Source organism: Myodes glareolus, chromosome 19, assembly GCF_982192425.1.
Source record: "Myodes glareolus chromosome 19, mMyoGla1.1, whole genome shotgun sequence".
Lineage (NCBI taxonomy): Eukaryota > Metazoa > Chordata > Mammalia > Rodentia > Cricetidae > Myodes > Myodes glareolus.
The window spans coordinates 42428111-42497301 of NC_142044.1; the positions used below are offsets into that span (position 1 = coordinate 42428111).

The following is a 69191-nucleotide window of genomic DNA, read 5'->3' on the forward strand; positions in this document are numbered from 1 at the left end:
CCCTGAGTCTCCACTGCTGGTCTCAGGGTGAAGGGTGCAGGACATTGGGGCCCGAGGGCAGTGTGGCGTCAGGAGCTGCAGGGGTGTGTAGAGAAACTCCTCCTACAGGGGTGGGAGGTTGGGTCTGACAGGAACAGATGATGTAAGCCTTTGATGTTCTGGGTCAGATTCTATCTCTACTCAGAATTTTATTTATTCTGACTCCCCGCCCCCCACCGTTACTTCTGGTGGTTAATGGTATGGTATGGACATTATTTATCACTGTCTGAGTTCTTAGCTTCCCCTGGGGTCACTCACACCCCACCCCCACACACCATAGAGGGCAGCTGGAAAGGCTGGTATCTCATGGAGTGCTGGGATGGTTCTCCAGGAACTTCATTGGCTCACCCATCTCCCTTCCCTTCTCCCTCCCTCCCTCTCTCTTTTCTCCTCCCTCCCTGCATCATCTTCCCTCCTCCCTCTATTGTCCTCCCTTCTCCCACCCACCTTCCTTTATTCCCCCATCTTCTCTCATTCCCCCCCTCTCATCTCTGGTCACCCCCCCCATTGTTCCCTCTCTGCCCGTCTGAACCACGTCTGTGGTTCTAGGCTTGTCCTCTGTGGTCAGCTGCTCCTTACTTCACCTGTGAGGACAAGCACAAGTCACCTGTGCAGCGCTCCTGTTCTCCCGGGCACAACTGACGACCATCTGCTCTCCCTTCCCCCCTCTCTAGCCCTCACACATGCCTATGGCCAGCGATTCTCTCTGTTACCAGAGGACAAAGCTTTGTGTTCAGGTTCTCCAGGTGGGGAGTGACACCGAGGTCACGCGGGAGACCAGGGGTGCAGTGAGGTCCACCCCACCCTGGGAGCAGACAGTCCTCAGGTTAGTCCACCACCACGTGGGTCAGTAGTATAGGACAGCAGCGACAGTTCCCTGGGGAGAACCTGGGAAGGGGCTGCGGGCTGGAGGGGGTCTGAGGGCCTCCATGGGAGGGGGGAGAGTGGGTGGGACAACCTGTACAAACCATGTGGTGGAGCTGTGACCTCCGTGTACACCTGCGTGTAGGTCAATGTGTGCCTGTGACTAGGGGAGAGGGAGGAATGAGTCTCAAAAGGAAGTGGGCTGAGAGGCCAGGCACTAGGACCCACCTGCACCTCTTGTTTCCCCTGCCAGCAAAGAAGGACCTGCTTTGTCAAGAAATCTCTCTTAGGCTGGCTCCTTAGAGCCCTTCCCTTTGAGATCCTGCAGGTACCCCATCCCACCTGTGAGTGGGGTTGAGCCTGAAAGAGGTTCTATGATTCTCCCTGAATCACACAGCCAGGGAGTGAGGGGGGCACCCTGATTTGTGTGGCCAAGGCCTTGATAGTCACAATGCTGTGTCCTGGATCCCTTGCAGCTATGGCTCTCGGTAGGGTGTGCAGTATACGGGAGAGGGTGCTCTGGCTGCTCTTGGGGGCAGCTGCTAGCCAAGGGGTCTGTGAGTGTGGCAAAGAGGTGACAGTAGGTGGCAGCACTGGGCACCAGGTCATGTGCTTTCTAAGGGATGAGCGGCAGAAACAGTGGTGGTGGCAGTGTTCAGCCTCTGGGTGACAGCGGTAGCGGTGACTTGACCGTGGTTTCTTCCTTTCTTGATTATGTCTTGGCAATAGTTCCCTTGGTCAATCCTATAGTTTTCTAGAATCTTCCCTGGAGGCCTGCCCCAGAGTGCACTCCCCTAAGCATAGTGTGTGTGCGTGTGTGTTTCTGTGTATGTACAGATGCATCACAATGCACATACAGAAGTCAAGGATCAAACAACTTTTGGAAGTCAGTTTTCTTCTTCTACCACGTGCTTCCCAGAGACTGAACTCAGGTTATCAGGTTTGGTGGCAGTCACCTAACCCACTAAGTCATCTCAACAGTCCTGGATTGTCTTGGGCATCTCTGTGGCTTTTGTTCTGTGATTTTCCCTTGGGTCTTCACATGCTTACAACTCGGTCTCTCTTCTTCTCCACCCCTCCCTCCAGAGATAAGTCCATATACCTAGACTGCCCTGCCTATGTATCTAAGGCTGGTCTTGGACTCTGGATCCTCTTCCTCTGTCTCCTGAGTGCTGGGATGACAGGCATGCGCCACCATAGCCAAACTTCACAGACATTTCTCTCTGTGCTTGTCTATGTTCCTGTCTCCTTTTGTAAGGCACTGGTCAAGTTGGGTCAAGGCCTCAGCCCTGCCACCACTTACAGTCACTGGTCTGGGAAGCTGTGCGGGTCACTGGCAGTGGGAAGGGACCTGGAGACGAGGCCTGGGCTGCTTCTTTGTAAGATGCGTGAGGTGTGTTGGAAGTGAGGTTCTTCCGATGGTCATGTTAGGGACCTTAAGAGGTTGGGACCACCTGGGAGCTCTGCAGATCTTTGTCTCTGTGGTCAGGAAAGAAATGGAAGAAGGCACAGCAAGGAGAGAGCTAGCCCGTGGTCACTGCTGAGTCCACGACTCCGTTCTCCTGCTGGGCACGTGGCTCAGTCTCTGGAGTGATTCTCCAGATATGCACAAGGACCTAGGGCCCATCCCTAGCTCCCGTAAACCGGTCACAGTGGTGTGCATCACAATCCCAGCACTTGGGAGGTGGAGGCAGAAGGTCAGAAGGTCAAGGTCATTGACTACATAGGGAGTTTGAGGTCAGTCTAGGCTATGAGAGACCCTGTCTCAAAATCGATCAATCAAACAAAGATGCCTCCACTAACCAAAGTAACCTAAAGATTCTGGTAGTGAACCTGTCAAAATTAATGTGTTATCTTTCACAAGGATGAAAATTACTAATATATGTATGGAATCATGAAACAGCCTGAAGAGTGGACTAGCTAAGTCTTTCTCTCACACACAATAGAGTTCCACTCCCACTATGTAGTACAGAAAGGCAGGCCCTCCTACATGTGATCCTCCTGCCTCAGCCTCTCAAGCGCTGCACCTCATGCCCAGCAGAAGCAATCCCGAACATCGAGAATTGGAGATATCACAACAACTGATTTCAAAACACACTACAAAGCTGTTGTGGTCAAAACTGCATGGTGCTGGCTTAAAAGCAGACATACAGACCAACAGGGCACAGAAGTAAGCCCAGAAATAAGCGTACACACATCTATAGCCAACTGGCTTTCAGGAGCACGTGAGGAGGCAGGGACAGTCTCTTGACTAGATGACACTGGGAGTGCTGGATGTTCACATGCACAGAGTAGGGGCTGAAGAGGTGGTTCAGCAGGTAAGAGCACTGGCTGCTCTTCCAAAGGACCCAGGTTCAATCCCCAGCACCCAGATCATGGCTCACAACTGTCTGCAATTTAATTCCAGTCCCAGGGGATGTGACATCCTCATAAGACACAGATATAGGCAAACCACCAATGCACATAAAATAACAATAAAGAGGGGCTGGAGAGATGGCTCAGCGGTTAAGAGCATTGCCTGCTCTTCCAAAGGTCCTGAGTTCAATTCCCAGCAACCACATGGTGGCTCACAACCATCCGTAATGAGGTCTGGTGCCCTCTTCTGGCCTGCAGGCACACACGCAGATAGAATACTGTATACATAGTGTATAAATAAATATTTTAAAAAATAATAACAATAAAGAGTAGAATTTCACACAGCCGGTTAAGAGCTATGAATGTGGGACTGTAGATGTGTTAGGAGAAAAGGGGAGAGAGTTCCCTGGCATCGTCTTGGGCATTGATGGTTTTAAACTGTGGTCCTGAAAAGACATAGAATAACGGCAAGGAAGATATAAGGATGCATCGAATCAGAAGGTGACAGAGCCAGCCATCAACGGAATGGAGAGAATGCACGCAGCTGGATAGATTCATAAGGCACACATCTGTCAGATGGCCGCTATCCAGGAACTATAAAGAGCAAACCCAACTCAAGAGCAGGAGGACAATCTGATCTTAAAACTGGCAAAGGCCCGAGCAAACGCGTCTCAGAACAAGGCAAGAATGGGCTCAGACACTTGAACACAAAGCTCATCTTCGTAATTCACCGGGGAAATCCAAATGAAAGCCGCTGGGAGACGCCGCTTCTCTCTCAGAGGGCGGCCATCAGACTGGGAAGGCAGCCCACGGTGGAGGATGAGAGGAAGGTTGCCCTGAAATGCTGGTGAGAATGCAAATGAGCAGCCATCGTGGAAAACAGCCCAGGGCTTCCTCCAAACTTAAAAATGGAACTCTCTGATCCAGCAACATTCACTTCCTCATATGCTCGCTAAGGACGCAAAGACAGCTGGTCACAGATCCGCAGTCAGGAACCATCCCCTACAGCCAAGACAGAGCCGAGAGCTGGGAACAGATGCTCGGGGTGAGCAGAGTGAGGCCTGCGAAGAGGAAGAGGGTGCTCTACAGCCTGCATTGTGTATTTGAACCGTGCCAAGAGCTGGTGTTCTCACCTCCTGCAAACAAAGGAAAACAAAACACCATGTGGGCGATTGTTAGTTTGATTTCATCATGCCACAGTGCGTACATAGACCCCAACAGGCTGGGCAAGTGGAGCCCATTCTTATTTGTTGATCGTCCCTCACTGTAACTGTGTGTTAAAGTAAACCCCGAGTACTATACCAGTATGCTGTACTATACGGTATCAATCAATCAATCACCAATCAACCATCAATCAACAGCCTGTCAGCTCAAGCGCCAGTCGGTCCTCACTTCATCTTGTTCGGTCACAGTGACAAAGAGCTGCAGACTGAATGGCTTATAAACTCAGCGTGTGTTTCTGGAGGCTGGAAGTCTGGGCTCTGCCAGGTCAGCAGCTGGGGAAGGCTGCTTCCTGGCTCATGATGACTACCCTTCTGCCACGTCCCCATGTGGTGGTGGTGGTGGTGGGGACTGTACCATAAAGATTTACTGACACCATGCCAGCACCTGCCACATTGCTAAGGACGATGAGCCTGACATTAAAAAAAATTATATCACACTCTGCATTTTATTTATTGTGTTTGTGTGTGAGTGCACGTGTGTCAGCTCCTGCCTTCCACTGTGTGGGTCCTGGACATGGAACTTGGGTAATCAAGCTTGTCGGTAAGCGCCTGTACCCAGCCAGAGCCTGGAATTTTGGACACTAGAGATTCTACCACTATCAAGTCTCACAGACTCTATACAACATATTTTCAGTCTGTCCACACCACCCACCCTCCCTCCACATCTCTTCGTTGGTGGCAGTTCAACCCTATCCATCTTGTAGTAGTCCCGGCCTGTTTCTTGATTTCTGCCCCAACCCACGCAAACCTACTCCTCATATGACCACCAGAGGGCGCCAGTGGAATTCACATCCTGTGGTTTTTCACTTTGCTCCAGAAAAAAAAAATACAAAGAAGCATCTAGAGTGTGCCTATGGGACCTGGTACTGTGTACCCTGTGCGAGCCGTTCCAGCCGCACCGCATCCTTGGTCAACCTGCAGACACCCGAGACCTCCAGCCGAATCCCCCTTTCGTTAGCCAGTTCCCCCATCTCCCTTTCCCAGTAAGGTTCCTTAGATTAACCTATTGTAATGTCTGTCTGTCTCTCAGGGAGCTCCCTGGGGCAGAGATGTCGCATTGTTCAAATGGACCCTGCACGAGCCTGTTTAAATATGTTGCAGGAGACACACAGTATGTTAGCTACGTAGTGCACGAGGGATGTGCTGACAGGAGACCAATCCAAGCTCTCCCTTCAGGCCCCTTCCCTTTTGGCCTTCCGAGGTTCCCCCTCCCCGCAGGGAGGGACACAGTGGGGCACCGGAGAGTATCCGAAACCTCCTGCTGTCGCAGGGAAGGAAAGGGTGCAGGCACCGGGCCCCCACACTGCACACAGGCAAATCCAGACGGTTCCTGGGCACGATGCGCTCCTGCGGCTCCTGTGGGGCTGCTGCTACCGGGCCACCTTCTTCTGTGAGAGGTGAGCAAGGGTGTTAGAAAACTCTCTTGGAGAAGTAAGCAGGAAGTCGGCACACGGCTGCTGGAGAAAGGCCGGCCATTGGGTTAGGGCCTGTCCCACGGTCTGGCTAGAGGCCAGAGGAGGGAAGCCCGCCGCAGACTTGATGGGGTCAGAATCCGGCACCCTCGATCTTGACGGCAGCCTTCACAGGGAGGCTCACCGCCCAGGAAACTCCAAATTCACCCTCCCCAGCACCAAGCCCTCTCCACATTCCTCACAGAAAAGCTTCATTCCCAATTAAAGGTGTTTTGCTTATTGTTTTAAAATAGTGTGCCCGTGCGCCCGTGTGCCCATGTGTTGTGCGTGCCCGTGTGCATGTGCGTGCATGGATGAAGGCACCTGTGGCGGTCAGAAGAGGGTACTGAATCCCCCAGAGAGAGAGAGTGAGTTAAGATGGTTGTAAGTCACCTGATGTGGATCCCAGCTGAGGTCCTCTGCAGGAGGAGTGTTTGCTTTTATCTGATGACGTTTTGAGGGGCACAGCCAAAGGAGAGATTTTCTAAATATATTTATATCCACGTGTGGTGGCGCACATCTGTAACCCCAACACTTGGAATACGGAGCAGGAGAATCATGAGTTTGAAGCCTGGGCTTCATGAGGACACCTTGTTCCCCACCCCTATTCCAGGCCCCCCTAAACAAGAAATGAAATATTTAAGAGGAGACGCTTTAAGGACCCTGAGAGTCCTGGGTGCTGGGACTCAGGTGAGTAGTGTGAAGAAAGATAGCCCAGGCCAGCCTGACTTTAAACGTGGTTTAGTAGAAGGCAGGAAGCGTGTCACTGTGGAGACATACATCACCAGGCTGAACGGCTGGCTAATGGGTGGCCATCTGGAAAAATAGGAAGTAGGACGCGCTCCACATGGATGGATGATATGAGCTGTCCCAGGCAAGCGAGTGTGAAATGTTAAAATCAGGAACCTGGGAGAAGCAGTCACAGAAGGATGCTTCTAAAACACGGCCCAGAATGCAGAAGCCTTTCGGGGAAGCTCCCGCCCGAAACCATTAAGGAAGAGATAGGTAACTAGCCCACACTCCATAAAGCCAGAACCGTGCCTGTCACTCCCCAGAGAAGGAGCGAATTTCCCTGGTAAGAAAATCAGTGGGAAGAACCAACTTAAAGGGTATAAAGGGCAAAGCAGAAGAGAACACTGCGGTGGGGGAGGACAGAAACTGGGTGAGCTCCAAGCCGGCTGGAAAGATGCTAGCTGAGAGGAAGCCGAATGCAAATCACAATCAACCCACTCGTATTTTCTTTCTTTTTTGCCTGCCCGACTGTCAAAAACAGTCGTGCCTGGACCTCTGAGTTGGTGAGAGGGAAAAACAGGTGCTGGCTAAGGCATTGCCTGCGGGGGACCTGAAAGAGTCCTGCAGGGCGGTCAAGAACAAGGGTCTAGACACACACACCCCCATCCAATGACCCAGAAAGTGGAGGGAAAGCAGTCTCCAGAAGCCACGCCTGCCATAATGCGCACGCGCAGAGCTATAGTCCTGCAGCTGAGAGAGGCGGGAATCCACCTCCTCACCCAGCAGGAACTCCTCAGCCATTCCCACGCCGGTACTTGGGGCTGGGAAGAGAGGAAGCTATTCACAAATAGGGAACGAAGTTCAGGATGAATAATTAATAGAAACCAAGGAGGAGCCGAGGACAGAGGACAATAGGAGAGGAAGTAAAGAATGCGTTATTTTCCTGGATTAGTCTAGACGGGACTGGAGGAATCAGCAGTGAAGGTCACCTGATGATGGGACCCAGGTAACAGGGACAGTAACTGGAGGCATTCTTTTGAGAAGATTTTATTATTTTTAAATTATGTATATGTGGGACAGAGTAAGCATACATGAATGCTCTTCTGGCCTCTGGAGGCCAGAAGAGGGAGAGACCCCCTGAAGCTGGAGTTATAGGTGGTTGGAAGTCACTGAAAACTGAGCTCGGTCCTCTTCAGTCTTCCGGTCTTCCCTCTTAGCCCCGGAACCTTCTCTCCAGCTCCAGGAAGGCATTCCTAACACAAGCCCTTTAAGTACTTTTGAGTTTGGACTGTGCAAAGATAATTCCCACTCAAAAATAATAGGGAAATATCTGAATGGTGGCTAACGCTTTAAAAGCTTTAATGTTGCTTGGGGTGGTTAGGGTACTGGAATGACTGTATTCTTAATGGGATGGATGAGCTAAAGACTAGTATGAAGGGCCAATGGGGTGCCTAACGTTGATTGAGGAGAGGTCTCAGAGCCCCACGCTGAACCAGTCTCCGAGAGTGAGAAAAACTGGAAACCTCTAGAGCAGCAGATGCAGCCAATAGGGAGGGGAGCTTCCCTCACCCATCTGTCCACCTCCATCCATCCATCCATCCATCCATCCATCCATCCATCCATGTACCCATCCATATCTCTGTGTATCTACCCGTCCATCCATTCACCCATGCAGTCATCTATCCATTCATCCATTTCTGTCCATCCATCCATCCATGAATGACTCCATATGACTCCATCCATCCATTCATTCATGCATATAAACATGTATGTGTATCCATTCATCTGTGCATCATCCCTCTCATACATCATGCATGTATGCATACATATATACATACATACATACACACCATAATGCAACCCATCCAAATGTACACCCATCTATTCCTCCATCCACATATGGTGTAGGAGGTCCTTCTGTTTATGTGTTGCTTTCATTGGTTAATCAATAAAGAAACTGTTTGGCCTGATAGGGCAGAACTTAGGAAGGTGGACAAGACAGAACTGAATGCTGGAAAGAAGGGCAGGGTGAGAGACGCCATGGATCTCCTGCCTGAGATGGACGTTGGTTAGAATCTTGCCCGTAAGCCACAGTTATGTGGCAATACACAGATTAATAGAAATGGGTTCAATTAAGATGTAAGAATTAGTCAATAAGAAGTTAGAGCTAATGAGCCAGGCAGTGTTTAAATGAATACAGTTTCTGTGTGATTATTTCAGGTATAAGCTAGCCAGGTGGCCGGGACGGAACAAAGGGACCTCCCCTGCATGCAACACACATATCTATCTATCTACTTACTTATTTATCATCTATTTACCTACCTATTTATCTTTTATCTATTTAACTATCTATCCATCCATCCATCTATCCATCCATCCATCTAATCTATCAATCTATCTATCTATCTATCTATCCATTCATCCATCTATCTATCTATCTATATCTGTCTGTCTATCATTTATCTATCTGTGTATCCATCAGTCCATTCATGTTCATCCACCTGAGGTGGCTAGGGGAGCTAACTGCTGAGAGGGCCCTGAGACCAGGACATCTGGCTATTCTGCATGTCTAGGTTTCTGGTTAGGAAAATCACTGCATTCTTCCAGGGGAGGGGAAATCTCCCAGGAGAAAGGCCCTTCACTGAGCCCTGGTTGTAACCAAGTGGAGTCTCCTGAGTGGGTCTCTTGCTCAGCTGTGGAGGGAAACACTGTCTGGAATGTCCCAGTGGCTGAGAGAGGCCCGTGGGGCTGTAGGGGGCAAGGAGGAACAGCTGGCACTCTGGGGGAGAGCCTGCCAGACTGGTGTCTGCCCAGAGCTGCCCCACCCCTTCTCAATCCTGTGAATTGATCATTCAATGCAGAGAGGATCCTAGTCCATATACTGCCCAGCCCTAACTCTGTCACACACCCATCAGGGTTAGGGGAGATTAGGTAGGTAGATAAGCTTTCCTTTTCTTTTTTAAGTTTATTTATTTATTTATTGGTGTTACAAGACAGGGTTTCTATATGTAGCCTTGACTGTCCTGGAACTAGCTTTGTCAACCAGGCTGTCCTTGAACTCACAGATCCTCCTGCCTCTGCCTTCCAAGTGCTGGGATTAAAGGCATGCACCACCACTGCTTGGGATTTTTTTTAATTATTACATTTAAAATGATTTATTTGAATTATTTATTTGTGAGTCTGGAGAGATAGCTCAATGGTTAAAAACGCTGGCTTCTCTTCTAGAGGACCTGGGTTCAATTCCCAGCACCCACATGGCAGCTCACAATGGTCCAGTTCCAGGGGATCTGACACTCTCACACAGACATACATGTAGGCAAAAATACCAATGTACATAAAAACAGAAAAATTAAAATTATTTATTCATTATATATGTACCTGTGAATATCATGTGCAAGTTTGGAGGTCAGAAGGCAACTTTTGGGAGTCACTTTTTTTTCTTCCACTGTGTGTGGGTTCTGGGGATTGAACTCAGATCATCAGGCTTGGCAGCAATCACCTTCACCCACAGAACCGTCTTGCCAGCTCTATCTATTATCTTTAATCTGTGTGTGTGTATACTGTGTGTGTTATTGAGGCACACATGTGGCATGGTGTCCATGTAGAGGTCAGAAGGCAATCTCAGGAGCCAGTCCTCCTCTCCCCTTTGCTTTGAGGCAGAGTCTCTTGTCTACTGCTCCTGTGCTAGGCTAGCAAGCAGCGAGCTTCAGGGTCTTCCTGCTTCCACCTCCAATCTCACAGTAGGAACTTCTGTGTTGTGAGATCGCCCTAATCCACCTGGCTTTTATATGGGTTCTGAAGATTTAAGTCCAGGTTCTCCTCCTGTGTGGCAAGGATTCTTCCCGCCGAGCCATCTCCTCTGCCCCAAATGATGTTTTTAAACCTCTTATTTCCACATTTGAACATCAGGTCTGGCCAGATGTGGGATAAAGACTGGCTGTTTAAGGTGAACATTTTTAGGGAGGTGCCACAGTTCTAAGGTTGTGTGTGCCTGATAATATAGCCTCTGGGTTTAGAAAGCAAAGACTGAATGGGAGCTCAGGCGGGGCTGCTGTCATAGTGGGGATTTCACACCTGGCCTTGGTATCTAGGTCTAGCCAGACAGTTATCTTTGTGCCATTACAGAAGACAGACAGACTCGGCTAGCATCTCTGATGGTGGATGGTGTGACGTCATCTCACGTCTTGTTTATTTATTAAAAACCCCACAAGTCAGCACTGAAGCCTGCACCCCAACAGGAGTCAGCAGGATGTGGCACACGGTCTTCTGTAAGTAAAGTATCGCAGAGAGGCAGCAGTCTCTCCTGGACTTGTGCACATGAATGACACACTTTCAAACGGCACATTATGAAAAAGAAAGTCACAAGTTTATAAAGATATCAAAATCGGTAAATTATGTGTGTGCACATGCGTATATCTGTATGTGCACATGCACATGTGTGTACATGTGTGTAAAAGTGTGTATGCTTACATGTGTGAGTGTGAGTGCGTGTATATGTGTGTGCATGTGAGTGTGCACATCCGTGTATATGTGTGTGCACACATGTGAGTATGTACACATGCGTGTGCATGCAGATGTGAGTGTGTGTAAATGGAGGTGGAGCTTTTCTTTTGTCCTAATTGCCTGGTCCTGAATAATCACACAGAAGCTTAATATTAATTGCAAAATGTTTGGCCTATAGCTCAGGCTTATTACTAACTAGCTCTTACAACTTAAATTAACCCATTTCTATTAATCTACATTTTGCCACATGACACATGGCTTTACCTGTCCTCTAACATCTTGCTTCCCCTGAAGCTGGCTCATCTCTCTCTGACCCTGTCCTTCTTTCTCTCTATATTTTCAGTTTGGCTTTCCTGCCTAGCCTTATTCTACCTTGTTATGGACCAAATCAGCTTTATTATCTATCAATGAGAGTAATACATATTCACAGTGTACAGAAGGATTATCCCACAGCATTTCTGCCTTTCTGTCTCACCCAAAAGGAAGGTTTTAACTTTAACATAGTAAAATTACATACAACAAAACAGTTACAAGTAAGAATTACATTTAATATTAAGCTTTTGTGTGTTTATTTGGAACTGAGTGGTCGGAGAAAAGAAAAGCTCCACTTCCATTTACAAGTGTGTACACGTGTGTATATTTGTGTGCACACAGGTGTGTACATGTTCCCCCCCGTGAGCACATGTGGAAGCACAGCAAGAGTGTCTCATGGATTGGAGAATGGCTGTGAACAGTCTGACAGACTGTCAGGACTGACTAACCAGTGTGACAGGGTTCAGAAAAGACATCATTGTCACCTATAACATCTCTGTTCATCTGGAAAAGTGTTCAGTAAGATTAAACAGAACAAAGCCCAAAGCCGCTGTTTTGGAGAAGAGCTGTGAGCATCTTTAATGGGCAACAGGCCTTCTATGTTTCATGTTAAGAAGTCAGAAGAATCTTTTCAAGCCGGGACTGAGGCTCCATGTTTGGCACCACAGGCTCACATGGGCTTTCTATGAAGATCCCAGTCAAGCCAAGGAATGAATATTATAAAAGCAGGAGAAGAATCAATACTGCCATTCTTTTACTAGCGACAAACTGCAAATCACTGCCAGGCTTATTAGCAAATCTCAGATTGAGCTGTGACAAAGGCTGGCAAGAGGGTTCAGAGAGTAAAGGGGCTTTCTGCCAAGCCTGAGGACCCAAGTTTGATCCCTGTAATCCCACACATTGTCCTCTGGCCTCCACAGATGCAGCCTGGCAGGTTGCTTGCATGGGCACACACACAAATAATTGTTTTTTTTTTTAATTTAAAAAGCTGCCATGAGACTTCACCCAGGTTTCCACATGCATAAATCCAGTATGCAAAAGCTGACATTTCCCCTATATACAGGGAGCAGATAGGAAATTCAATTTGAAAATTATTAGCTACAATAGTGCTGAGAGTAATAAGGTATCGAGAAATAAATCTTTTGAAAAATGTGCATGACCTTTCTTGGAGGAAATGGCAAAATTTTATTGAAAGATATAAAGGAGAAAGAGGGGATTCTAATAGGCAGGCAGATGGAATGCTGCAAAGATGTCAGGGCCCACTCGCCCCTGCAGGTGTAATACAGAGCTCCTGAAGCTTGGACTTCCCCTCTGTGATGGATTCTAACCTCCACCATGAACCAGAATAAACCCTCTCCCCTGTAAGTGGCTTTGGTCAAAGTATTTCCTCAAAGAAATAGAAAGAGAAACTTAGAAAGCACTAGTGAGATCAAATCAACATCCCACAAAAACTAAAAGCCGTCCTCGTACCATTTAAAATCCACTCCCATGTGTAAAGGTCACCATGTGTGACAGACACCTTACACACTTAATAGAATAGCTTTTTTTTTCTTTTCTTTTCTTTTCTTTTTTTTTTTTTTTGGTTTTTCGAGACAGGGTTTCCTGTGTAACAGTCCCAACTGTCCTGGAACTAGCTCTTGTAGACCAGGCTGACCTCGAACTCACAGAATAGGAATGCTTAAGAAAAACTCAAAGAGTATAAGTCATTAGGGAAGACAATGTAGAGTCGACCACACATAAATAAACATTTATAAATATGATAGCTTATACAAAACAGTCCCAAGACTGAAAACAAGCAGGGCAATATTTATAGCGATCTACACAAGAAAGTCAAAGGCCGAACTTCTCCAAAGGGAGGGGGACAAAGTAGCTCAGCAGAGAAACAGACAAGGACATAAATAAGCAACTTATGCAGCAGGAAGCTCAGAAGTCCAATATACAGTTACAAACGCAAATGCCCAGCAAAACACCTGCAAACACGAACAATCAACAACACACCTGCAAACACGAATGATCAACAGAACACCCACAAACATGAATGTTAAACACGTGGCAAGTGTCTCAGTATTCTTCGCAATCAGCTGATATAATTAAAATGGCGAGAAGCCCACATCAGTTCATTGGTAGGGTTTTTGGTTCGGGGCAGTTTTCCAGCTAGGATCTTGCTATATAGCTCTGGCTGGCTTGGAATTCACTCTGTATCCCAGACTCAAGTCCCCATCAATCCTGCTGTCTCAGCTTCTTTGAGTTGCAGGTGTGAGCCACCATGCTGTGACAAATGGCTTGCCAAGTTTCTGTGAGCTTGTCTACTGCATTTGATGCCCCTTCGTCCTCTGCCTCCCCCTCCTCCCTGTCTTTCTTCCTCCTCTTCCTTTTCCTCCCGTCTGTCTCCTGCCTTTGCCTTTTATTTTCATACTGGCCCCTGCTTGGACAGCCTGCCCCACAGCATCCTCTGCTGGGCGTCACATTTTGCAGCCACCAGCTCTCCCTGCTGGTGACTCTGAGGCCACCCTGTAGCTCTCCCATGGCTCATGTCTACTGCCTTGCTCGCGCACCTGTGATGCAGCTAGCCTCTCTAGAGGCTAGGAACTCCAGGACAGCCCTGTTTCCTGCATTTTAGAGGCACCAACTCCCAACACAATGCCTGACACATAGTAGGCACTCGTTAAGTGCTTACACTTAGGATCTAGGCCAGCTGACTTTTGGGAGGACAGAGATTCTTAGAGATCAACTCTGGGGCTACCTTAGATCAGGAAGTGAATCTCCAAGCCCAGAGGGTGTCCAGGTTCTTGTTGAAGCCTGGGTCAGGTGCCCATGGGTGGCCAGGGCACAACCTAGCACCTGAGGGGCCCCAGGTCCTCTTCCAGACCACATGCTCCACCCCTTCAAGGCTGTGGGGCAGCAGCTTGGGTAAGTTCCTCTTCCGTTTCCTCCTGCCTCCTGAGCTGGGGTGTCGCTCCTCAGTGCAGTGCGGGGCACCTCCCAGCCACTCCATACCGCTGGTGTCCACAGCAACGCTCCTGGTCCCCAAGTGTCATCACTGGCTGCTGGGTCTCGGGTGCAATGCAGGCCATCAAGTGTGTGGTGGTGGGTGATGGGTAAGTGCCTGACTGCGTTGTCTCCTGCCCCCTATCAGGATGTCCCCGAGACCCTTCCTGATATACTCACAGGTTCAGGTCTCCCAGGAGGTCCTGGGGACAGTCACTTCATCTCCTAGGGCCTACTAGAAGCATTTGGGGTGGACCTGGACTGCTCTTTTGTTCTCAGTCCACTCCCTCCCCGGAAGCCACCTGGGTGGAGGGCCTGGGACTGGGGGTGGGGTGCTGTTCCTTGCCTGTACCCTGAGAGCTGGGGCAGGACTCCCAGGAGGACCAGGAATCAGGTTCCCATTCAGGGTGCAGGTGTGAGATAGGGGAAAAAAAATCAGAGACTTGACCTTTGAACCTTTTTTCTCCTGGTTGACCTGGGCTCAACCGGACTTGTCTGACTTGCTGCCGCTGGGGCTGGGGAACTCCTGAGACTTTCCACTCTTTCTGACGCTTACCCAGCCCTCTGGGCCAAGGCCTCTGCCCCAGGGGAGGGTTGGGGTGGCTTGAGACAGGTTCCTTGCTGTCCTGCTTGTTGTGTGTGACTCTCCTCCATGTGGTGGGGAGGAGGTGGGGAGCAAGGGGAAGCTAAGGTCAGTGTAAGGGAAGGAGGAAGGGGATGGTGGGGACTTCCAGGGGGCAGGCGGGCTGCACCCCAGCTCAGGGTTTATGCCCATTGTCAGGCCTTGTGACCACAGGCTATCACGGCCCAAGGACTCAGTCTCCTCATGTGCAGTGAGCGGGTCAGTTTCTCGGGTATTCCAGCACTTTAGGGTGCAGCCCTCAGGTACATCTTGGGGTCTCGCTAGATCAACCCTGGTATGTTCTAGATGCACAGCTTCAGTTCAAAAGAGGGAGTGGCCGAAGCCTTGGAACCTTTCCTGGTTTGGCTCTCAGGGCCACACTCGGGTTCTGCTGGTATCTGGGGGCAGAGGCTATCTACCCCTCAGATGACTTTATCACGGTCACTGCTCCAGGGGTGTCAGCAGTCAGCCAGCCGTTATCTGCCGCAGCTGCCTTGCTCACTTCTGCTTTGGGTCTGCTCTGGGGGAGTGAGACAGAGAGGGGGTTGGCCGGAAGCCAATGGTTCTACTCATTCAGAGTTACCTTGGTGGCAGCCTGGGGCTTGAGGGCAGACATGTAGGGGGGAGGGAAGGTAGGCCAGGCTTCTCAAGTGGGAAGTGCCTTAACAGAATAGAGCTGGGGAAGGCCCAGAGCTGTCCCTCTGGCCTCTCTGCTTCCTGCTGAATGACCTGGGTAGCCTCCCAGATTGAAAGGGAGACAGCCTAAATGGTGGTCATCTCTATTTGTGCCATTTCTCTGTTGCTCACTGTGTGTGGTCACTGGGCCATGGCCCTCTGTCTAACTTGGTTTCCCACCAGCCCTGCCTACCGTCACAGGACTCATTTTATTGGTGGGAAGACTGAAGCTCAGAGAAATTAAGTAACCTGCCTTAGAGTGCAGAGGATTTGGACCCAGGCCCCTCTGGCTAAAAAGCTTCATATACTCTAAGGCTATGGGCATTCCCTAACAGGCCTTGGCTGTTGTGGGACCCATGAAACTGGGCTCAGGGTCTTCGGAGTATCACTTAATTCACTGGGAAGACGGACTTGTCCTTGTTGTCTAGATGGGGAAACTGAGGCATAAGGAGCTTAGGTGACTTACCAAAGTTGTGTAGATAGTAGATGGTGGAGCAGGGATCTGAGCTCAGGGGTGTGACTGCCTTGTCCAGGTCTCCAGGGTCCTCTCCTCTGCCCATGACTGTCTGTGTCTATCACCTGCACCCGACACACAGAGGACACATACAGTTCCCCAGCTCTACCCGGATGTAGGGCCCAGACCTGTTGCCAGGATTGAAGTCTGGGTGTTTATGGATACTGCAGGGGCTTAAGGACACGGCCATGGGGTGTCTGGGATTGGGAGACCGAGGCCCAGAAATGGGAGCCTGGTAAGGGCTCAGATGTCCCCTTGTCTCAGGCATAACCCGTGACCTTGGTCTCTTCTGCTTCATGTCTCTTGTCTTTCAGAGCCGTGGGCAAGACGTGCCTTCTTATCAGCTACACCACCAATGCCTTCCCCGGAGAATACATCCCCACTGTGTGAGTTCCACCTGCTCCAGGAACTTCTTCGGGCTGTCCCCTTTGGACACCTGAGGTCAGGCAGGCTAGTCAAGTTAGAGAGACTCCATCTTGGGGAAGCTGGCCTGGGGTCCAGCTGGCAATGCAGCGACAGGTGATAGGGAGGTGGAGGCTCCAGAAGGAGGAGGGACTGTGGGATGGGAAGATGTCCTTCGCTGACCAGGAGGAGAAAGTGGTGCGGGGATGGAGTGTGGAGGTGAGGGAGGGAGAGAACTCCAGACACTTGGATAGCGCAGAGTCGGGGGACCAAATGACTGGGGCGGGGCAGTGCCAGCTGCAGTCTGTGGGAGGCCTGCTTCCTGGTGCAGGATGTTGCCACCAGCTGGTATCACATGATACCAAGGGGGAGTCCACAGGTGTCAGAAGGGACTCAGGGCAGCCCACCACTCACAGGGACGCTCCCTAGCACCTTGCACAGGCTCTTCCGGGTCTCCTTCATTTGTCCTCCTAGAGATGTTACCCACTGTTTTGCTTTTTAGACCAACACTCCTTAGGCAAGTCTGTGGCAGGGCCTTTGCACCAGCTTTCCCCGTGTCTGTGGTAATTTCCTGTCTCAACCTCATGTCTATACCCTCCAGGCCCATCTTTGGTGCCCTCCTGGGAAGCCTTTGATCCAGCCTAAAGGTCTGTCATTCCCCAGAGGAGTTTGCCAAACCTCTCCCAAGATCGTAAGCCTGTGGAGGGCAGGGAGCCATGTATTTTTCTTGGGTTCTCCCCCACCTTCTCTACATGGTGGTTGACACACAGTGTACTATACACAAGGTCTCATATGCGATGTATGTGCTTTGAGGCGGCAGGCCCAGGAGAACCACCACACCAACTAGCTAGAACCGCAGCATCTACTTAGAAGGCCTTCGGTCGGTGGCCTGGTACAGGATGTCAAACCCATGATTGCATTGGGTCCTTGAGGGAAGAGGGTGTTACAATATCCTGATAGCTCCCAGCAGCTAAGGGGCTTGTTGTCTAGGGACACTCAGCCTGTCGGGCTTCAGAGCCTCACTGGGACACTTATTTTTCTTTTCTGGGGGAGGGTTGTCTGTAGCATAAAGGGTATATAGAGGGGTCTAAAGTCACCCCCAACCCCCACACCATCAGAGGAGCCAGCAACCCCACTAATGCCAAACCAAGACAAACCACTCCATGTCCTCCATGTGCTTGTATGGAGCTCACTTTCGGAAACAGGGGTTCATCTGTCTCTGTCACCTGCTGGGGAGGACCCAGAAAAGGGCAACCAGAAGGGCTGGGTAGGCAGCTGGGTGCTGCTTTCTGACCAGTTGTATCCTAATAGGAGCGAAGACTGGCAGTTGTCCCGCTGTGTAAAGTGGAATGGCTCTTGCCACCAGGCTTCTAAGGCTCCTGGAAGTCAGAAAGGGCTGGGGTTAGACCTGAGCAAGAACAGGAGCAAAGGGGATTCTGACTGAAGGCCGCTGTCACCAGGGTATGTCGGCACTGCCCTTGTCCCTGAGTCAAGACCCTATTTTGTCTTTACTTGCCCTGGCTATGGTGGAGTACCCACCTGCTCAAGGATTTCAAAGTGATCACTTTTTCTCTGAGCCCACGAGCCTCAATTTCCCTTTCTACAAGAGACAGGCCCTGGACCGGGAGATCTGAGCCTTGTGCAGCACCTTCCCTGCAAGGAGGTGGGAGATGGAGGTCAGAGGCTTTCGATGTCCTGAGGGCTTCACTGCCGGTCAGCCAGATGGGGGCGGAGGGTTTGCAGGTCTGTCCCCAATCAATCCCCCAGTGCTGCTGTGTAGGTGGCGGCTGGTGCCAACTGCTTCTTGGATTTCCTTCTCTGAGATGAACCCGTGGCCAACAAGGTTGGCACACATATTCTCAGATGGTGACACCTGCCGGAGGATGGTTCTGTGCCGAGTGCTATAGGCACAGAGACATGACAGCTGCCCTGTGCCATCAGGCACAGAGACAAGGGCTCCAATCCTGGCTGCCTCCTGATGGTCCAACAAAAGCCTGCACAAGCTTTGATTTTGTTTTTTCAGTTTTGTGGAAGGGTATTTTTTTTCATTTTTGTGGAAGGGTATATACTAAACCCTGACTGACCTAGAATTCACTATGTAGCTCAGGCTGGCCTCTAGCTTATAGCTTTCTTCTTGTCTCTGTCTCCCCAAGAGCCAGGTTCCAGTTAAATTTTGTGGGGTTCTTTTTGTTTGTTTTATAGTCTAGGCTGGCTAGTCTAAATTCATTAAAGAGATGAAGATGACCTTGAATTTCTGATCCTCCTGCCTTCACCTCTGGAATGCTGGGATTACAGGTGTGCACCAACACATCTGGTTTTATGTGGTGCTTACCAGTCCCTAGGCAAATCTTTCTATTAAAAAAAAAATCCATAGCTAAGCTTTTTTTTTTTTTTTTTTTTTTTTTTGAGACAGGGTTTCTCTGTGTAACAGTTCTGACTGTCCTGGAACTCACTTTGTAGACCAGACCGGCCTCGAACTCACAGAGATCTGCCTGCCTCTGCCTCCCAAGTGCAGGGATTAAAGGAATGTGCCACCACTGCACATCTTAAAAGTAATTTTTTTTTCGAGTAGGTAAGTTTTTAAAAGCATAATTTAGGCATAGCCACAACCTGGCCTAAGTACCTCAGGTGGATCTTAGTTATGGTTAAAACTCAGTAGAAGGGAGTATCTAAACTTCCCAAGTTCCACCTCACCTGTCCCATCTCCTCCAGTTCAGCCCATGATCCCTGGGCTCTCTTGACTCCTTGCTCTCCCTCAGGGAGACCCCAAGGGTGCCTCCCTTCCTGACAGTGTTCCTGGCCTGCAGCAGCCCGTTTCCTCCTTCTCTTCCTCCCACTTTCTGTCCTGCCCATTGAGAATTCTTCAGGGCAGGGGCAGAGCTGTGTGAGGCCAGGGCCCTGGTGTAGCTAGCCCAGTCCTGACTCTAGAACAGAGTACCAGTTTCTAGAACATCTCATTGCCGCTGCTGGCAGTGGGCAGAGCATCCTGGTTGGTGGGTGGAGTCTGGTCTGCCCTGCTGTGGGTTGGTAGTGCAGGTTCAGCTCCAGAGGGAAAAGATCACCTTGAGATAAGGTTATATGGGACTTAGTCTGTGCTTTCCTTGATGACCCTGGCTCTGGTGACTCAGTAGGACCAATCTGGCCTTCCCTTGACCACCATGAGACCAGGCCTCCAAGACCAAAACCATTCCTGAGTCCTCACCCTGATTACCTGGTCAGTCCTCTCATGGCCCCAAGACACCAGCCATGGATTCATGGACTCTTGGTTCCTTGAATGTGTCATCAATCCTCCTTGGGCATCAGCCAGGTGACCTAGGTGTGCAGCTCCTTGCACCTCCTACTCCGTGTTCGGGGTGGGGCTGGCCTATAGCGAGAGGCCAGGCCACAGAGCACCAGGTTAGGTGAAAATTGTACCACCCATCCTCACTGTCTCATAACATCCCCAGCAGCTACGCTCACCACAGTGGCTTTTCCGAACTGGGTAACAAGTCCCGATAGCCTTGCCGCCTATCAGCCTGGAAATCCTGGGTAAATCCACTCCTTCCCATGAACCTACTTCTATCTAGGAAAAGGGGTCACAGCGGCCACAGTGATGTATATGAAAGGCGTCTGAGGAAGGGAAAGTGTGATATAGTCCAAGTATGTGTCATGTCTCTGGCTGTTTCTCGAATTCAGCAGCTAGTCCTCTAGGGCGAGGCTGGGTGGGGAGAAACTAGAAACACTGATAGTAAGCCCAGACACTCTCAGTGGGATGATGTGAATGCTTCCCATCTCACCGAAGCCCAATAATGACCCCAGCAATGGGGAAGGGAGTGAGGCTCAGAAAAGCTAGTTGGCTGTCGCTGAGCCATACAGCCATGTCAGGGCGAACCCTGCCCTTCTCAAAGCTCAGGCAGCTGCCCTGGATGGAATCAGCCCTCATGCTGTTCATTTTCTTGCCCCCAAACAGATGTCATAGGAAGAGCAAAAGCCCTTAGAACCCGGAGGACCCAGAAAGACAGATGCCTTTTCTGCAAGGCATCTTGGGAAGACAGAAGGTCCTGATCTCTCCATCTTACCAGGGCCCCAAATAGCCCAGGCACCTGCCTTCCTACCTTGGCCAGCCTTGCCTCCCAAAAGGTTCTTCCGAGATTCACAGGAATGGTTTCCAGAATAGGCACAGAGTAGACCTACTATGTGCCAATTGTCTATTCTGGACTGATCTCAGGGCAGAAAGGAACAAGTTGGATCCCCCCCCCTCAAGGGGTGTTGTTAGTGGGGCTGACCTGGCTGGGACAGAAAAGTCTCCCTGAGGGGGTTCCTGGGAGTGACACGGAGTCCTGGGGAAGATGGAAGGCAATTAAGGATAGGTGGGCCTACTCGGATAGGATGAAGCAGTGAGCATAGGCCAGCTCAGCAGGCAGGCAGTGTAAGCCCGCCATGTGAGGGAGGAGCAGATGGAGAAGGTAGGAGCTCGAGGTCTCAGTGGACCAGGTCTTGACTGGGTGCGTGTTTGAACTTACGAGGTCAGAGGATGCCTAGCTCGCATAGACAGGCAATGAAGGTGTCCCTAGAGGCACAACTGCGACAAAACACAGCAAGCCTGCTGGATATGGACACAGCTTGTCCCCTCGGTTGGTCACTCACTGGCTGTGTGGCCTCGCATGGGGTCTTGACACCCTTCTGATCCTGGCCCCATGCCCCAACCAACAAGCCTATTTCTTTCCCCTAAGGGTATGAATAGTGGGGGGTTACTCCCTAAAGTCCCCTCCACTCAGCGTGGAGCGCTGGGCTGGGCCCTCCCAGGGCTTCCAAGTGGTCCCTGTCTCAACACTTGCTCAATGGGCTCCTGGTCCAGTGTCTGGCCTACACCAGTGCAAGGCCCAGGCAGACATTTCCACAGCCTCACAACTGATATCTGTCTGTCCGTCCTCTAGAAGGGGGGCTAGTGCAGCTACTCATCACAGAAGTGAGACAGTGGATCCTCTGCAGCTCCTGCCCTTCCAGGAGGCTCAGGACATGGTCCCTTCCTTTCCCAGACGGCTCTGGCAGGGTCTCAGCTCGCTAACATCTGCATTGGCTGTCACCTTCTGTCTCCTTCCTGTTTCCCTCTGACGGCTTCCTAGAGTTACCTCCCGAGTGCACCCCTCTCTGCCTATTTCACTCAGGGAGTGCTTCAGGGGGACCCAGCTCAAATGAGGGACCAACGGTCTGTCATTCAGCAGACACTGTGATGATCTAGATGCGCAGCAAAAGAGGAAGGTGAACGTCCGTTCTCGTCAACCTTTCGGTGCATGGCGCACAACCCAGCAGTCACCTTTCCTGAGGACGAGTGGAGGCAGGAAAATGACCAAGACGCCTTTTCCTCTTTGTTTAAGTGTCTTTACCGTGTTTTGAATGGTGCCCCTTAGTTGTGAAAACAGTCAGCGGCACAGTGCTGTGTGACTTTGGGCTAGTCCTATCGCTCTGAGGAGAACAGCCTTGGCCTGTGCTGGAAGTCCTGGCGGGGCTCTGGGTTTCAGGCTGACCTGGTCCTTCCTGCTTCCCACAGGTTTGACAACTATTCGGCCAATGTGATGGTTGACAGTAAGCCTGTGAACCTGGGGCTGTGGGATACCGCAGGCCAGGAGGACTACGACCGCCTCCGGCCGCTCTCCTACCCACAGACGGTGCGCATCTCTTTGCCTCTTTGTGGTCCGGGTCTCGATCCTGTTCCATCTGTTGCCCATGACCTTCCTGCCAGCTGTGCCTGCTCAGCCCCGAGTCTCCCTCTGAGGCCTGTAGGGCAGAGCTGAGCTACGATGCTCCCCAAACTGTGCTCCCTCAGCCCTGCTGCCCCCAGTATCCGTGCCCTGAGATGCCAGCCTTTCTCAGTGTGTAACAGGCAGATACTACCAGGGTTTGTGTGAGCAACCAGGCCAATGTGCCTGGTCTGAGGTGGGCAGGGGACCTGTTGCCGGTAATTCTGTGTCTTCTGGGTTCCTGGATCTGGGCTCTCTACCCACCATGGCAAAGGGAGGGTCGGACTGCCAGGTAGAGGGTTACACAGCAGGGGTAGGAGCTGGGGCATATGGGGGGAGGGCTGAGGGGGTGGGCACACAGGACTCTCTGGCCTCCCTCTTGAGGTCCCTGTCCTGCTCTGTCTCCAGGATGTGTTCCTCATCTGCTTCTCGCTCGTCAGCCCGGCCTCCTATGAGAACGTCCGAGCCAAGGTGAGTCTCAAGTGGGCGGGGGGACATATAGGTTGTACTGAGGGAAGGAGGGGTGAGCTGTCGAGGTCCACCCTGGATTAGGAGAATCCAGAGCAGAGGGTCACTAGTGCCACACAGGGCCAATGAGGAGAGAGTCTCCCTGGGCTGGGACAGGAAGCGTTCCCCCTGCTTCTGTTCCCTGTTTCTCTCCCTGCCCAGTCTCGTGCCCCCTCTTATCAATACACAACCACCTCTCTTGACTCTTATCTCCAAAAAAAAAAAAATCTTGCCTTTTTTTTTTTCATGCCTGTTCAGCTCCTGCTGCACCCTGTGACCCTGCTCTGGGGCCTCTTTCTCCCTTTGCTTGGTACCCCAGGCATTTGTGTCCCACATCCCTCTGCTCTCTCTCACCCCCCCCCCACCAGTGGTTCCCTGAGGTGCGACACCACTGCCCCAGCACCCCCATCATCCTGGTGGGTACCAAGTTGGACCTGCGAGATGACAAGGACACCATTGAGAAGCTGAAGGAGAAGAAGCTGGCTCCCATCACCTACCCACAAGGCCTGGCACTGGCCAAAGATATTGGTATGAGGCTCAAGCTCAGAGAAGGGGAGGCTGAGGGCTGGGAGTGGTGCCTGAACACCCTTGTCCTAGGGTTATGCTGTGTGTCAAACTCTGGCTGTGCTTCAAATCATCGTACCAGTTGTGTGACCTTGGACTGGTCACTTGACCTCTCTGTGCTTGTGTTCTCTGACAGGAAGGTGTGGCAGTAGTGATGGCTTCTTCAATGCTGGGTGTCTAGGCTCACAGGTCCCAAGAGCAGCACTGCACAGGGGGACTCTGTGTTAGCTGGTCACGGCGTCAGCCAAGTTTAGACCCTGAAGCGAGGGACTGATGGGAGTAGATTGAAGCAGAGGTGGGAGGCACAGCCTATGGCTGCCTGGAGCACAGGCAGCCAAGTCAGGTTGGGTTGTTTCTGGGAGGCTTCCAGCAGAAGGTGTCCTTGCTGGGGACTTGAAGGGTGACTCCTTCCTTTGTGCCTGGCCCTCGCCTCCCTTCCTCCACTCCTCCTGACTCTCCACCAGTCACTGTGTGCCTCCCAGAACCGGCAGAGGAGGCTTGACCCTTCAAGGTCATTCAGCTGGGGAGGTGGTGGCCGCAATTGAAAGCATGGAAGAGGGTTGCTGGCTGGGTGAGTGGGGACACCTGGACCTGGCTAAGCTCTCCATTCCCAGGAAACCTAACTCTGGGTTGGGGTGGTGTCCTCTTGAGGCAGAACTGCCAGCTAGGTCTGGCCTCCACCCAACCCTGTACCTCTTCCTCTGCAGGAAACAGGGGGAGGGGCTCCTCACAGGAAGAGTAACCGCAGCCTTCCTGTGACTAGCTGGTTGTCATGGCTGTCTCCCCAGGGGCCTCTCTGCTGCTTCACCCTGGGCCCTTCGCTCTAGCCTCGTAAATGTCAGGGACATATTCCAGCTTTGTCTTCTTAACTAGCTTATTTCCCAACTGGTCTGCATAGATTTGGGGGGTGCATTAGAATTGCCCCCCCACACCTCTCAAGGGACAGTCCATGGTGTGGGAATGACATGGTTGCTGGAACCTGAGGCAACTGGTCACAGCCACAGCAAGGGAGCTGAGAGTGAGAACACTGGTGCCCAGCTCACTTTCCCTTCTATATGTCTTTTAAAAGTGGGATATTTTTATTTATTCTTAGACAATTTCATAATAGTAAACAATATGTCTCAATCATATCCACCCTGTCATTCTACCCAGACACCTGACACATGTCCATCTTCCCTTCACGCCCTGTGTATGTGTGTGTGTATGAATGCGTGTGTGTACATGTGTGTGAGTATGCATGCATGTGTGTGTGAGTATGTGTGAGCATGCATGCATGTGTGTGTGCATGTGTGTGTGAGTATGTGTAGCTCCCCAAGTCCACTTCGGGCTGCCTTCTGGAATGTTGGCTGATCTTGGCTTTAACCTTGCACAGGTCTCTCGCTGGTAACCATAGCTGCTGTCAGATCACAGGTGCAATGGCCATGTCATATCCAGAAGACAGTATTTCACAGCACCCGACACCACCCTGACTCTGCCCCATCTTGCTCAATGTTCCCTAAGCCTCAGGGTTAGGTATGGGTTGGTACAGGTGCCCCATTTAGTCCTGAGCATTCAGAAGTCACTACTCTCTGCACATTGACCAACGCTTCTCTGCAGTGATTACTGCCCACTACAGGGAGAAGCTTCTCGGGCCAAGGTTATCTATTTCTCCATCTCCTCTCCTCTCCTCTCCTCTCCTCTCCTCTCCTCTCCTCTCCTCTCCTCTCCTCTCCTCTCCTCTCCTCTCCTCTCCTCTCCTCTCCTCTCCTCTCCTCTCCTCTCCCCTTCCTCCCCTCCCCTCCCCTCCCCTCCCCTCCTCTCCCGTCCCCTTCCTCCCCTCCTCTCCCTCCCCTCCCCTCCTCTGCCTCCCCTCCTCTCCCTCCCCTCCCCTCACCTCCTCTCCCTCCCCTCCCCTCCCCTCCTCTCCCTCCCCTCCCCTCCTCTCCCTCCCCTCCCCTCCTCTCCCTCCCCTCCCCTCCCCTCCTCTCCCTCCCCTCCCCTCCCCTTCCTCCCCTACCCTCCTCTCCCTCCCCTCTCCTCCTCTCCTCCCCTCCCTCCCCTCCCCTCCTCTCCCCTCCCCTGCCCTCCCCTTCCCATCTCCCAATTCCTTGCTCATCTCACTGTGTAGTCTAGACTAGCCTCCAATTTGTGCGAACCACCTGTCAGCCTTCCCGGTGCTTGGCTTTCAGGCCTGGTCAGTCATTCCTGACCACACTTCTTCCCCTTAAAGCGTGTGCTCTACATGACCGGGCTCTGTAGATGGGATCTGTTCCTGGCTGTGTCACTGATTGACTGTGAGGTCTTGGATTTCCGACTCTTGCTCTCTGGGCCTTAGTCTCCTACTGTGTGTGTGCATGTGCATGTGTGTATATGTGCATGTACATACACATATGTGTGTACATGTGTCCATGTGTGTCCGTGTGTGCATGTGTGTGTCCTTCTGCCTGTGGTTCTTCTCCCCAAGGCTGTTCCTCCTCTGTAAAAGACTGAGAGCCCCTCCCTTCCAGCTACCGTTGAGAATGAGCAGGTGATCATCCCAGTCCAAACCCCAGGAGCCGGGGTTCAGAGTGCCTCACTATTGGTCACAGAGATGGGGAGCCCCAAGGAACAGAAGCCAGGAGCCCTCTCCCAGAGTCATCTCTGGAATAAATAGTCAAAGGCCAGGCCAGGACCCTGGCTTCATCTTCTTGGTGATAAAAGTGCCCTGGGAATGTTCCAGGGACAGGAAACACGCAGGTGTGACTGACCAGTGTCCGGCTTCCTGAAGCTCCATTTCCTCCTTGCTGCCTTTGGTCTCCCAAGCCCTGGCTTTGGTGACTTTCCCTCCAGTGGGGACCCCTTGTTCCTGTTCTGTTCTGGGTCTTTTAGGTCACTGGGATAGGGATGGCCACTGTTTCCTCACAGCTGTCAGAAGTTCCTGCCCCAGAGAAAAGAGCAGAGGGCACCAGTAAGGGCACCTGGCTCCTCTTCCTTCCCTTTTCCTCCCTCAGTACTCTGAAATCTCCTGACCTTCTGTGTCAGGGCTCTGTGTTCAGGTTGCAGGGGACAGGAAGTCATGCAGACTCCTCCCAGGGGTCAGTCCTCTGAGGGCTCAGATGGGTCCTCTATTTTGTTCCTCTCACTGAGCTGCCCAGGGGCAGGCAGGTCTCATTGCCTCTGTTCGCCTTGATTTCCTCATAGGTTGGGTTTGACTAAGTGACAGATATATTGGGGTGTCATCAGACCTGACCAGACTAAATAACAGATATATTGGGGTGTCCTCAGACCTGCCTAGACTAAATGATAGATATATTGGGGTGTCCTCAGACCTGCCCAGAGGTGTCAGCTTCATGTGGAAGGCCTGGGTGACATGCTGGGAGAGTTGGTCATGGAAGCAAGTCCTGTCCTTTCACGGGAAGGACTTTAACCTGCCCACTTTCCAGGCAAAGGGCCTTGCGTCCTAGAGAGTCTGGCCTGCCCTGGGGCCTCCACCTTCCTCACTGAGTCCTGCAGGAGGAAGATGAAGTACAGAGAGGCTGCTCTCCACTTGGGTGACACTCCCACTTGACGATGCCCCATATTTGGGGTGACACAGCTGCTTCTCCATGACTCAGGCCCTCACTTCCCTGCTGTTCCTTCTCAGATTCAGTGAAGTACCTGGAATGTTCCGCGCTCACCCAACGGGGCCTGAAGACTGTCTTCGATGAGGCCATCCGGGCCGTCCTGTGTCCACAGCCCACCCGGCAGCAGAAGCGCCCCTGCAGCCTGCTCTAGGGGTACACACCTCTCCTCTGCTGCTGGAAGGGCACGTTGCCCCTGGGTCTGGGCCTCAGGTCACTGAGAGTAGCATTAGACAAGGATAGAGGGCCATGGGTATTAAAGTAGCCTCAGGTGCCCCATTGCGTGTGGAGCTTCTTCCTTATAGACACAGCCCAAGGAAGCCAGAACCTGCCCAGTGACTCAAGCCAGAACACAGGGGCTGCCAGGTTCTCACTCAGCCCATCCTTGCCACAAAGGCCTAATGGAACCAGAGAAACCCAACAGTACCCAACCCAACAGTATCCAACCCACAGCAGGATGTGGGGGGGCAGCCCTGGGGAAGGCAGAGGTTGGAAGCAGCCACGGCCTGGAATGGCCTTGATACTGACCTTTTCCTGTGTACCTTCCAGGTCTCACCCCGTCCTCCCACTCTTGACCCTCCAGGATCCCTACCAAAGCCCAGTGATGCGCTGATGGGACATGCCGTCCCCTCCTTGTGACGTTTCTTCCCAGACAGCTGCAGAACTTGCCTATGTCCTCAGTGGAGGTCCCCTGGGACGGGAGGATGTTGATAGGCCGTGCCCTACCTGGAATGCTCCCGTGTTCCCGGGGACCAGAGGGGAGCCCCAAGACTCAGCCAGTCATCCTCACGTCATACAGCGTCATATACACCTACCTGATCCAGGCCTTCCCGACTTCCCTCCGAAGCTTCCGGTTTCCATGGCCTCCCACCACTGCGTGCCTGCAGGGACAGGGTTTCCTGCTCCAATACCCCTAGTCTGCCTTGTGGGCGTCATCTCCTTCCCTGAACCAGAGGGAGAGATGTGTGAGTCTGCTCCTCTGTTCTCCTTTTTCAGAAAATCACAGAGCAAATCCATTTCTGTAAATCTCTCGTCTGCCCAGCCAAGCAAGGGGCTCAGCCCACCCCTACGATCTCTCAAGACTTCCTACTCTTTTCAAAGGGTCCTAGCTGTATTTTCTTGGGACTGTCCACCTCACCCTGCCAGCCAGGACCTAAAACGCTGCAGATAGAAAATACAGCTCTTTTGCTTATGCCGAAAATAAATGTATTGATTCACGTCGGAACTGCTGTGACTTCGGGTGCAGCTTGCTCAAGGTGTGGCGGAGGGGTCCATATGACGCCACGGAGTTTGCCTTCCTGTCCATTCTTACTCTGCCTGCTGCTGGCAGGCTCATTTTCAAGCTGTTGACTCTTAGGACTTGATCGGCTGAGCTTCAAGTTCAGGCAAAGTTCTAAGGAACGGTTACTCTGATTGGGCCAGTTTGTCTTAGGCCCGCCTTCCATCAGCTGTCTGTAAGAGGGACGCTAAACTGTGATCACACCCGTGTTAGAAATTGGAGTAGAGGGCTGAGACGTGGTGGTGCACACCTTTAAGCCCAGCACTCAGGAGGCAGAGGCAGGTGGATCTCTGTGAGTTCGAGGCCAACCTGGTCTCAAGAGCTAGTTCCAGTAGAGGCTCCAAAGCTACAGAGAAACCCTGTCTCAAAAAAAAAAAAAATAGGAGTAGAGGTGACCCCCAGGAAGCTAGGGTGGGTGTGTTCTCAAGAAAAATAACCTTTCTAGAACTAGAGAACCATATGGTAAATATTCATCTCACCATTGTTAGGGACAGTTCCAGGGGCAGGCACTAAGAAAAACAAATTTTTTTTCTGTTGTTTTTGTTATAGTCTGGGTTGACCTCAGACTGGCTATCCTCCTACTTCAGCTTCCTCAGTGCTGGGATTATAAGGGTACACCTCCATGCCTGGATAATGTTGAAATTCTAGCTAGAGAGTTTAGGCTGCTATAGCAGTTGATGGGGTGCCCGTATCAGATACCCCAGGGCCTGACCCCCCTTGGGCATGACACTGTGTGAGATCCCAGCACACTTCCGCTGACCTGTCTGTGTCAGGGGCTGCCATAGATTTCGCAGACGGTCCCGCCCGCAGGGCCTGAGGCCTTAAGTGGCTGAGAGGAGACGGTTCACCCTGAAAGCCTGGAGGACCAGTTCCAGCCAAGGAGTGCCCAGTCTCTCCATGTTCTGTCTTCTAGAGTCCCAGCCCCACCCCCAGCTCCACAGCACCCCCCCTTTAAGAAACTCCACCTCCGGAAGGGCTAGGTACAGCAGGAGAAGCCACTGTTCTGAGCTCGGTTCATGTGAAGTCACTCTTTCAATGTTTTTCTCTGACACAGAAAGAAAGATTTCAAACCACACTTGCTGGGTGCTCTAACATGGTTGGGAGGACCTGCACCCCAGTCAGGCGGGCATGTTTAAGGCCTGGGTGCCCCCCTAGTTAGTCAGATTCCCAGGGTGCCTCTTTTAGCTCCCGGCTCCTTTCTGTGTCTGATACTGAGCTGAGCAAAGACTTCCATGATTTAAATCCATAGATCAAAATACAGACTAGTTCAAACTATGGCCCTGAGTAGTGAAACCCTTTCTCCCTGGAGACTGCATAAAAGCCGCACAGGGCTGTCACCCAGAGTCTTTGAGGGCGCTGTCACTCAGTCATCCACCCTCAGCCTTGGCAGACTGCTTCTTTCTGATCTCCGCTTTCGCTTTGCTCAGAATCAAGTCCCTGTTACTTCTGTAACCTGTGGAAGCCTTTTTTTCAGTTCTCTGAACACAAGACCAAGAACCTAGAAAACCCTGCCCACCAGAAACACTCCCCATGACCTTTCTTCTCCCTCTGTTGCTCATCTGCCCACCATCCTGGGCCCCGACCCTGTGCTCCTTAAATACTCTGTGCTGGGTTGCGATTCTTCAGTGGGTGTTCAGCTCCCCCCCCCCCGGGCTGCCCTGGGGCCCTTGCCTTTACATCAACGGTAATGATACAAAACACCACTGCACCTCTCCCCCACCCCCACATATAATCTCAGTCCTCCATCATGTCACATGGGGTGCTGCTAGTCACAGCAAAGGAAGAAACAGGCCGTAGAAAGCCTAGCAGTCAGTGCTCAGATGGAAAAAGCAGCCTGACCGCCACCCCCCGCCCCGCCCCCCTCCCCTCCACCATTCTGCTCTCCATGTTAGAGAATCTCAGCTTGAGGCAGGGCAGCAGTGTGCTTAGTATTAGACAGAACACTTGTTTTCATGGGCTGGAGAGACGGCTCAGCAATTAAGAGTGCTTGCTGCTCTTTCAGAAGACCCAAGTTTTGTTCCTAACTCCAGCTCCAGGGGGGATCTGATGTCCTCTTTTGGCTTCTGTGCGCACCTGCACCTATGTTCATTCAAACACACACACACACACACACACACACACACACACACACGTGCGCACACACGCACACATACACACACACCATTAAAAATAAACATTTAAAATAAATATACTTGTTTTCTCAGCCTTCAGGGCTCTGTGGTCACACTATTTCAGCTAGTCACACACAAGGAGAGCCAGTCAGAAAAGTTGCTTCTCTGGAGAGAAATGACAGGTCTGGTCTCCACTGCCCTCTGGGCCATCCCTCTCTGTGCTTGGAACTCTGATGGGATGTCTGGAGCAGCTACTGCCATTTTGTGAGCTTGAAGTCACAGCATAAACAGAAGTCAGCTGCTCAGAACGGGGGACTGGATAAGTTGAACCTGGCGCCAGAAAGCCTCAGTCAGCCTCGTTCTGGGGATGGAGGACGGAGGAACCACACGTTTGTTTTTGCCACAGTTGATGGGACTTTCTTCTGACCTTGGCTGTTGGCTGAGGCCATGGACCCTGAGCTCAGTGACTGAAACTCAGAGGCCTCTTGGACAGAAAATGGTGTGCCGTGTGCAGCGGAAGAGAGCATCTTTTGAAACAGGAAGAAGCGCTGGGTAAGGCTTGCTCCAACAACCTCTCAGAACACCCACTTACGTGGTGTGTGGCCTGGGAGGGGCCAGGGCTCAGCCTTCTCACCCAGGGCATCATGGTCGGGGTGCCAAGGCAAGAGCCTGCTGGACCGACCTCCTCTTCTGAAGCCCTCCCCCGACCCCAACACCTGGCTGCTTTCTGCTCCTTCTTCCAAAGCAGAAACCTTCTAGCCCCATCGTCTTACATCAGCTCTCACTGGTCAGGCCTGGATGACTGTCACCCCAGTGGCCCCTAATTCCAGCCCCTGATGGCACTGCCCCTCCTGCGCTGGGCCTTGTCACAAACAGTGAGCCACGCTAAGTGTCATCTATACCTGCTGCTTAAGAAATGTGTAAGACCCGTCATTCACTGGCACCCGAACTATCTAGTGGGCTGTCATGGAGTCCTGAGGGCATGTGGGCAGCACCATGTCCTCAGGAGCTCCTAGGTCAGCTAGGAGGGTCCCATGTCACCAGAGAGCGGGGAAGTGGCCCCTCTGTATGAGTGTCCCCTGTGCGCTCAGTCCCATATACCCTAACCGCATTGATACTCAGTGTCTGGACTCAGTCCTTCATCCTGAACTCTGACGTCATTCTTGATGTGTTCTGATCCCTCAGTTTTTCCTTTCACCATGTGCCAGACGTCTCCAAACCGACCCAAAATCTCCACCCCCTCCGCTGCAAATGTCCTCACCAGTCTTGCTCCCAGAAGCCTCCTGTCATGGTCAGTCATGCCACATAACAATTGAACCCCTGCGGGTGAGGGCTTCACTGTGTCCAGGTCCACCCCACGCGTTTCTTTTTAGACAGCAGAGCCCAATGCTGCTGGGCCATGCAGTCGAGTTTTTGAAAGCTGGAGCAGGGGTGGTTGCCAAGTGACCTTTCACTTGTTCATCCCTTATGCACGGTGTTCTTGTTTTCGAGTTGTGGATGTGACATCACTTCAGAGCCGCTAGGACGGTGGTTTCACAGTACAAACAAATTCAGCTCACTCTCAATCTACCTGTTCCCAAGACTGAAGTCCTTAGCTTTGTGAAATACCTTTATCCTTGCCGTGGAATGCACAGCAGAGATACATAACCCACTGGGAGAAAGATTTCTTTGGGCTCACAGTTTCAGGGCAGTTTAGTCTGGCACGGTGGGGAGGCACAGTGGAGAGGCTCAGTCAGCAGCAATGGGAATGTGTGGAGAACCATTTACGACATGGTGGACCACCGTGCAGATATGGGAATGTTGGTGTTTGGCCAGTTCTCTTCTTATTCCTCTCCCATTCAGATCCCAGCCCGTGGGATGGTACCCTCCCCCATTCAGACTGGGTTTTCCCGGACTGTTAATCCTTCAGAAAACCCTCATACATGTGCTCAGAGATGCACCGCAACCCCCATAGGTCAGTAGTTCTTAACCTTCCTGATTGTAGAGATTTGGAAGACAATGGTTCCCTCAGGCCCACAGGGAGTGGCACTATTAGGAGGTGTGGCCTTGTTGGAAAAGGTGTGGTCTTGTTGGAGGAAGCCCATCACCGTGGGAGGTGGGCTTGCAGGTCTCTTATGCTCAAGCTATGGCTACTGCGGCTCACAGTCTCCTTCTGCTGCCTAGGGATCAAGATGTAGAACTCTCAGCTCCTTCTCAGCACCCTGTCTGCCTACATGCTGCCATGCTTCCTGCCATGACTAAACCTCTGAGCTCTAAGCCAGCCCCAATGAAATGTCTTCCTTTATAAGAGTTGCCATGGTCATGGTGTCTCTTCACAGCAATAGAAACCCTAACTAAGACACTAACGCTGTGACCTTTTAATATAGCTCCTCATGCTGTGGTGACCCCCAACCATAAAATTTATTTCATTACTGCTTCCTAACTGTAATTCTGGTGCTGGTATGAATCATAATGTAAATATCTGTGCTTTCTGATGGTCTCAGGTGACCCTGTGAAAGGGTCGTTTGACCCTGTCACAACCCACAGGTTGAGAACAGCTGCTCTTACTGATTCCCATCCAGTCAGGCTGACAGCAAAGCAGAACCACCACAACACATGACCTCTGGTCTCGCCCGCAGGCTCTGCAGAAGCCTCCGGACTTTCCTTCCTCACAAAGCCCTCCACCAGGGCAGCTGCCTTTCCCACCCACTACTTCAGTCTTACAGCGTCCCAGTCACCGCTATTACAGGTTTTGAACCTGTAGAACTTGTTTCAGCCTGCAGGGTTTGAAGTAGCCTTCTCCCTGGAGTTCCAGGAGATAGATTGTTTTGCATCATTTCATACGCTCCATCCCTGCTCCCTCCCAGCAGGCCCCAGCTCTGCTCTTCACCATCCTCCCGCTCTGTAGCTCGCCCACCAGGATTTGGAGTGATAGGTGTCTCCCAGTTTCTCTGAAAGCAGATGCTTTTGTTTCTGTTTCTTCTGCCCTGATTCACTGCTGCCTTTCCACAGGGCCAGGGTATATGGACTTGAGGGTGTATGCACCGAGCTGGTGCGTACTGACCTCAGACCAGAGCTCTTTGTTTTATGCACAGAAGACTCTGAGGTATGGATCAAACCACAAGGGCAGGTGCATTCACATGTCTTTCTCTCTCTGACCTCCCAGCTCCTGGTGACCAAGGGCTGGGCCTCCATCCCTCTCTGTGTATCCAGGCTCAGCATAGCCAGGTGGAGGACATAGGAAATGAATAGAAGTCAGTATTACTCTTAGCCTAGTGACTCCTTTTGCCTTCCTCGGGGTCTTTCCAGGACATCTCCCAGCTCTGCCTCTCCCTCTGCAGGGCCCATTAAGTCCTTTCCTGACACACCATGAAACCTATTTAGAATCAGGTGAGGGTGGGAGGCAGAGATCAAAGAAGCAGTTAGCAAGGGCTCTCTGGACGCAGGTGCATACAGAGGCAAACGTGCTACTCTCCCTTACGGCTTCGGGGTGACTGGACTCATCCACTCTTCTCTCTCACATGTTAGCAGATGGGACAGTCAGGGGGTGCTCAGCTGGCTTGCTACACCCAAGATGGCTCACACAAATGGCTGCCCCTTCGTGGGTAGTGGGAAGGCTGCTTCAGTAGGTTATGGGCATGACTGGTTCTCTCTCTTACTCATTTAAGTATAATCTTTTATCAACTTTCTCATTTGCATAAATCATGTCATGCAGTGTGTCTAAGTGCCCAGCACTCACTAGGGCCTTAGTAGTAACACAGAGCAAGACAGCCTGGTCACTTCCAGCCTGGGGGAAGCACCCGGGCAAAGTTCTATTCATAAACAACCAGCAATAATGACTGAGGCAGGCAGAGGCAGGAGACTGGAGCTCAGAGGTGCTGGGGGCAGGGCTTTCCCAAGTTCTATGGGTGGGTGGGGGTCTGCTGGGGCTGAGACCGGAGAGAAGGAAGAGTACCTGCAGCAAGGAGCCAGGGTGAGTTGTCAGCACTGGGGTTGGGAGGTGTGGATTTGATTCCACTTAATAAAAAAAATGCCTGAGATACACAGTTTAAAGGAGATAAGATTCCTTTCCACCCGAGATTTCAGAGGCGTTGCGGGTGGTGGATTGATTCCTCCCTTTTAGACCCGCAGCAAGAATGGTACATCATGGAGGAGGGATATGGTAGAGGGCAGCTTGCTCATCTCAGCAGCCAGCAAAGCAAAGAGGTAAACAGTAAGGAGCCAGGACCAAGATAGACCCTTCTGAAACAAGGTCTCAGAGACCTTCTTCCTTCGATTGGGCCCCACCTTCCACTATTCTGCTCCCCAACAGTCCATCTGGAAGTAGACTCTCAATGGATTAAATCCGTGGTTAAGTCCGAGGCTCCATCATCTAATCATTTCCAGAAATGGCCACAGACACCCAGGGTGTTCTCTACTAACGTCCTAGGTGTCTCTCAAGTCAATCAAATTGACAATCAAGATTAACCTCTTCAATCCCACCGCGTGTCAGTTTGACACCCTAACACACTTCCCGAGGCCACACTTAACCTCCAAATGAAGACAGTCGCAAGACGATCATTGGACACAATGCAGCTGCCCTGTGGATACCCAGCACCACACCGAGGCTTTCTCCAAAAACCTCAATGGTTTCAACATTGATTAAAAGGTCAAACGGAGGCTGAAAGTCAAGGAAGATTTACAAAATCAAATAAATAAATAAATAAATCACACAGTAAAGACACTCACTCTTTCAGAGTGAACAGGAGACTAGAAAGAAGGTGTGAGGCCCAACACCTCACCTAACAGGGCGAACATCAAGTCCTGCAGATCCATGTTTTGCATCCAGGGCACACGGTGAGATAATGTGAGCTTGGACCCGAGCACTCTCGCTTTGCTGGCTATATTGCACACGGCCTCTCTGCTGACTTGGCTCTGCTCATGGCTGTGGGTTTCCTTGGCAGCTGTTCTACGCATCTGGCATCTCCAGCTCCCCATGGTCTCTACTGCACCTTCATTTTCTCCTCAGTTTCACACATTGCCCTCCCAGGGACTGACCCCGGCACTCTCCTCCTGGCTTCCTGGACTTTCCTTTGAAATCTGGCTGGATGCCTCCATGATTGTACAACTCTTCCAATCTGCATGCCTGTGAAACCAGTGTCATATGAATGGCACAGGTCTGCAATCATCTCAAGCAATAGCTGGTCCCTTATGGACCATGGCTGTGGCAGCCTCTGAGTGCCTGGGCAGATGTGCTTGGTGAAATGAATCCTGGGAAAATCTTTTAAATGAGTTCTTTTACAGCCTGGACTCTGCCAGTGGGTGAGGTCTGACCACTCTTGTGATGGTCTCAAGGCATTTTTTCCCCTTCTGCTCAGATAGAAGGTATTGGCTTCCTTCTTGTTGTTATTTTTAGTGTTTGTTTGAGGCAGGGTCCCACTGTGTGGCCCTGGTTGGGCTGGAACTCTCTTTGTAGACCAGGTTGGCCTCGAACTCCCAGAGATCCTCTGCTTGAACCTCCCAGTTCCTTTTAATGGTGTGAACCTCTTTAGCAATCTGTTCCTCACTTAGAGCCAACTTTAACCACTCCTATCTTGAGAAACCTGCAAATTTTTCCAAACCTTGGTCTCTAAATTCTTACCATCAGAATGGCTAGAAGCGGCTAGCTAATCTAAAGAGTGAAATGCCTTAAAATTTCCTCTGCCATCCTAATTAGTCCATCGCCTTTAAGCTTAGTCTAACAAAGTCTCAGACTTGGGAGAAGCAGGGACAGGTTCTTTGACGTAAGGAAACATAATGATGCATGGTCCAGTTCACAGTAGTGTTCCTGTTCCCATCTGAGCCTTCGTGGGCACTGGCTCTATCCACATCTGTCCTAGTTAGGGCTTCTATTGCTGTGATGAAACACCATGACCAAAAGCAACTTGGGGAGGAAAGGGTTATTCAGTCATAGTTCCATATGAAACTCTCATAGTTCATCATCAAAAGCAGTGAGGGCAGGAACTCAAGCAGGGCAGGAACCTGGAGGCAGAAATTGACGCGGAGGCCATGGGGCAATTTGGCTTACTGGCTTGCTCCTCAAGGCCTGCTCACCCTGATTTCTTACAGAACCAAGGGTCAGCAGCCCAGGAAAGGCACCACCCAGGTGCACTGGGTCCCTCTCCCAGCAGTCACTAAGATTTCCTACATCCGGTTCTTATTGAGGCATTTTTTTCTTAACTGAGGTTCCCTCCTTCCAGATAACTCTAGTGTGTGTCAAGTTGATATAAAACCACACAATGCTACTGACCTGTTGTGACACATAAACACATCACTGTTAGATCATAGCCCTTTTTAGTGTTCTTTCCCAAGATCACACATTAATATCAAGATTACAATATGTACATTTCGATATTTAAAAGTCCCATAGTCTTTAAAATTTTAAATACTTCAAAGTTCAGTCTCTTGGGGCTGGAGAGATGGCTCAGAGGCTAAGAGTACTGGCTGGCCGGGCGGTGGTGGCACACACCTTTAATCCCAGCACTTGGGAGGCAGAGTTAGGTGACTCTCTGTGAGCTCAATTGAGGCCAGCCTGGTCTACAGAGCGAGTTCCAGGACAGTCTCCAAAGTTACAGAGAAACCCTGTCTCGAAATACCACACACAAAAAAAGAGGTCCTGAGTTCAATTTCCAGCAACCCACATAGTGACTGACAACCATCTGTAATGAGTGTGTTGAGATCTGGTGCCCTCTTCTGGTGTGCAAGCATACATGCAGGTAGAACACTGTACACATAATAAATAAACCTTTTAAAAAGTTAAAAAATAATATTCAGTCTCTTTAAAATATACATTCTCTTTTATAATCCAAAGTCTTTTAAAATTCAAAATCTTTCAATTGTGGGCTCTTATAAAATCAAAAATAAATGAAGTACTTTCTTACTTCAAGAGGGAAGAACCGGCACGCAGTCCCAATCTGAACAAAGCGAAACCAAACTCCTGAAGTTTAAATAACTCAATGTCCAATTACCAGGGATTCACTCACAATCTTCTGGGCTCCTCCACGGGCCTTGGGTCACGTCTCTGACTCACCTGCCCTCTGCAGCCCCCACAGCTTGTCTTGAAGGCCCCATCTGACCGTGTTCTGCTGCGGCTTTTGGTGATCATCCTGCTGTACCTGTTCTCCCAGAAGGGTGGGGCTTCTTGCTGCAACTAGGCTGCACGTTCACCAGTAGCCTTTCCTGGACTCTTTTCAGGCATTCCAGGCCTGCCACAGAGAGCCAAGCCTCAGATGCCCCTCTTGATCCCCTCATGTCTTCAAAACCCGTACCATCTGGGTGACTCTTACACTACCAAGTTCGGCTGCCACCACAGGGTACAACCTTGGCCACTTCTGGAACACAGATCCGGTGCACTGACTCTCAGGAAACACTTCTAAGAGGATGTCGCCTCAATAATTCTGATCTCTTTTTAATCACAGCTGGTTCTTTAGCCCCAACAGGGCAGAGCCACAGATCCTTCACACAAATGGCCCAGCAGAGTCTGCTTTGCTCTGCACTTCACAAGTCAGGCCTTCATCGTCTGCGCCGCTCTCAACAAGCTTACCTTTGGGCCCCTACAGAATGGCTCACTGAGCTCTCAACCCTCAATGGATTTCTAGCCCAAAGCTCCAAAGTCCTCCCACAGTCCCACCCCAAACAACATGGTCATGTCTGTCAAGGCAACACTCCACTCCTGGTACCAATTAGGGTTCCTATTGCTCTGATAAACACCATGACCAAAGCAACTCGGGGAGGAAAGGGTCCATTCACTCACAGTTCTGCAGAATATCCTGATTGCATTCTGGTTCTCTGAGGTTCAACAGGAATGGCCCACTTAGCTCTTGCTTGCAGCATTCCAGGGCTCCATCAGCCCATATCTCCAAGTTTTTTTTTTTTTCCAATTCCTCCCACAAACCAGTTCTGAAGCCTTCAGGACCACACGGCCAAGAACTGTCAAAGCAGTCACCTCACTTCTCAGCACCAGCCTTTCTGTGTGACTTTTGTGGTAGCGACGGAACATCTGAAGTAAATAGCCTAGGGTCTGAACGCTAGATTGGGACTTATGGTTCCAGAGGTTTCAACCCATAATCAGCCGACTCCATTGCTTTTAGACACGTAGACATGGAGGAAAGGGCATGGTGGAGGGAGCTGGTGCCTCCTAACAGTCAGAGACAAAGAGGAACTAAGGGAAAAGGCCATACATAGAAACGCATGTGCTGTGGAGTGGAAACAGGTGCAGCACAGAAGTCAGAGCCCACCCAGAGGTGGCGTCCATGAGCCAGGCCTCAAATGCAACACCCATCCTGGCTGTCTGTGAATGCAACGCATTAAGTGTTCCAGGCAGGCACATTTTCCAGGGGCTACACTTCTAAGTAAGAGATCATCAGAGGGGAAGCCTGGACTCCAGAAGGCAGACAAACCTGGGGGAAAGCTGAAGCAGCCCAGTCTCTGATGAAGACACAGTCCCAGGGGTCAGCCCAGGGGACAGCCAGCACTGAGAAAAGCAACTTGGTGATCTCTAAGAAAATTCTCACTATAGCTGGACTCTGGGGCTTCTGCTGCATGGCCTTCAGGGCACTGTAGGGTCATGTGCAAATAATAAGCCCCTGAAAAGTAAGGTTTTGTTTTGTTTTGTTTTGTTTTGTTTTGTTTTGTTTTTTGTAAGCAAGTGAAAGAGTGAAGATTGCTGAGAGGGTGGGAAGCAAGAACGAGAGGAAGAAATCAAGATCTCTGTTGTGTAGGGAGCTGGAGAGGTGGCTCAACTGCAAAGAACAATGGTTGCTCTCCCAGAGGACTGGGGTTTAGTTACATACACACACACACACACACACACACACACACACACACACATACACACACACACACACACACACACACACACACACAGTGGCTAGCAACCATCTGGTGTTCTCTTCTGGCCCCATTTGGCATCAGGTACTCTCATAGTACACAGATATTTTCAGGCAAAAACTCAAACACATAAAGTACATTAAAAAAAAAAAAAAGAACTGAGCAGGGCAGTGGTGGCACAGGCCTTTAATCCCAGCACTCAGGAGTCAGAGACAGGCAGAGCTCTGTGAGTTCAAGGCCAGTCTGGTCTACAAAAGCTAATTCCAGGACAGGCCCCAAAACTATAGAGAAACCCTGTCTCAAAAGACAAACAAAACAAAACAAACAAACAAACAAACAAAAAACTCTGTTGTGTGGGATGACCCATACTTAGGAGTTCCAAACTTGGAAGGTTGAGGCAGGAGGATGCAATGTTAATCTGGGCTCCATACTAAAACCCTATCTCAAAAATTCAACGTGTGTGTTGGTGGGGGTGTTGGAGAAAGAATACAATGATGCTTAGGAAGTGTGGGTGTTTAAACATACTAAATGTCAGCTCCGCCTCTGAGACAGACTAGGGAGCGGTAAGGGGGCCACTGGAGGGCGGCTACATCTTGTCATTTAAAACCTTTTAGCACAACAGGATTCAGAAACATGCTTGCAGATAATGCTTGAAGAACGCAAGAACAAATTAGAAATGAAAAACAGTTGCATGACAGATGAAAAGGAGGCCCAGGGGAGGAAGCATGCCTCAGAGCAGGGGAGTAATGGGGAGCAGCCTGGGCAAAGGCCCCAGGGCCCTCATGAGGTTCAGTTATGCTAGCAACAAGAGGAGAAGTAAAATGGAGGAACAGGTCAGTAGAGGCAGGTTAGCACTAAACACGGAGGCAGGGACTTATTCAGTGAGTGACAGGTGACCATGAGGAGTCAGACTGTGACTCAGCATTTTCATAGATTCACTGTTCTTCCTGAGCAGGCTGATGTCACTCTGTTGTCTAAGGGTCTTTGACCATGAATGAAATGGGACAGATTAATGGGAGAAAGGCATGTGAGTTGTACTAATGTGTGCGCGGTGTAGGAGTGTCCCTCGTCTCACTTCTCCCACAGGCAACAAAGTTCAAGTTCATGCGTTCGTGGTCTGGGTAGAGAGTGTGGCAGCTGTGGCGTGGGAAGATGAGGGTTAAATAGAAGGTGAGCTTTGTAGACCCTCCCCTCCCCAGCTCTGCCTGGTAACAAGTCAGTTACCCTCCTCCTGGTGCTGGGAGGCGCCTCTCATGGCCTTCAGGCCCTGCTTTCAAAGGGAGAAGGGAAGGTCACGGTGTCCTTCTTGATTTTCAAGTACCTTTAGTTAAAAAAAAAAAAAAAAAAAAGAGTCAATGTGAAATAGCAGCCTTGGGGATGGGGGTGGGGGTGGCACTCTTAGAATCCCAGGAAGGATGGTGAAGAGGGGTGCTGGAGAGTCAGCCAGGTGAGAGAGGAGAGACAGATTGTGTGTGTGTGTGTGTGTGTGTGTGTGTGAGAGAGAGAGAGAGAGAGAGAGAGAGAGAGAGAGAGAGAGAACGAAAGAGAACAAGAGAGAGAGACAGACAGACACAGAGACAGAGACAGACTCTGGCCAACCGCGGTCAGATTCCCTGAAGCCGGGTGGTGCAGTGGCTTCTACTGGAGGAGAACACCAAAGTTCCAAGAGGGATTTTGCAGTCCTGTGGCTGGGGACAGAACTGGGACTGGAACCCCTCTGTCCAGTGTCACAGTCCTCAGGTCCCTCCCACGGAGGAGCTCAGAAGTCAGAAGTGACAGGTTCCCAGAATTGCTGCAGTCTTGGGGGATGGGCGCTGTGGCTCATCCTGTTATCTGCATAACCCTGTGACATAGGAGCTGGGGAGGAGTCTCAGGGATGGTCAGTCACACAGCCAGTAAGGACCCAGCAGCAGGTGACAAACCCAAAGACACCCTAGATGGGGACATTAGTGAAAAAGTGAAAATAGGGCCAGGAAGACATCTCACGTTTTAGAAGACGGGCCTGTTTTGGTAGCTAGGTATCTCCCTGGCCCCTTGGCCAGCTCCAGCCTAGGCACCATCAGGAAGGTGAGGGGAGGGTTTTCTCTGGCTCCCAGGGAGAAGAGCCTGGATCTGGGCTCCCTTGTCTGATGGAAGAGGCGCTATTACTGGCCATGGGAGCCCCCTAGTGTGAGGGTGGAGACACCACCATGGTTTTTGCCAAGGCCAAAATCACATGTGGGTGCCTGGTGCTGTCCTTTCTTTGGGAAAGTCAGCCAGGTAGCTTCTATACCCTGATAGCCCTGGGGATCAGGTCCAGCCTGGGGTCAGGGATTTGGGACTTGGAGTCGCAGGATTCCAGAACCTCAATCCAAGGCAGGACCATCCCTTTGGAATGTCTCTGGGTCCCCACAGTCCCCTGCTCCCAGAACTCTAGGCATTGACTTGTGTTTTCCCCTCTCTGGGATCAACAGGAGCCCCAGGTCACTTTTGCCAGCAGAAGTCTGCTAGAGAAGGGTTGACCCCACTCTGCTGTGTAGGATGCCTTTTACCCCCTCGTTCTTCCAGTGTATTCTCAGAAAACAAGTGTCCCTTGTCCCTCTGCTACTCACTATCCATTCATTCCCCCTCATTCACCCATGAACTTGAGTTCATCCATTATCCATTCATCATCATCATCCATTCATCCATCAATCCATCATCCATCCATCCATCCATCATCCATTCATGTATCCACCCATCATCTATCCATTCATGCATCCATCCATTCATCCATTCATCATCCATCCATCTGTCATCCATTCATGTATCCACCCATCATTTATCCATTCATGCATCCATGCAAGAATCCATACATCATCCATCCATCCATTCATCATTCATTCATGTATCCACCCGTCATCTATCCATTCATGGATCCATTCATTCATCTATTCATCATCCATCCATCCATCCAACCATCCATCATCCGTTCATGTATCCACCCATCATCTATCCATTCATGCATCCATCATCCATTCATGTATTCACCATCATCTATCCATTCATACATTCATGCATGCATGCATCCATTCATTCGTGTGTCCATACATGCGTTCATCTTCCATCCTCTTTCACTAGTCATGGGATGAATACCTATTGTGTGCCAGGCTGGTGCCAGCCCAGGGCCACCTTGGGGACCTGGATAGAACTGTCCCTTGGGGAAACTGACAGTCCAGTAGAGAAAACATTCACGCCCCATCCTCAGGTAAGACAACATGAAGATCACGGTTATGAGGACAGAGTCTGGAAGTCTGGGGAATGAGACTCCCTGTCCTGGGTGAGAACTGTCAACCTAAAGACCATTTTTTCCCCACTCATGGGGATGGGGTAAAATCAGTATTTCAGCTGCAGGTACAGCCTGTGTGAAGACCCGGAGGCTTCTGACTGGCCTCCTGCTCCTACCTTTGCCATGGATGTGGCTTAGGGCAGCAGATAAAGAAGTGTGGAAATGTCAATCAAGGCACAGCCCCTCTCTTCCATTCTCAGAAGCTCCTGGCTCATCCAGTTTGAGAGGACCATCTCCCAAGCTGACCATAAGTTCCCCAAGGTTTGGCTGTGACTGCCCTGCCTAGATCCTTGCTTGGTGAGATGCCAGCTTCTCACCCACCCTCATGGTTCCTAGCTCTGTCTCTGCCCCATTTCCTTTTGGTCCCAGCCAAGGTTGGGAAGTTGGATTTAGCCTTTAGTGATGGGGTGTAGACTGTCTGCCTAGGGCTAACCTCTTCCCTCCCGTTCCTAGAGACTGGAACAAGACTGGAGGCAACAGTGTCTGAGGATGAATGAATGAATAAATGAATGAATAGGTTGATAAGCTCAGAGCTCCGGGAGCCAAAAGGAAGTTGTAGTTAGCAGGCAATAGGGGGAGTAGGCTGTGGGTGACTGCACTGAAGAGCCACGGGGAACTGTGAGCGGAGAAAGACAGCTTCTTCGGGAGGCTCACCCTGGACTCTGAGGACATATCCAGAGCTGCCCAGAACCTGTGTCCACTTTAGAGCAGCAGTGACCACAGATTGCCACCATTTACTGCTTGGGTCTGTCCACTTCACCAATCGAGAACAAATGGCTTAGGCAGATGAACAAGCTGAAGCTGGGGACCACCACCTTTATGCTCCGACAGAGTCAAATATCCCCCTCCCAGGGAGCTCATTAATTGATATGTGTATTGTCGATATGAACAATTGTCTTCAAGTGCACTTGTTATATTTCAAATTGTATCAGTTCAAAGAGCGGGGATTTGTTTCCTCGCTGTGTATCTTTGACTTTTGACTCTTGGTTCTCAAAGCCCAAAACACCTTCTTCCTACTCCATCTCTCTGCTCCTCTGTCCAGATCCAACTGACCCCAGGCTCGCAGCCCCTAGCTGCCTTCTCCTGGACCTGTCCCGCTGCCCTTGGGATTCCCAACAGGAGAGCTGTGAGCTTGGAGCCTGCATCTCAGTGCCCATCCTGCCTTCTCCCTCTTCATCCTGCTGCACAGCCCCCTCCCTCACAGAGTGTATCCTGGGGATCTGGGGCTGTCCTGCCTCTGGCAGGCAGCTCCCCCTCTCTGCTGCTCCCCTCTTTTTTCCAAGTCCCTGCGGGAGCCAAGGCCAGCGTGGGTGGCTGAAATCTCCTCGGTAACGGGATCTGCCTCTCCCTCTGCCGGCCTCCGCCCTTAACCTGCTGCCCCTCTCAGTCTGGCACCTACTGTCCGGCCCTCAGCCCCTCCTCCCGGCCCCTCCTGCACCCTCCTGCTCCCCCCTCTGCTGGCTCTCCATGTCACCATCTGTGGCACAATCCTTCTCTGTCACTGTCCCTACCACCCCCTCTTTCTCCTTCCTCCTGCCTCCCTCTGTCCCTGCCGTTTTCTGCATCTCTCCCTGCTCCTCCATCCGTCCATTCTCTTCTCTCCTCTGTTCTCCTCTGTCCCTTCTCCTTGCCGAGCATCTCTCCTTACTCCCCCTCATTCTGCCTTTCCACCCACACACTGTCTCCTCTCCCTCTCCTCCCTCTCTCCACCTCCGACCCACCCCCTCTTTCCTTATTTTCTATTGGCTTCTTATGTCCCCTGCTCTCTCCACATTCCTGTCACCTTGGGAAGTGACTCCTGCCACCCCCGACTGGGTGCTCTCAGAAGACCCCATTCTGTGTCCTGCACCCTCCACGAGTCCTGGAGATGGGGGATGACGGACAAACGAGGTGAAGGTGGGAAGTCAGGGCTGGGGACCAGATGGGAGAGGCAATGTGGGCTGACGTGGCCGCTGAGGGCCTAGAAAGGGCCCGAGTCCACGAGCGCTGGAGGAGTGGGCACCGTGTGGGACACCAGCTGCTTGTCTGCTAGTGGTGCCTGGCTGCAGAATGTTACCCAGCCTGGCGACGACAAAGGGAGCTCTTGCCCTGTGGGCAGGTAAGGAGGCTGAGCTCACAGGGATCTTGGAGGGTGGGATACCTAAGCCCTTTCTCTGACCAGGTTGAATTTAGGGCTGAGACTAGGGCTAGCAGAGAGTGGAGAGTTCTAGGAAGCACTGAGGGAGGCTTTTGGTGAACTCTGTGTAGGCTGTAAGGTAGGAAGGGTTATTAATCCTAGCATCTTGTGCCGTCATTCCAGAACCTTGAAGCCTCCATACAGCAGAATGTCAGAACTGGACCAAACCAGATGCACACTGCTGTCCAGTCTCCTGGGTCTTCGCGGTGGCACTTGTGAGCTCCCCTTCATGCTGAGAGCGGAGCATCTGACACGCCCCTTTCACCCTTGCAGCACCCTGGGATTGGGTAAGCACAACTCCATTGTGGTAGGAGGAGACTAGAAAGAGAAGGAAATGACTTGTCCAAGGTCACATAGCAGTTTTCCCAACAGAGGACAGGTCCCAGATCAGGGCCTTAGAGACTGCTCCCAGGAGCCAGGCCCTGGGCCTAGGGTGTATGTCAGTCAGTCACTGCTGACTAACAAAACCCCAACTTCTTTGGAGGAAAGTCCAGGGGTGCAAAGGACAGATGATGACAGAGCCAGGGGTCCTCAGTCTGCATTGACTTTTGACAAACTCTAAGCTGGAGGCCTTTAAGGAAACCCAGCATGGTACAGGAGAACGACAGACTTGGAATCCGATTTCTCACTCACCAGTTTGGTAACCTTGCGGAAGTCACTTAACCTCTCTGAGCCTCAGATTCCTCCTTCATCTCTCCTTTCTGGGCCCTGCTAGGGTCTCATGATGTGAGTTTGAAGTCTCAGCCCAGGGACATCTTGCACTTTTGAGTTCTACTTTCGAGCATGCTTGTTCCTGTTAGTACTAACCGAGCTCTGGGTGCTAGGCTAAGTGCTCAGGGAAAGCACTCTGCAGGGGGTGGGAGTTGGATGAGAGGCAAAGAGCAACTGGAGTGTCTTACATGCCTGAGGGGGCAGCCGCAGTTGCTGTGGGGCTTGGGAACAATACTCACCCTCTCTGTGGGTCTCTCCTCTCCTGAACAGTCCCCTGAGGAGATTCCACCCCCAGCTTTCAGGCAAGCTTGTGCCAAAGATAAACCAGACAGAGAGGCAAAGTACCTCCCTCCCTTCCAAGGAAGAATTAGATCAGGCATAGGATCCCAGATCCTTGAAGAAAAGACGGCACCGAAATTGCAGGTCTGTCTTCCCGGGTGAAAAGATGTGATTTCTGTGTTCTGGCACCTGCCTGGCCTGTCAACTTTGACAGTAAGGAGGGTGTCTTGGAGGGAGGCCAGGGTACCAGGAGGGATGCTCCACCCCCAAGTCTGGGGAGGGTTTGGCTGGGTAGCTAGGTTCTTGTGTGTGTGTGTGTGTGTGTGTGTGTGTGTTGCGTGTTATGTGCGCATGTGCTTCGGCAGGTTCATAAATGTTCCTGTGTGAGGCTGGAGGGGCCATCCTTGGAGCACACCCTGGGCTTCCCCGAGGGCATCTGTGCCGGAAACCTGGAAATGAGGTTTGCTTGGCTCTCAGCTCTTCGCTGTGCCTGGCACTCTCTTTTCTCCTGCAGTCCTGAGTGTCTTTGATTGGCCACCCTGTGGGAAAGCTAGAGAGAGGCACTGCGCAAATCCAGTGGGCAGGGTGGCGGGGTGACGTAGGGCGCCCCATCTCCACCCTGGGAGCAGAAATGTAAGGTCCTAGAACCCACAGTTCCCGGCCTAGGATGGTTTGACTCCAGCTGTCTGGAGTTGCGACATTCTCTGATTAAAAGTCACGAGGCCTGAAAACCTGACTCTGAGATCCATGGCTGTGTTCCAAGAATTTAAATTCCCATCTCCAGGCTCCTATGGGTCTGAGGCTTTGGGCTCATGGCCCCGAGTTCAAGAGCACAGACACCAGCCAGGCAAGTTCTGCCTAGGCCGGCAGGATAGTGAGGCCAGCACGGTACTGAGGTAGGAGACTATTGCTGGCCTGGCCTCAGTCTGCCAGCCTGTATAATCGGATACATGTCATAGGTCTTATACATGCTCCTTTCTAGCTATGGCCAGAGTCTTAGGACTTTCCTTAGCTCCTGGCCAGTTGGTGAGGGCAGCAGGTATGCTTTGTGTTCGGGCACCGGGGTTGTGCCACTTCTGAGACTCCAACTTTTCCTGAATCCATCTAGGGTCAGAGTTCAGCAAGGAAGAGCCAGCTCTGTGAAGACACTACAGGATCCCACAGCTTAGTGCCCAGATTCACCAGACCCAGCTCAAGAAAAGTGAGGGTACAGCAGGTTGAGAACCACGTGGGGGCTCCCTGAGCCTGCTGGAAGCCAATCTGGAGTGTAGCAGGGAAGAGCCTTGGCACTCTGCCAGGGGTCTTTTACCATCCTTGGCATCAACAGCCTGGCACTTAGAGCTGTTGCATATGCTCCCTACTCAGGAGCATGCTGGGAGCTAGGTGCTTCCCCTTCACAGGAACCTCCTTCTTTTGGAGTCTCATCAGGATGCCCAAAACACTCTCAGCTTCCAGTGGAGGGTCTGGACCCAGAGTGGGTCAACACAGCATGGAGAAGGGAAGCTTCTTAGTTTAGAGACTTCCACTTAATGTCACTCTGCAGCATGGAGGAAGAAGCACTCAGGATCCAAGCTCCAAGGGAGTTGCTAGGGGCAGGCAGAAAGGTTCAACGGCTGGAGAGAGATGGGCGGTCAGGCCAACGGAGGGACTGCTCTACCTTTTACCAAGAGTTCTGGAAGCAGCAGCCAGGCCCAGTCCCCACGCTGCAGCCCACTCCTTCACAAGACTGCCCACTCTAGCTCCTCTGACTCATTCGATGCCTCATTCACTGGTGCAGGAGATGATGGAATGAGAGGTGGGTGACAGTGGAAATGGTCCAGGGTCGGATGAATCCCAGTGATGCAGGAGATGATGGAGTGAGAGGTGGGGGGGACAGTGGAAATGGTCCAGGGTTGGATGAATCCCAGTGATGCAGGAGTTGATGGAGTGAGAGGTGGGGGACAGTGGAAATGGTCCAGGGTCGGATGAATCCCAGTGATGTAGGAGATTTGAGTCCAGCAGGGGAGCCCAGCAGAATCCCCAAGGTCCAGGCACAGAGACAGTATAGAAGGACCTCACCAAGTGCCAGTTGATGCCTCCTCCTGCCCAGCCCAGTACCCACAACCCTGCAGCTGGGGGATGTAGTGTCCAGATGCCTTGCAGACTTCACATCACCAGTTTGTCTGGGAGGAAAAGGGGTACAGGCACCCACTCTCACGTTCACAGTCATCCCCCCAGGTAGGACTTTAGGTAGGGACCCCATGTGATGGCCAGAGTTATGGAGGTGCTGAGGGCTCTGACTCCCAGGAGAGGAGACACCATCTGCTCATTGCAATCCTGTCTGGAATTAGGAACTGAGGAAAGTTCTGGGCTCTGCTAGAAAAGACAATCCTATGCCAACTTTCATCTAGAGTTTGGAGAACTTGTCTCATCTGAGAAATTGGAACAGCATCCCTCACGTTACTGGGCTTTGCAGTGTACAAGATGCTCATCAAGTGCTGAGCGGGCACATAGTAGGTCTCCATGTTCTAGGTAGCGGTGGTGGAGTGGCACAAAGGAAGTGTTCTCAGCACAATTACGTTGTGTTCTTCCTCCTGTAGGCCAGGACTAGTTGATTGCTGACCAGCCTCTCCGCGGCCATGGCCACCGCAGCCTATCCTTCATCGGTGCCCATAACCTTGGACCCTGGGAACACATCCTCTGCCTGGCCACTGGCCACTACTCTGGGTAATGCATCTGCTGGCGCTAGCCTGGCAGGTCTGGCTGTCAGTGGCATCTTGATCTCTCTGGTGTACCTAGTGGTGTGCGTGGTGGGCCTGCTGGGAAACTCCCTGGTGATCTACGTAGTACTGCGACACACAGCCAGTCCGTCAGTGACCAGCGTCTATATCCTCAACCTGGCGCTGGCTGATGAGCTCTTCATGTTAGGGCTACCCTTCCTGGCTGCTCAGAACGCCCTGTCCTATTGGCCCTTTGGCTCTCTCATGTGCCGTCTGGTCATGGCCGTGGACGGCATCAACCAGTTCACCAGCATCTTCTGCCTCACCGTCATGAGCGTGGACCGCTACCTGGCCGTGGTGCATCCCACACGCTCAGCCCGCTGGCGCACAGCACCTGTGGCTCGCACAGTCAGTGCGGCTGTCTGGGTGGCCTCAGCCGTGGTGGTGTTGCCTGTGGTCGTCTTCTCAGGAGTGCCCCGGGGCATGAGCACGTGCCACATGCAGTGGCCAGAGCCAGCAGCTGCTTGGCGAGCGGCGTTCATCATCTACACAGCCGCCCTGGGCTTCTTCGGGCCCCTGCTGGTCATCTGCTTATGCTACCTGCTCATTGTGGTGAAGGTGCGGTCGACCACACGGCGTGTGCGGGCACCATCCTGCCAGTGGGTACAGGCACCTTCGTGCCAGCGGCGGCGGCGTTCTGAGCGCAGGGTCACACGCATGGTGGTGGCCGTGGTGGCGCTCTTTGTCCTCTGTTGGATGCCCTTCTACCTGCTCAACATCATTAATGTGGTGTGCCCGCTGCCCGAGGAGCCCGCCTTCTTTGGGCTCTACTTTCTGGTGGTGGCACTGCCCTACGCCAACAGCTGTGCCAACCCCATCCTCTATGGCTTCCTCTCCTACCGCTTCAAGCAGGGCTTCCGCAGGGTCCTGCTGAGACCGTCCCGACGCATACGGAGTCAGGAGCCAGGGTCTGGCCCTCCAGAGAAGACTGAGGAGGAGGAGGATGAAGAGGAGGAAGAGAGAAGAGAAGAGGAGGAGCGGAGGGCTGCGAGGAGGAAGGAGACGAATGGAAAAAGGAGTCAGACTGCACAGCCTGGCACCAGTGGGCAGGAGCCCAGCACAGGGGCTGCCAAGGAGCAGCAGTTTCTACCCCGGGAGGCCACAGTTGGGGACAAGTCTAGCACCCTGAGCCACCTATAAGGACTTCAAAGGACCAGCAGGGCCCAAGAAGGACAGAGGCTGTGCCTGGCCCAAGGACATGAGTACCAGCCTCTTGCAGTGGTCTGAGCAAGCTGAGGTGACTTCATTTGCGCGGGTCTTCCGGCTGTCTTTGGACTGCTGAGGACGCCGGGTCCAGTGATGGAATGTTCAGAGGCCTGGGTTCTGCCCCACTGTTCTAGGACTTGCTGTGTGTCCTTTAGCAGGTCATTTGCCCTCTCTGGGCCTTGCTTCCTAATTTTGACTCAGGGATGGGCATGATGAGGCCTGGATGGACCCTGTCATAAGAGGGGTCTGGAGGGTGTCGTTACTAGGGTGACTCTCCCAAGCCCAAGTTAAAATGATGTGAGCAGGTTGACCAAGAAACAAGGTATCTTTTGTGGGAGGGGGTCAGTCTGTATCTTGACCCTTAGGGAGATAGAGCAGGGCTTGAGGAATCTGGGATGCGGATAAGCTGGGGTTTGACTGAAACCCAAAGGAGTGTAAGATGGTAGGACAGATGTGCTTAGGACCCAGGTCAGCCCTTCCCATGCTGCTGTGTGGCCTTGGCCACTCTCTTCCTGCCTAGGCTTCTACCTCGCCTGCTGGACAGCCCAATGTCCTCCAGGTCCTCACCCCAGTGTCTCAGTGCTGGGCCTCCTGTGCTCCTGGGTGTGAGAGGAAAGGTTTTTAGAAGACAGATGAGCCAGGCGGTGGTGGCACACACCTTTAATCCCAGCACTCGGGAGGCAGAGGCAGGTGGATCTCTGTGAGTCTGAGGCCAGCCTGGTCTACAAGAGCTAGTTCCAGGACAGGTTCCAAAGCTACAGAGAAACCCTATCTTGAAAAACCAAAAAAAAAAAAAAAAAAAAAGTAGTAGAAGAAGAAGACAGATGAATCCAAGCTTCAGGGTTTCTCACTGCTTGGTTCCCTCTAGGGCCTGCATCTGACTGATGCTTCTAATTTTGTATTCCTTTTCTGGGGGAGGGACCACACTCGGCATAGGCTCAGGCCACCCACAGTCTGACTCACCCTATTTAGGTCAGGTACCTGGTCCCCAGGGCAGAGACTATGTGGCAGCCTGAGGGGAAGAGACATAGGAAGAGGGTGGTCAAGATGAAGGAAGCTGAGACAGTAGGAAGGGGAGGGAGAGAGGAGAGGAGAGAGGAGGGACCAGAACTGGGCTGTGATCTTGAGCAGGCTTCGTCCCTTGCAGCCCTGGTGTTAGGAAGCCTGCAGCAAGGGGCCCCTGGAGGGTCTGTGGTGCTGGTGAGAGGGGCACAGGCCACGGTGTTGATCTTGGGAGTGGGCGAGGCTCCTCAGGACACCATGGAGGGGTGGTAAGCCCCTGGCGGGGTCAGACCTCCCTATCCTCTGTGCTCCCAGGGTTCCCGATGATGACAAGAGGCTAAAGGGCTGTCACTGGGAGTAACCACTGTCCCAGGCTGACCCAGGACCCCACCCTCACCCTCAGAGAAATGATCCTTTTGGTCCCAACAAAGCTGGCCCTGGAGAGATTGGAGTTTCTGCCTAACCCCCCGCCCTACTCTGTAAAGGTAGGGTCCTCAGGGAGCTCACAAATCCAGAAGCTGAGAAACCTCGATCTTCTATTCACCTTAAGTCGCGTGGCCTGGCCTTCCTTCTCTGGGCCTCACAGTCCTCACCACGGTGTGAATGTGGTTCCCCAGCCCACCAGTCTGCTGGAATCCAGGAGGAAACTGAGCCACGCTGGGTAAGCCATTGCTCACCGCTATGGGCCTGACTACGGGATACAAAGTACAGGTACCCTCAGCTGAGGCTCAGCCCACATCCTGCCCCTTCTGTGAGTGGTCTCTGTGTCAGCGACCAGGGTGAAGCTATTCATGAGAACTGAGTTGTAGAAGGTCAAAGGTCAAGGGTCAGAGAGAATGCAGGCTACCCCAGGAGGAGGAAGTTTGCAAACCTGGGCCAGTAAGGAACCTAAGGCCCAGTCTGGGGTTCCTCTGAGGAGGAGCTAGGGTGGGAAGCAAGCAGTCCAACCTTCCAGGAAGAAGTAGGGGAGCTGCATCTTGCAAAGGGAGCTGGATGGCCAACTCGGAAATCCTCTGCTGCTTCTGACCCTAGCTCCTGTCAATAAAGATAATGATTGAGTTATTTCCACTATGTCCTGATGGGTGAGTGTGCCGTTGTGTGGCTCTTTTCATATGGTTTCGTAGTCCCTCAGGGGTCATAGGAGGGCCTTAAAAGTTTGAGCCTATACCCTTGAAGATCCGCCCCTGAAACAATAGACACCTCTTCTTATCCAAGCAGCAAACTCTCAAAGCAGAAAGGTGATTGGCTACAACTAGGTCACATGATGGCCTCCTGGGCCAATCAACAAGGCCATGGGGGTGATAATTGGTCAATGTCTATCTTTCCAGCCAGACAGAAGTGAGGCAGTGTGATGGACAATATAATCTGGCCAGTGGGGTAGTCGGAGGGGCGGGCACATGGAAGGAAAGACCAGATAGCAGCAGTAGTGTGAGTATGTGTGTGTGTGTGTGTGTGTGTGTGTGTGTGTGTGGTGTGTGTGTGTGTGTGTGTGTGTGTGTGTGTGTGTGTGTGTGTGGTGTGTGTGTGTGTGTGTGTGTGTGTGTGTGTGTGTGTGTGTAGCTTTCTTCAGTGCATGGTGTGTAGTAGGGCATGTGTCCTAAGTGTTCTATCAAGCAGTTGTGTGCAGGTACAAACACCAGTCAGTGCCTGGGAGTTACCTGGAAGTGTCCACATGGCCCAGGGTTTCTCTTCTACACCCACGATTCTGAACGTACCCACATTGGGAGCCACTGCCTGGGCATGCTGAAGTGCATGCACATGGGTCCACATGCATCTGAAAACCTTGACCTTGCAGTGCTGGGGTGCTGCAGCTGTGTCTCCAGGGCCTGTCAGGGCAGCCATGGTTCTTCCCATGAGTCTCTGGAATGAACACATGAGCGGGGTCATTGTGGCCACAGTCACACCTGAGGAGTCTGCTTTAGAGCTGTGTTTGGGAACAAATGCGCCAGGGGCAGGCAAGGGAAACTGAAGGAGCCTGTTTTGGGTTGGGGACTAGAACCTGCCACTTAGTCCTGGGCAGAGAAAGAAAGGCAGTGACCGTCAAGCCTGCCTCCGTCCTCCTCTTCAGCCATGGAAGTTGCTGACTTACCTTGATCTTGTCGCTCCGAGATCGTTGCCAGGCAACAGCCCATGGCCACCAGCTTCTGGATTGGGACTTGCATCAGCGACAGCGTGTTGGGAGAAGAGCGTGGAGTCTGCAGAGCCTGAGGCTGGAGAGGACAAGGCTATGGATTGATGGAAAAACCCCTTTATCCAAAGATGATGTGGGCCACTGTCCCAAAGAGAGGTGACAACTGGGCTCCATAGAACCTCAGAAGAAAAATCTTGAGTAGAGGGACCGGGGCTGTGTTGTAAGGGGGCTCTTCGAGGTGAGCAATATGTGGTCCTGACAAAGTCTCAGGGTTCTTCCTGCTACTGGTAACCCTCAGGCCCTCGGGGAGTCCACATAAAGTTGTGTGTGTGTGTGGGGGGGAAGATGCATGACCTAAAAGGCATGAGAGCGACTGGAGAGAAGACTCAGAGTTTAAGGAGAGTACATGCTTCTTTCCCAGAGGACTGGAAGCCAGGGCAGCTCACAGCCACCTGTAACCAGTCCCGGGGATCTGATACCCGCTTCTGGCCTCCAAAGGCATGTGGATGGAACTGACTCTAAGTTGTCCTAAGACCTCCACATGTGTGCCATAGTACACATGCGCGCGAGCGCGCGCACACACACACACACACACACACACACACACACACACAGAAAATGAGATCCAACATTAGGTGTCCTGGGCCTTAGGCTTCACTGTGAACCTACTGTGTAGCATTTTTCATTTTTTTTCACTTCTCCGGACATAGTTCACTTAACAGAGAATTTTCGGAGGGTCAGCCAGTCACTGGACTGTTATGGAGGGAAGGTAGCTGGGGTCTATGGGCATGGCTCCTGCATCTGGACTTCCCCAGGTGGCCACTTGTGAATGCGACCATTTGGGCGTGGTGGTCTGAGTGTGCCAGACAGAGGGGCTGGTGTGTGTTGAGCCAGCAAGGTCATGGGAGGGAAGGGTAGAGGTGACGTCCCATGCTGAGGGTAAAGTCATGGTGTCCAGAAGAGTTGACTTCTGTTGGAGTTGGAGGCTGGATTGTGTCCCTTGCGGCCCCTATATTGAAATCTTAGCCTCTGTTTCCTTTCTTCTGGGAGCAAGGTCATTGCAGATGTAAGTGGGGAGGGAAGTCATGCTCAGCTAGGGTGGACTCAATACAATGTGTGTCCCCAAGGAAAGAGCTTTGGACACAGACACACACAAGGATAGCACCGAGGTGTCATCAGGGTGAAAGGTGGGGCGACACACACCTGTGATCCCAGCATTTGGGAGGCTGAGAATTACCTTGAGTTCAAGATCAGTTTTTATTACAGAGTGAGACCCTGCCTTAACTCAGCCCCCCACACTCAAAGAGTAGGAGGATACTTCTCTAAGGCAAGGGATACTGAGAGTGCCATCAAACTCCCCAAAACCAGGAGGAGGCTTGGAACAGACCCAAAGTCCCCAGCAGAGCTACCAGACTGATGTCTTGGTCCTGAACTTCTGGACTCCAGAACTGGGTCACAATAAACTTGTGTGCATGCTTCTCTCTCTCTGTGTGTGTGTGCGTGCATGTGTGTATATGTGTATCATACGTATAGGCCAAAGGCCATGTTGTGTGCATGCTTTTGTGTGTGTGTGTGTGTGTGTGTGTGTGCGTGCATATGTGTGCATCATATGTGCCAAAGGCCATGTTAGATGTCTTCCCCAATTTCTCCCTGCTTTTTAGGTTGTTTGTTTCTTTTGAGGCAGGGTTTCTCTGTGTAACAGTACTGGCTGTCCTGGAACTCATTTGGTAGACCAGGCTGACCTTGAACTCACAGAGATCTGCCTCTCAAGTGCTGGGTTTAAAGGTGAGCCCCACCACCACCTGGCTCCTGTTTGTCTTTTGAGGCAAGGTCTCTTACTGGAGCCCTTGCTAGAGCTAAAGGTACATGTGACCATGAGCTACTTTTTAATGCAGGTCCCAAGGGATCCGAACTCAGGTCCTCACACTTGCAAAGCTGGCTCTTTACCAGCTATGTCCTCTCTTCAGCCCTTTTTTTCTCTATTTCAGGGTAAAGTCTCACTTTGTACTGCAGTCTGGCCTGGACCTCATGGCAATCCTACCTCAGTCTCCCAAGTGCGGGGATGACAGGCATGCACCATTATCCCCACCAACACAATAAGCTTTTGTTTCTGAAGCTCCCGGCCGTGGTACTGATGAAGACCACTGCCCATTTGCCATGTGGTATTAGTGACCTCGTCCCTCCTGGGTCCCTAGAAGGTCTGTCAAACCAACCTGCTCATCCTTCATGCAGCGTGTGGTATGTGGGCACTGTTAAAGGCTCAACTCAGAGGCCAGATGGTTTGTCTAGGAGCCAAGAAGGGGACAGCAGAGGGTGACAGCGTGTGGACTCGGGCTGCCTGTGCTTAAGTCCCTGCTCATCCATTCCCTAGCTGTCTGACCCTGAGCCAGCAAACTCACCTCTCCTTGCCTCAGTTTCTTCCTCACAGGGTAACTTGTGGTTTAGGTTGTTAAAGCGTTATCATTTGCAGAGCTTAGGCCTTAGGCCAGTGCCTGGTGCCCACAGGGCCTGCACAAGCATATCCAGAAGTGTGCTCACAGGACAGGCGTGCAAGACCTTCTCTGGAGGTCTGGGATGTCACAGTTGTTGCCCAATGTCACGATCAGAAAGAAGACTGAGAACAGGGGGTCATCTTCCTGCCTCAGCCTCCCCCGTGCTAGGTGGGAAAAGTGATGCTGGGGATTGGGGTGCTCTGAGACTACCTGTGCCAGCAGCCTGGTGGCACACAATGACCCTGGAAAGTGTATATAGCAGAGGAGGTACCCAGGCCACACAGGGCCTCAGTTGCTTTCACAGGCCCAGCACCCCAAACCCTGCAGCCTTGGGCAGGCACTCCAGAGTGCTGAAGCATAGGGGTGAATTGGGGTGAATTGTTCATGTGTATAAACAGCTTTTTCTTTCTCACTGGCTCCAGGGAATGCCTCATTCTCCTTAGGATCCAGATACCGGGGATCCTGGTCATATCTTCTGCTACTATCTTGCTGCAGGTAGGGAAACTGAGGCCTGGAGTGGGGGCAGGGTGCTTCAAAGCTTTGCAGAACAGGGACAGAACATCCTCTTTTCAGTCCGGTTTTCTGCTTTAATGGCCAGGAAATGTGTCAATATTTGCTCATGGGAACTGCCACTCCACCACCCTTGGTCAACACCTCAGAAGCCGGCTTGATTTCTCCATCTGTGAGACCATGGTTGTATCTGAACTCTGCTAGCCTTCCACAAGGGAGATCTCTGTAGGCCTTTGACTGCAATAAATTGGCAAACACAACCAAATTTACACGTGAGTTTTAAGTGGCAGGGGTATTCTTGGCCACACACCATCAAAGGAACTCCAGAGCCTTCACTTCCCAGCTCAGAGGCCTGTGAGACAGTCTCGGACCCGAGGATAGCCTCCGTTTCCTCATTCCTGAAGTGCACCCCACGATCCTATTTTATAGGACTATCACAGGACTCCCAATAAGTCCCGCTCTGGTCAACCCAATGTTTCTGTGTCCGCCAGGGGGCGCCTGTGAACCTCAGCGCACTCACGTCTCTCTTCGCTCAGATTCGGCTTTATTCGGCCATTGTCGGATCCCAACCGGATGGATCCGAATCTGTTCATTTTGGCTCGGGAAAAATCGTCTTTGTTCGGTTCTACTCTGCCTTGCTCGGCTGGACTCGGCTCTGGTCGGCCCTTTTCGGTTCTGCTCGGCTCCCCTCCGGTTTTGGCTTCCTTGTTGAGGGCCCTGGGGATCTTGAACTCATCTTTTCGCCCACTTTTGGCTGGGCCTGGAGGGTCTAGCCTGGGTCGCCCAATAGATGGGCGCCCAGTAAAGCCAATTTGGAGCTGTTCTCACGGGGCTGTATGTCAGAGGAACCCTGTCTACTTTTTGGGGTCCTGAGGTTTAGAGGACCTCAGGTCTCCAACCAGATTGGATTGGCGGGGTGCTGGCTGCTGGGCCGCACGCTGGCTCTCCCCAGGAGGTGGCGCCCTCCTCTTCAGTAGTTCAACTGCTAACTTGGCAGTGACCTTGAACTCTAACCGTGAATTGCCATTTACACAGCTGACTTCTGGAGTCAGCAAATCATCCTGGCTCCTGGAAGTCAGAAAGGGCAGGAGTGAGCGGAGAAACAGACTCACACCGTGAGACTCTGCCCTTGGTGACCTGGTACAAATTTGCTCATAGAGGCTTATGAAAGAGGAGGACAACATAAGCCCAGGGGGTATCTACTGGCAGGTATGCTGAGAAAAGTGAGTGTGTGCCTCAGCATACAGAGCTTAACCGAAACAGCCAGGAGGAAACACCTTTGACTATTCCCAGACACTCTTACTATCCTGGAGTCAAGATTGTCTGACCCAGGATCATTAAGACTCAGAGAAGTGCCAGGCGGTGGTGACGTGTTTGCCTTTAATCCCAGCACTCGGGAGGCAGAGTCAGGCGGAACTCAGTGAGTTCGAGGCCAGCCTGGGCTACACAGTGAAATCCTGTCTTGAGAAACAAAACAAACAAAATACTCAGAAAGGAAGAAAACTTACCCAACGTCTCACAACTTGAAGAAGGACATGCAACAGAGTCTGTCTGTCTGTCTACTCCAGGACTGGGGTGCGGTCTCAAATCTATCTGACCTGCCTGGGACATCCTCATGGCTGATGTCAGTGGTTTGGAGCCACCTCAACGGTTAAGGTGGAGTGAGCAGTGTTGCCCTATAAGTGGGGTGCCGAGCATAGTGGGGAGCCCAGTGCTAGGCACACAGCTGGCCTCCAACAGAACCGTGCCCCCCCTTTCTCTATTCCCTCCATCTTTTCTTTCTACACCAGAAAACTGAGACTACTGGGTCCTGTCCCCACCCCCAGGGCTGCTGACTCAGCCCTTTGCTCTGGTGGCTGCAGCTTGGAGTGGGGAGCCTCTTTGCAGGACTGGCTCAATGCCCTGGGAATGCTGTTCAGGCAAGGCTACACAGAGACCATGCCAGTGTGGGCCTGGTAGTGGTCCCTATATGGCAACTGTCCCTCTGTCTGCTTTGTCTGCTTTCTTCTGTCCCCTACCCCCGGTATTCCTGACTGGACCGGAGGACTCTGAGTCATTTTGGGAGGCTAGCCTAGAAGAGTCTGGCATCCTCCCAATTTGGACTCAGCTCTGCTATGTGACCTTGTACCAAAGCCTTGAGCTCCCTGGGCCACGATGTCCCTGATTAAGGGATGGGATTAGATCATCTCGGAGGCTCCTTCCAGGCCTGATATGCTGTTGGATTGTCTGCTTAAACACACAGGAAGCCTGGGCCCAGAGACAGCTCTGTCAGGGACCCAAAGCATTGGGGCTTTATTGGGGCCAGAAAGTCCCAGACCTAAATCTGTCTGAAAAGTAGTGAACTGGAGAGCAGTGTTACTGCCAAGACCCTCTAGCTGCTAACTTGCTTGCTCTACCTGGGCTGGACAGAGGATTGGGGGGGTGGGGGAGCCGTGGGTCTAAACACTTTTTAAGGACCAAGGTCCCCAGAGAGGTGACATCTAACTCAGGTGGGAAATAGTGCACAGGGGCTCTGGCCCCAGGAAGCTGGGACTAGGACCCTGATCTGTGGCCCTTGCTAAAATTCCCCTAACCTGCCTAGGAGGAAACTGAGGCAGGACCCCCATGAGCTTCTTGGGGGTTACTTCTGTGAGGCAGCTGGCTTAAGGAGACCAGAGGTTGAATCAATAAAGGCAGGATTCCAGGTGGAGGAGGAGGAGCAAGTCACCTTGGTCTAGTGCTAATGGGCTGGGGGCGGGACCAGACCACCTAGGGTAGAAGAGGCCGTGCTTGACCGTGTTGCTGGCTGCTAGGTTAGATTGACCGGGATTTATGCCTATGGAGAATGGGCACTAGTGCCCTCACGCCACCCTCCCTGTCTCTGTAGCTCTTGGCAGATGGCTCTTGGGCTCCGACTAAACCAGAGCTGCAGGAGTTCCCTGCGCTGCCTCCCTTTTCCTGAGTAATGGAAAACCCTGCCCCCTCTCTCGCTTCCTCTGATTTCCACGCCCAAGTATTTCTAGGCCCCTGCCCTCGTCCGTCCGTCTAAACTCTCAGGGCCTTTGACTCAAGCAGGGTCCCATGGCTGGGACTGGGCTTCAGATGCCCAAGGAAGTAAAGCTCCAAACATGTCCCAGTATCTCTGAGGCAGAGCCCCAGGCTGGAGGGGCGGGAGCGGGAGGTGGGGAATGGGAAGCCAGCTCAGCGGGCTCCCTCCTCCTTCCCTCCATCCCTCCGCCCTCCCAGCTCAGTCGTAGGCCTTGGGGGTCGGGCCAGCTACAAGCTATTATCACAGACATGGGCCAAGGAGCCAGAGGCCGCCCCGGGTCTGTGAGTTGAGCTTGAGGCTGCAGGACCAGGGTGAGTGGCCGGAGGCCTCTCTGCTTCTGTCTGGGCTGGGGGCTGCGGTCAGAGTCTGAGATTTCTCTGTTCCCCTCTTTCTGACAAGCACATAGCTCTTTCCCTCCGGCCTAGCCAGCTCCTTGGAGGATCTCCTCCTCTCTGCCACCCTGAACTGCTCCTGGCTTTTATCTGCCCCCCCCTGCAGTGACTCCTGCTCCCCTAGCCTCTCAGCCCAGCTCTGACTTTACTGGTGATGCCAGTGGGAGCTCAGCCACCTCCAAGAGGCTCTGGCTTTTTAGTAGAGATGGTGGGGACCCTCAAGATCGCTCTACAGTTAGTGTGACCTTCCCTTCCCACCACAGTCCTGACTGGCCCCATCCCAGGAGCCAGCCAGGGATCCTAGTTGTAGTTAGAGCCGCCAGTGCTGCTTCCAGGGAGCCAGCGTTGCCTCCTGCTTCCGTCCCTAAGCCTCCTCCCCCCACCCCGTCTGTGTCTCTGAGCCTCTGACTCCCCAGGGGCGAGACCAATAGGAAACAGAAATGTCTCCAAACCATGCTGACACTCCAGAAGTTCTGTGCCTTTCAAGTTGTAGAGGCCAGGATGAGGTCGCTACCAGGCAGAAGAAGGAATGGACTCTTGGAAGTATCTGAAGTATATGACAAACTAGGCAGCTTCCCTGTGTGTCAGTCATCTATATAGCCTGGCAAAGAAGACAGGATGGCATTTCGTGTGAATGAGAGAGCGTGAAGACCAGAAGGGCTAAGCCACAGGCCTCGGTCACACCGTTTGTGTTATTCAGATGTCCCCCACAGAGTGGGACACATCTCTGGACCAAATACAGCGGCGGGGGTGGGGTGGGGTAGGGTGGGTGTTGCTGTTGCTGCAACCTAGAGTTAAGGGAAATAGGGGTGGTTGGTCTCTTGAGAGGTTTGCCTGCCTGGTGGAGCAGAACCAGCAAAACCTAGAAGTGTGGACTGGATCATTCCAGAACTGGGGTGTCTCGTAAGACACCTCCTGTCATCACCCTGGCCGCTGGGGAGAAGCCCCAAGAGCTTCTGTCTCTTTAACCCCTATTCCCTCTTCAAACCTTTCTAGAAGAATCATTTTACCTTCTCAGCCTGTATTAACCACAGAAAAATATTTTTGAATTGTACTAAACGTTACGGGGAACAAAAAGGAAATAAACAAAGAGCCGCCAGAGGTGTAAAAACCAGTCTGGTTTCAATAGCAGTTTCTGATCTGTGATAATCAGGCGGCGCCAGTCCCCGAGGCTGTCACCACCTCAAAGGCCCGCTGCGGGCTTCCTGCCCACCCGTCCAGGCTCTTTCTTTAGTGTCCGGCCTACTTCCTGCCCCACTCTGGAAACTCTGGACCCCTTCATGTTCAAGGCCCAAGATGGAACGTCACTAATTCTGATCTCTCAGTGCTTTTGATTCCCTCACCCCTTAATTTCAATTTACCACCTTAGATGCTGATTGGTAGGCCTGTTATGATTGATACAACCATCTTCCAATGATTGAACGCCGAGCTTTCTCTGTGGTGGTGGGGGAGCCGGGGGCAGGGCGGTTTCAGGCTGAAGGTGGGTTGTTGAGGGTACAAAGATACCAGAAGGGTGAGTCCTACTAAGCTGCATATCCTCAACCTTGTGTTGTTCCAAAGGGGATGTCTCATTTTCCGACTTCTTCAAGACTTCTGCTTCTGCACAGAAGAGGCCTGCAGGATCCAGTGCCTTGATCCTCAGGAACCCCCCCGCTCTAGCCACTGCCTGTGGTGCCTGCAGGTGGTGGTGAGAGCCCTGGCCTTTAGAGATGAGGGGGCCAAAGAAACATTCTCCACCTCCTTGGTTAGCCACATGGACATTTGGCATCTTCTTTGGTGCCCCAGTAAAGGCCTGGGAGCCTGGTGTCTGCCATGTGAGGGTCTCCATAGCGGCTTCATTCTTCTCAGGCCATGTGGCCGTGGTCACAACAGAGAGACGGCAGGAGGCTCGGTGGCCAGTCTGCTGCCCTCAGCCTTGCTTCCCCGGGTGGCCCCGGACTTGCCTGTTACAGGAGGTTCTACCTACTCCCGCTAGTAACACTGGGTCTGCCCTGGCTACCGGAGATAATGTTACCCCTGGGCATTGACATGCCAGATATGCTGAGTCAAATGTGTCTCTCCGTCCAGGTCACCATGGGGACAGACAGCCTCGGTTCCTTCTGGGCAGTGCTTCTGCTTCCCCTTGTGTTCGGAGTTCCAACAGAGGAGCCCACCTTTGGGGAATCTGCGGCCTCCCATCTCAGCAAAGGCTGCCGACGATGCTGTGACCCTGAGGAACCACTGTCCTCTGCTGACCCTGTCCAAGGCCCTGCTTCCCCCCACTTCCCCTATGTTCTGCCCGAGGTCAGGCCCTACATCAACATTACCATCCTGAAGGGTGAGTCTTGGCCTGGCGGAACTGGTATGGGATAGGGAAGGGAAGAAGGAAGAAGGGAGGGGGGAAGGAAGAACAAGAGGAACCTGGGCAGGCCTTGCCTGGGCTCTGCCTGCGTTAGGTCTGCATATGCATAGCCCCTAGAATGTGCAAGTACTGTTCTGAGTTCAGAGTGAAGGACTCGGTGGGAAAGGCCCTGGGATCCAAAATGTGAGCTGAGGGGTACTGGGGTGTAGTGTGGGGCACAGGCAGCAGAGCGAGCCGGGCAGGTTCATGGGGCTCCTGGGAAGGTGAATTGTAAGCCTAGGCTCACAGGGAAAGGGGTTTCCCGGCAGGGGTGTGAAAGGAGATGGCACAGGGAGAAAGGTGTGGGCCCACAGGGTCACCAGCTACCACCAGGATATGGGTTTCTCTCTGTGGGATCAGGGGGTTGAGCAGAGAGAGGATCTGGCCCCCATTGGTGTCATGTGGGGCACATGACAGGATAGAGGTGAAAGTGTAAAGACCGGGGGGAGCTCTATGGCTGAAAGTGGGGGTGGCAACTCCCTGATGTAAAGCCTCAGATGTGAGGGAATTAGTTCCATCCTGGTGATGGGATCCATGATGGCCATGGCCACACCATTGACATCCAGCTGTGCTCACAATGCCCCCGCCCAATGTGAGGGGATGACTGGATTGCTCCTCCACGTGCAGATAGGGAAGCTTAGTGTCCAGTAGGGGTCTTCTGGAGTCACCTCAATGTCAGGGACAGAGCACGGCACTTGCCTCTCATAGCCAGTCCACACCTGAGACTCCCGCGCACGCTCATTCTAGACCTGGGGGAGGTCACTTCCTGGTCTCCTTGCCTGATGGCCTTACTCAGTGCAACTTCAGGTAGCTTAGCCTCTGGAGGCGGAGGGGCCCAGGCCTGGTGACCCTTTGCTGTGACTGTCCATCTTCAGCCCTGCGTTGCCCTTGCACAGGTTTCAGAAGACGGTTCCTTGTAGCACCAAGGGTGCTTGGTTAGCATCTGGAGCCGTGTCTAAGCCTTGTGGGTCAGGCTGACCTCTTGCCAGCATCTGGGTAGAAGGAAAACAGCCCCCTCCTCAGCTCGGTACTCAGTGAGGTGCTTTTGCCGGGAGGTGGCATCTGTGGCGCCATCCCATAGTCACGGACACCCCCACTCCCTTTCCTTTGGTCTGCCTCCAAGGACCTGTGCCTTCATTTCTCTCTCTACCCTCTTCTCTACTGGCTTCACTGGTCCAGGGAACCTGAGGAAGTCCACAGCCTCACCAGGGACAAATGTGGAGCCAGGTCTCTTCAGTGCACACTAGGTGTGTTTTGGGGTAGGATGGAAGGTGTCCTGTCTATGCTCAAATTCAGCCTGGAGCCAGGTCTGGAAAAGTAACCAGGTCACCACTGCCAGGGAGGGTGGAGATGGACAGGGCCATGCTGAGCGGATGTCCTGCCCTCTCCTGCCAAGTGAGGACTCCTGTGTACTTGGGAAGTGGGCATCGCCTGTCCTAACTTCTCCCCTTCGTGTCCTCACAGGTGACAAAGGGGACAGAGGTCCTCCAGGAACACCAGGGAAGCCAGGCAAAGACGGTCCCCGAGGGGACCGGGGCTCTCAGGGTGTCAAAGGCAACAAGGGGCAGGCAGGCAACCCTGGCAGCTCGTGCCAGGCGCACTACTCGGCCTTCTCTGTGGGTCGCAAGACAGCCCTGCACAGCAGCGAGGACTTCCTCCCTCTGCTGTTCGACAGGGTCTTCGTGAACACCGACGGCCACTTCGACATGACCACTGGCCGCTTCACGGCCCCCCTGCGCGGCCTCTACTTCTTCAGCCTCAACGTGCACAGCTGGAATTACAAGGAGACCTACGTGCACATCGTCCACAACGAGCAGGCGGCCGTGATCCTCTATGCGCAGCCCAGTGAGCGCAGCATCATGCAGAGCCAGAGTGTGATGCTGCCGCTGGAGCCCGGGGACCACGTGTGGGTGCGGCTCTTCAAGCGGGAGCGGGAGAACGCCATCTACAGCGACGACGTGGACACCTACATCACCTTCAGCGGCCATCTGATCAAGGCGGAGGACTGACCTTCCCGGACCAGTTTCGCCGCTAGGGGAGAGGTGGTGGCTAGGGCAGGTCCTGTAGGTTCCCCCAGGGCTGGATTATTAGCATCACTTACAGTCTGTCTCCGCCCCCTCCCCTCCTGGCTTCATTTTTCAGAGACTTAGAGTGACTCTCCTCACACACTACCGTGCTTTTCATCCCTGGGGACTTCATTGTATGGTAGATTCTGGCTTGGCATTTGGGGGTGGACCCAGGATTCTGCATTTCTAGCAATTTCCTCAATAATGCTGATGCCGCAGGTCTATGGACGGCGCTTGAGGAATTGGGCTCCCTAGAACGTTCCTAGCATTCTAGGGACTTCCCAAACATTCTGGAATTCCCCCCCCCCCCCCGCCGAAAACTCTAGTATTCTTGCATCCTCAGGTCTTTTCCTTACCCTGGGCCCAACCCCTGCCCCTGCCCTTTTTGCCCCTCCCCCAGCCTCTTTTCTAGTCACTGTTCACGTATGCATCCATCAAATTCTGACTGCTCACTTGGTCCCAGGCCTGAGGAAAACATAGGCTAATTAGACCTAGGTCCTGGCCCTCCCCTGGCGAATGCCCAGGAACCTGGACAGAGGTTGCTGTGTGCTCAAGTGGGTACAAAGACTTGAGCACTTCCTGGGTGCTCCTCTAAACTGGGTGCTTAGGCAGCATGGGCCGTTCTTGACTGCTCCCGTGGTGGCCTGGGTGCTGGAGTGGGATAATGTCCTTTTCACATTCTTTACCTTCTTGCCCGAAGCCCAGCGTTAAAGCAAACCCTAGATATAGTCTTGGTTAGGAGGAGACCCAGGAATTTGGAGGCACCCAGGGTAAAAGGGTGCCTGGACGTGAATTGGAGCCCATTCTCCTCCCTGATCTTTGAAGACTCCTGCCCTCTTTGCCTGTTTCCCCAGGACTTTAGGACCATGGTCAGACCACGTACTAGGTGCTCTCTGACCCTCCTGGCCCCTCAAAAGCCCAGTGTTACACTGGGGCTAATGAAGGTGCTAAGGACTCCCAGGAGGTGGCTTCCGTTTCAGGTCTTCACCTGCCTGTTTGCCCTAGCAGACATCATGGGGAGTCAGGCAGAGGTGGTAGGTTTCAGCCCAAAGCAGGTCTAGGGACTGAAGCCAGTGACATTCAGGTTACCTGGGGGCCTTCTCTGAGCCATGCTGCCAAGGCAGGCCCTGGGGAAGGTCATGGAGAAGCAGGAACACCGAGACCCCCCATGCCTTTCCCAGAGTGTGTGGCCTGGTGGCCCCTCTAACCCTCCCCTCTTCCACTGTAGGCTGCCCAAGCTTCTCAGGGGAAGGTGGCCTCCGTCCATTGGTGCTTCTGCAGACCCAGGGCAGGACTGGTCCTGGGCAGGCATCTCTGGTGCTTACAGTCAAGGGAGCCATGGCAGGGTGGCAAAGGCAAGGCCTGCCACGTGCTGTGAAGGCTGGTTCAACAAAACCACACTCAGCCCGACTGTCCTTGCCTGCTTGGCCAGTGTGAATAAAATTACTGGATTCTCTTGGCAATTCAGCCTGGTACTTTTTGCCCTATGCCCTTCTCCTGCCTTGGAAGGTAGCCACTCTGGCCCTGCTTGGAGCAGATAGAAGGCTTCACAGAAACAAAGCCTTGCTAAGGGATTCACTCTCTGTGTCCTCTGCCTACAAAGAAATATCAGCTCTAGTTGCTCACACAGTTGAAGCCGGAGTCCTGGAGTTAGTGGGGACCCACTGAGTGTCAGTTAGGGTCCTGGTAAGTCGCCATATATCTGAGCCTCAACTTCACTACCTTCAAAGTGGAGGTGACAACGGTTTAGATGGTATGTTGCCTGACAGGTGCCATATTCCTTCTTGGACAACATCTGTTGGTCACCTGCAGTGTGGCTCCCTGTAGCAGCAGCCACAGCACAATGATTATTTCCATAGAGACTGTCCCCGAAACTCAGGTTCTAGCCGGGAACTCCCAAGTCCTCCACCAATTGTATTATCTACTGTCTTGATACAGTGACAAATCTTGATACAGTGCCAAAAGCAATTCTAGGAACAAAGGGTTTATTATGGCTGGAGGGTACAGTCTGCAGTGGTGTGAATGACAAAACAGCCACGGTGGGGGGGACAGAGGACAGCCAGGGTGTGGCGGCGGGTCACATCACGTCCGCAGTCAGGAAGCAGAGAGATGCACCCAGTGCTCACCTTGCATTCTCCTTTATATTCAGTCCTGGACCCCAATCATGGAGTGATGCCACCCACAGGTAAGGGGCATCATCCCTCCTTAACTAGCCTAGTTTAGAAACCACTTCATACGCACGCCCAGACACTTGCCTTAGGTGGTTCTAGATGGTGTCCTATCGGTAATATTCACCACATACCAACCACGGTAACTACCCTATGTGAGGGACCTTGGAGTCCCACACTGCTGTCTCATGCTGATAAAGAAAAAAGCTGAAAACACTCATTCTGCCTCATAGAGAATATTCTTTGGGGGGCAGTCATGTTGACTAGCACGGTCCCTTGGCTGTACTGTTCAAGTGACCCCGGCCTCACCTCTCCCTGTCTGCTGCTGTGGATGGAAGGACAGGAGTTTGTGCCCTGTTCTGTACGATCATCACTGTTTGGTGGCTCTCTGTGCACCTCGTGGAAGCTGCATCCTGCAAAGAGCTCACCATCTGCTTCTGCTTGGGAGCCAAGTCCACACAGTGGCAGAGTGGGGCCCGTGAGGGCTCTGAAGGGAGGCTTTCCATGATACCTGCATCCTTCCCAGTGATCTGCGAAGAACTGGCCTCACAACGTGCTCTGGTCAAGCTCTTGCTTGTTTAATGTGCTTTAACACAAAGAAGGCCCGAATCTGCTGTCTTGTGTGTCGGCAGGATTTGTGGTCAGCTGACCACAGCTGTGGAAACTTCGTGCCAGGCACCTGCAGAACTTGCTTACTGAAGCCAAAGCCACAGGCATTTCCAGGCAGTACTAAGCCAGCACCCTGCCTCACTCTCCTGTCCCACTACCATGCCCACTTCCTCCCAGCCCTGGTTCAGTGGTGGCCATGAGTTTGTCTCCAACAGTGTTCACACTGGTATCCCTGACGCAGTGGCATAGCTCCAGGAGCCCCTAGATCTTGGTGACAGACTTTCCCAACTGGGTAGGCATAGTGGGGTTTGGGTAGGGGCTCCATAAAATTGGAGGCTGTTAAAGCCAGGGCTGCAGACAGATCTGTGTTTGTAAAAATGGAGAGAGTTGGGCACGATTGTGGGTGCCTTTAACCTCTAGCATTTGGCAGAGGCAGGGGGATATCTGTGGTTGAAAGCCACCCTGGTCTATAAAGAGAGTTCCAGGCTAACTAAAGCTACACAGACACTGTCTCAATGAAATAAAATAAAAACACACTGAGAGAGGCAGATAGACAGACAGAAAACCAGTGAACAGGATGAGATTGGACATGAGAGAGGCTGTGTGTGAAACCTGGCCTGGGGTTCACCTTGTTGGGACCTTTAGCAGCTCAATGGGGCTAGGTGGTGCAGAGAGATCCCCACCAGAGGGAGGAGGCCTGTACTGTGGTCCAGAGTGGACACGAGTCCCAGAAATGAGAATGCCAAATGCCATGAGGAGGAAGGAAAGTTCCCACAAGACTTTGAAGGAGGTGGGAAGATTGGAAGCAGAGAGCGAAAACGGGCAGGTGCCCAGCCCAGACAAAGTACACCAGACCCCCCAGTTTCTAAAGGCTTTTATCTAAGAGACCTGGTTTTGCACAGGACAGTCTTGTTTGGCTGGAGGGATGGAGAATGCGGGGTAATTTGTTTAGTCTTTTTGGACCGTACATTGTCTTCCTAATATCTGATCCCAAATCTTCTTGCTCTGCTGAGGACTTTGACTCAAGGTACACATGGGATCGGCAGCAGGAACCCACTTCCTAACTCACGAGGGTGCACAATGGGGGATCATGGAACCAGGGCTTATTGTTCCAGAAAAAACAAAGCACATTTGTATTCTCACAGCTTGTGAGAAGCGCCATGTATGGGTCCCAGTTCCTGTGGGCTCTGCAGCCAGACTGAGGGCTCTGAGGGAGCAGCTTCCCTTTAGAACCACTCTGTCAGAGCCCATTGCCTCAGTGTTCCCTGTCACAGGGTCTGGACTAGTGCTTCCCACTGTGTGAGCCTTGACTTTGCTCCCATTGCATCCACGCAATAGTGGAAAGCGGAGGGGGGCTTCCCTCCAATTGAAGAGCATATTCCAGTTGGATGAATGACTTTTGGCTGAGTGTGCTCCTCCTGCTGGGTCCTGCGGGCCCCTCACCATGGGCCCCACGCTGCCACGTGTACAGCTGCAGGGAAGGGAGAGAGCCAGAGACACTTACCAGGAACAGAAGCAGATGCGGAGGACATTAAGGGTGGGGCACGCGGAGGGAGCCAGAAAGGAAAGAAGGATTCCAGGACAAGAGTTCATAGGGTTGGACAGGCCTGGCCTCTGAACCTGAAAGGACCAGAGACTGGAGAGGCCCCAGGGTAGCAGGAAGGCCTTAGGTGAAGACCCGCAGTAACACTAAGCGTTGACCCTCAGGCGTGTCAGAGGCAGGATGAGGTGGGGACAGATGCGGGTCCCTGTGTTCCCGCAGGTGGCTGACCTCTTCCCAGGGACTGTTAGTCAGTCCAGGGACTGTACTGACACCTTGGATTCTGACACAGGAGGAGCAGGGCTTGTGTTCTCTAAGGGCTAATCTTCATCTTAAGGACAGCATTCCTGGCTGAAACTGAAGACCTATGATGTCATTCATGCTGACCTCCTGCCTTCCGACTGCCTCTCCCTGGCCCCTCAAGAAGCAGCTTTAGTGTCCCAGCGCCATCTGCTAGATCTATCCGTGCATTGCTCAGTGACCAGTCAACACTGGCTCCAGACTGCAGTCAGCCCCTCCCCCACCTGCCTTACAGCTGGCCCTGGTTTCAGGTTGTCGGCTCTCATGAGACACCTAGGTCTTCTCTGTACTGCATCGTATCCTTGGAGGGCAGTCTGAGCCAGCCCCGCCCCCAGCCAGGTCCTCTGTGCTGCTGTGGCTTTCCTAGATGGCTACTCACCTCCTCGGGGACTTGATCAAGACCGATAGTGACACCAAATCTCAGAAGTAAGACCTGTGTGCGCACATGTATGTGTGTGTGTGTGTGTGTGTTCTCCTTGGACCCCCACCAGGCTCGGCCTGGGCAGAGAGGCAAGATCACTTGGGCAGAAGCCCCCACTGACATGCTCTGCTTCCCCTCTTCCCCACCTCAGGACATTTAGATTCACAGACACGTGTGTGTGTGTGTGTGTGTGTGTGTGTGTGTGTGTGTGTGTGGAGGTGGCATTGTAAGGGTGAACACTGCATCCTTCCTTTACGCCTTGGTCTCTGCTTGGATTAAAATCTGAGCATACCCAAAGACCCCCCACTTCCCCTCTGTTTTTTGCTTCGTACCCCTGTATTTGTTGTGGGTGCAAAGAAGGCAAGCCCAGCACAACGCAGAGAAAACTAAAACAACCTTGAGTTGAGAGACAGGGAAGCTCCATGGCCACACTGAGGGTCAAGGGTCAT

The 69191-nt window shown here is 52.3% G+C and overlaps 3 protein-coding genes across 10 annotated transcripts; all 3 read left to right on the plus strand.

Moving 5' to 3' along the window:
• The first annotated feature begins 14403 nt into the window (after nt 1-14403).
• On the plus strand, nt 14404-28274 carry Rac2 (Rac family small GTPase 2). Of its 3 annotated transcripts, none has more exons than XM_048454840.3 (7): nt 14404-14577; nt 16593-16664; nt 22211-22328; nt 22809-22871; nt 23276-23435; nt 27073-27205; nt 27599-28274. In XM_048454840.3, the coding sequence occupies exons 1-6, from the start codon at nt 14543-14545 to the stop codon at nt 27201-27203; spliced, it is 579 nt and encodes a 192-aa protein (XP_048310797.1). In that variant the 5' UTR covers nt 14404-14542; the 3' UTR covers nt 27204-27205; nt 27599-28274. The 3 variants fall into 3 exon arrangements, with proteins under 3 accessions (XP_048310797.1, XP_048310796.1, XP_048310795.1); XM_048454839.3 differs by having other exon boundaries at nt 14409-14577; nt 16593-16719; nt 27073-27234; XM_048454838.3 differs by having other exon boundaries at nt 14411-14577; nt 16593-16719.
• Nucleotides 28275-43820: 15546 nt separating this feature from the next.
• Sstr3 (somatostatin receptor 3) lies at nt 43821-51776 on the plus strand. Of its 4 annotated transcripts, XM_085678358.2 has the most exons (4): nt 43821-44670; nt 44872-45035; nt 46847-47533; nt 48318-51776. In XM_085678358.2, the coding sequence occupies exon 4, from the start codon at nt 48357-48359 to the stop codon at nt 49635-49637; it is 1281 nt and encodes a 426-aa protein (XP_085534484.1). In that variant the 5' UTR covers nt 43821-44670; nt 44872-45035; nt 46847-47533; nt 48318-48356; the 3' UTR covers nt 49638-51776. The 4 variants fall into 4 exon arrangements, with proteins under 4 accessions (XP_085534484.1, XP_048310799.1, XP_048310800.1 ...); XM_048454842.3 differs by lacking the exon at nt 46847-47533 and having other exon boundaries at nt 43822-44670; XM_048454843.3 differs by lacking the exon at nt 46847-47533 and having other exon boundaries at nt 43822-44462.
• A 7258-nt stretch (nt 51777-59034) lies between these two features.
• Nucleotides 59035-65167, plus strand: C1qtnf6 (C1q and TNF related 6). 3 transcript variants are annotated; one of them, XM_048454844.3, is made up of 3 exons: nt 59035-59177; nt 61326-61575; nt 63103-65167. In XM_048454844.3, exons 2-3 carry the CDS (start codon nt 61332-61334, stop codon nt 63645-63647), a joined length of 789 nt encoding a protein of 262 aa, XP_048310801.1. In that variant the 5' UTR covers nt 59035-59177; nt 61326-61331; the 3' UTR covers nt 63648-65167. The 3 variants fall into 3 exon arrangements, with proteins under 3 accessions (XP_048310801.1, XP_048310802.1, XP_048310803.1); XM_048454845.3 differs by lacking the exon at nt 59035-59177 and adding an exon at nt 60747-60771; XM_048454846.3 differs by lacking the exon at nt 59035-59177 and adding an exon at nt 60778-60945.
• Nucleotides 65168-69191: the final 4024 nt, after the last annotated feature.

Excerpts from the sequence above, each read along its gene's own strand:
- Rac2 (XM_048454839.3), top strand. Across the intron at positions 16,720-22,210 it reads GTCCCCTTTGGACACCTGAG|GTTTGACAACTATTCGGCCA; the intron begins GTCAGGCAGGCT and ends TGCTTCCCACAG. Across the intron at positions 23,436-27,072 it reads GGCACTGGCCAAAGATATTG|ATTCAGTGAAGTACCTGGAA; the intron begins GTATGAGGCTCA and ends GTTCCTTCTCAG.
- Sstr3 (XM_085678358.2), top strand. The coding sequence starts at position 48,357 with ATGGCCACCGCAGCCTATCCTTCATCGGTGCCCATAACCTTGGACCCT.
- C1qtnf6 (XM_048454844.3), top strand. The coding sequence starts at position 61,332 with ATGGGGACAGACAGCCTCGGTTCCTTCTGGGCAGTGCTTCTGCTTCCC. Across the intron at positions 61,576-63,102 it reads CAACATTACCATCCTGAAGG|GTGACAAAGGGGACAGAGGT; the intron begins GTGAGTCTTGGC and ends GTGTCCTCACAG.